Genomic DNA, 72089 nt, shown 5'->3' with positions numbered 1-72089 from the left:
TCGGCCGGCTCCCGCAAGAACTAGGGACCAAAAACTAGTGCCCCAATTTTAATCAGTGGGGGGTTGGAGGTTATGCACATCCATTGTATGCATATTGATTTTTGAATGGATTTTTATTGCTTCTTCTATTCTGATACTGCATTTTATTGTATTACCATTTGAATTCCATGGTATATATATAATAAATAAGAGAAGCAACAGAAATGCAACTGCCACCACAGGCAGAAAAAACCACCAAGTGGTCTGCCAAGGGCCTCATCAATTTTCAGGTGGCCTGTGGGAGAAAAGGTTTGACAGCCACTGGGGCAAATAATGCAGAACTGGATGGGTTAATGGTATAGTGCAGACTTGTGTGGTTCATAAGGAAGTCAGGTGATGCAGATTCATGTGTGAACAGAGTCCAAGTAGCCAGCCATTTGAAAAAAGCAAAACAATACTCTTCTTCACTAATGTCACGCGCAAGAGCTTTTCATCAAACAAAGTGAAAACACTTATTACCTATTACAATAATCGCCAGCAATTATTATGACAAACATCTGTGACCGATTTCTCTTTCCTCTGAATGGGTGATTAGTCTTTTCACTAGTTTGTGAGCTAGCGTTTATCTCCAGTAAAATCAGCTGTCACAGGAATTTATTTTCTTTTAACATTATTTATGTGAACTGTTCAGTATGTGTCAACCTGAAAAGCTCGGTCAAAGAGAACATCTTTCTACAATACTTTAAATGAAGCATCTTTTTCAAGGTTATCAAGAAGCCTGCTTTCCTTTGAGGAAGACAAGGTGCTCCACCACCTCTATCAGGGAAGTTGCCTCAATTTGTGTTGCATGTCTGGGTATCTACCTACACATAAAAATATGGATATAAGTTTAAATATGACGTGTCTTCACCAGTTTGGAGATAGGGATGCCCTCTTATCTGAAGCCATCTGTCTTAGTATTAAGATGAGATTAACATTCATATCTGCAGTTGATGTAGAAAGATGGCTGTCTGAAAAGGCAGATAAAGGACTCCTCAGGCTCAGTGGAAGAGAGAGAGTGGGGAAAGGGGCAAATTTATTACCAGGAAAATAGCGGCTGTCATATGAAAGCTAAGGAAGAGGTGAGCATAATTGGGGAAAGGAGGCGGAAGGGTATGAAATATTAAACAAATCATACTTTATTCTTCATAAGGATCTTCATAAGGATGCGTAAGATTTATTTTTAAAATGTGTGTATTTCATCACTCTGATAAAAGTGGCCTAAATGTGCATGTGAGTGTAACATGGAGGGAGAGATGGACATTTCTGTGCTGCTTTTTTGCTATTTCCATAAGTACTTAATAAAAAGGGGAAAAATATGTATTAGATGCAGAATTCAGTGGCCTGAGGGTATGGATTTATGTGTTATTAGCCTTCACTTATGCAGAATTGGGGCATGCACATAGCCCTGGTTTTAACTCATGGGATATTATCAGTCCTTAAAATCCTATCTTTTCTCCATGGAGCTCCATGTGATTCTTTCCCCCTGTTAAATAATAATTTAAAAAACCCTTTGAGGCAACCTAAGCTGAGAGAGTGTGACCAACAACCCAATGAGCATCATCCTGGCTGAGTTGAGATTTGAACCCAGGTCTCTCTAATCCTAGTCCCACACTCAACACCGCACTGTGAAAAATTTCTCCTCAACAAATGATTAGCTGTTGATCCATATGTTCAATGGCAATAACAGAATTCCTTACAAGTAAAAGGAATAGAATTAGCAGTTCATTATACTTTACAATGCAGTGCGTGTTACTGCTTGGTTTAACATGCATAATGTCTAAAAATTCACATAAAGTTAGAGATAATGGTTGCCGAAAGGTTAATAATGATAATTACAGAAATAAAGCGGGGCAGAACACCTTAGTTCCAGGAACTCCTGAGCAGCAGCTCAATTAATTGCCCCATTCCAAGAAGAAGAAGAAAAATCCTTCCTGCCATGTGCCAACTATATTGAAAATAAATAGCTAAGTCGCTGGGAAAGAGAAAGGAAAGACATGTACTTCTGATGGTTGGACAAATATCGGGAGGGGAAGGAGGGAGAGCGGCTCATTTTAAATGGCAAAAGTCCTATGGATTCACACCATTATGCAGAAGAAATATTAATCCAATGAATGGATATTTGATTTAACAGTGTATGGAGGCTGCAGACAGGTAAATGGAGAAAAGCAAACAGTCAATGACTGGGATTTTGAAAAGGGGACAGAGTCCAATGTTTAAAATTTGTAAGAGTACACATTTGTACTCAGAACCCAAATGCATATCCTACAAATGAGTGGGTGAAATTACAATGTTGTTAGTTTGACACACAGAAAAATAGGCTTGTGATGCTGAAATTAACTTAAGGAACAGGAAAAGGGAAGGCATGTTTAACCAGTACCAAGTACCAATTTTGTTTTTGCCACATATGTATCTTGAATATTTTGTGGGGCAGGGGAAACAACTTGGGGGGGCAAGGAAATCATTAAGCACCCACTTCCCTTTTGCTGCTCCTCCACTGAGAACGTTTTCAATTCAAAAATGAAACATTGGAGCACTCTTACCTGCACAGTCAAAGAAAGTGTGCTTTGCCCCTGAAAGTACCTTGGTAGATCTCACCCTAGGACAGAACTGGAGCCAGATTAAAATTGATCACAGCCCACAGAAACAGTTAGCAAAGAGAGTTATCATGTTGCTGTTTCATATACCATGGATAATGTAGACGAGGAAAGGGGTAAAGGAAAGCAGGGTGGCATCTGGGGTGCTGTCCTTGTCTTTGAATACATTTCATTTGGATGATGAATGGGCAGGCTATTTGATGCTTCTGTATGGGTAGAAAATTCATCTTCAACCATTGTTATTTACTCAGTGGGCACCTGGAGAAGAGGACAGAGCAAAGTCGTTCTTGTTCAGGGAGGAATCCTCTCTCTCCGATTTTGGCTTGTCTTAACTTGGTGTGACTATGTGTTCGAAAGCAAACTTAGTTGGCTTTTTTGTTGCTTTAAGATGCAAACATGTTACAGGGGGTGTCAGAATTATATTTGAGCACTGCAATTTTTACCCATCTGTTTAACTTGTAGTTTAATAATGTTTAACACAGGGGATAAGGAGCCTGTGGCTAGGTATGCTTTAATTTGGATTTCATTTGGTCCACGTTTTAAAGCAAACTGCCCTGATTCGCACTTCCTGTACTAATATGTGGATTGGGACTCAGCTATGCCTTGGTTTTTGCATTTCTCTGAACTTTGCAATACAATTCTTAGCTAAAGAAACATACCAAAATCAGTATAAAATGTGTATTTTACTTTAAAATGTGCATGAAAATGTATGCATCAGGATAAAATGCATGCAATTTGTGTTTGAGTAAAGTGCATAAAAATGTTTATTTTGCAAAAAGATACGTTCAAAAAGAATCCTTTTTTGTTTTTAAAGTTACAAGTTAATGTAGCAGTTGGGACAGAACAGAGCGCAGAATGTGAACACGTGGAAAATTGACACAGACCAGAAAAAGACCAGTCTGTCCATCCCTACCTGTGGTTCTCCATAAGTTGTTGAACTAGAACCCCCATCAACCCCAGCCAGCATAGTTAGTGGTCAGGGATGCTGGAAGTTGTGGTTCAGCAACATAGGGAGGACCACAATTCTTCACCCATGCTTTAACTGCTGGGGACATGTTTCCTGTTTTTCTGGGATCCTGTCCTTTGCTTGTTTTGCCTACACCATCACAGTATTTATTAACAACAGTCAGTGCTGCCATATATCACTTGCAATATATATTGCTTTCTCTGCTGTTGGCATGGCATCCAAAGTGGTTCACAACAAATACCAAGGCTACAGTTCTAATCCTACTTACCTGGGATAAAGTCCAGTTTAACTAAATTGGATTTCCTTCTGAGTAGACACTGTTAGGATTGCACAGTAAAACACACTACTCATTATACTACTATATCAGCTTCACAATAAAGAACAATAAGGCAACCCACTGAGAGCTCCATCTTTAAAAACAACACAGCCATTGAGCATAAGTTAAGAGCAGTTTTGATTCTGATATGTTACTGCAGGTGGGGATGAAAAAATGTATTATGTTTGTCCTCTTTTGGCTAATGGTGATTGGAATATTTTGTAAATTAAAATGAAAATTATCATTTAATATATTAGAAAAGAAAAAGACATTTACAACTCTTTCAAAGCAAAACTTTAGAAAGAAACCAAGGAAGTTAAGATCATTTATTTTTCTAAATAGTTGCACTAGCTCTATAAATTGGGTAGAGTAACATTAAATTCAGTAAGCAGTTAACTTAGTCACCTCATATAAAGTCAGACAACGTAAAGGAAGCCCTAACTGCTTTGCTTAAATCAATATCTTAGAGTTAGTCCAGAATGTTAAATTAGTGCATTTCCCTTAATATAAATCCACTGGTGGGATTGATTCTCTGTGTATGTAAATGCAGAAAAGCAGGATGACAGGGAAAGTATGGAAGAACCTCTATTTTGCTCTTTATGTCTGAAACATGTTTTTTAAGCCCCGTTAATTGGTACTGCTTTGGGCTTTGCAAGCTTCTGCTAAGGTTAACCACTTGGGTTAAGCCTCTTCATTACCAATTCTATACAGTTATCAAAACATGCCCATCACACACCAGTGACATATGATGCATAGCTTTGTGCTAGTTAAATTGTTTCTCGTATTCTTAATAAAACATGACTGCCATGCAAAATGCAATAGAAACTGCCTTCCCTCAATCCCTTGCTGAATTTGCCTAGATCGGGATAGCTGAAAACAAACCAAAATCCGAGCAAGTCATCACTGTTGTTTTATTTATAAAAGGGTAAAGCAGAGGCACATTTGCGGGACCCCGGATCATACCTTGCATAACAATAACTACAGTGTGCAGTGCAAACCTATGCTGGTCTGCGCAGAAGTAAGCCCCATTGAGCTCAATGGGACCTACTTCCTTGGTGTGTGTCAAGACTGCAGCCATAACTACCTGCCCCATTAGGATGGTTTGTGGGACTCTTGCCATGTGATTTTAGAAGTCCAGAAATATTTGTGAATACATTATGTCAGAAGATTTGCCACCATCTAGCTCAGCATCGGCTAAATTGACTGGCAGCTGGTCTCGAGGGTTTCAGACGCAGTCCCTCCCAGCCCTACCTGAAGGTGACAGAGACTGAACCTCGAACCTTCTACATACAAAAGACAAAGTTTTATGCAATATAGACACATTTTTTTTGCAAAGCACATTTCCCTAGCATAATACATTTATGTATGTTATTTTCACTCCCATAATGTTTCCATTTTGATTCTTTTCCAGAAACTGCTGCTATGTAGCAAAGTATTGCCTTTGAACCAGGTTGAAGTGAAAGCTTAAAAAGAAGATTCCTCACATCTAGGGATGGAGGATAAGTTTGATTCAGAATTCTGATTGCATTTTAAGCTGAAATCTGCACCTTCTGAAACAACATGTGAACCCAAAAAAACCCCAGCCATCTGTTGACATTCACACTTGTCTGAATTTTGTGATGCGGTGCTCCACCCAATGTTTACAAAACTGCATATGTTAGAGAGAAGTGTGCATAAAAATCAATATATTGGTGAAAATATGCAGGAGTGCATTATAGTAAGTAGAAATAGCTTGCAAAAATTTGAACATTAGTCAGAACTGAATACAAGGATATGTTTATTAGGGGCAACAACCACTAAAATGCTAAAGAATTTTCATGAGGATGTAAAGTTAAAAATTAAAAAAAAATCACAAATTGCTGCAGAAATGTAGAGGACTAAATTTAAGATGGATGGGGGGGCGGATGAGAAACTTAGCAAGCCGAAATTGACAGAGCGTTCCATCCCTACTCAAATCCATCAGCTTCAAACACTTAGTATACGTTTATGTGTGGAGCTGTTTTGGAAATCCACTATCAGGAAGCAAGTAGCATCAGATCTTCTGATGGAGCAGTTTTGGTGGCTTTGTCAGCCTTTATTGTGGCAGAGCCAATCCAATGGAGCTGCTGGCTAATAGAGGATTGGCAGGAATCATCCCTGCCTACATTTAGATGTCATCTGAAATTGGTGCTATTCAGAAAGGCCTTTGTTTTTACCAACCAGTATTTATTGATGTTATTGTTATGTTGTTTTTGTGTGTCAGATTTCACCTTGCGGTGTTTTTTTTGGAAGTGCACTCCTTAAATATTTAAATAAAATCAAATAAGGTTACCTGATCTTCTGTACACTACCCAAACTGGTGGGAGGATTTGAACCTAATTATCCTTCTGATTTTGTGCTTCCACAAATTTTGCAATGCAGAGCTTAGTTTAAATAAAAAAAACCTAAAGAAAACTTAAACTCACTCAAATGTGTATTTTTTGATAAAATAATTTAGAAATGTCTACTCTTGTGAGCTATGCACTCGTGTCCTGTTTGTGGTCTTCCCATAAACATCTGGTTGGCTACTGTGAGAATAGAATAATCTAATGTATCAGATTTTTTTTTTTAAAAGGAAATCAAAGAAATGCAGAAATGGGATGGAAGAGACAGATGAATGAACACATATGAAACTGACACAGACTGGAAGTGGACGGATCCATCCATACCTAGTTGACCTACAGCATGTTTCATCTTTAAGATGTTCAGTCCAACTGTTTCCGAAGGAGTCTCATAAATAGTTAAGGCAGTATATATTAGCACAGGAGTGACCTGCAGTAGTATAATGTATTTTTATGATTCCTTCAATAATGGCATGGTTATAGTTTCTGTCGTCTGCAATTCATTTAAGTTTGCCTTTCTTTGAGTCATCACATTCTGCTATATTTGCTGATAGCAAATAACCTGCCTATAAGCCAGTCAAATGAACAGGCATGTCAAAATTCTACCCAGCACTGTTTAGGCTTGAATGACATTATAAAGTCATTAATGTCTACGTGACATGGCTTGTCAAGAGATTAATAGGAATAAAAATGAGCAAACACCATGACCAGATGGCATTCACCTACAGGTTATGAAAGAATGTCTTTATGAAATTGTTCAGCAAGTGTGACCTGATTGAAAAATCTTTGCATGGCATAGTGTGCTGTGTCTGGCAAATGGTGTGTATCTACCCACAGATAATAAAAAAAACAGAATTTTAGAGTCAGAGTTGGAAATAACCCTAGAGGTCATGGAGTTTGTTCCATTGCCCAACAGCTCATACTGTCAAGATGTTTCCTAACATCTACTAGCATCAGCCTAGGGTTAGAGGGGGTCAGGTCCAAGACACTGAATGAGTCCAGGGTATTAAATGAGTCATCCAGGGCAATATTACAAGCAATGATGTTACTGGTTCCAAGGAACCTGGCTTGTCTTGGGTCTTTGGTTCTCTGCAGCCCTGTGTTATCTAATGCCTCTATCAGCGTGTGCTCCTCCACAACTGGATATTATGTAACATATCACCTAAAGATCCCGAGTCTGTGTTCTCATGACTGGGAGGGCCGGTGACAATCAAAATGCCGTTTTCAACAAGCCCCACTAGGGTCTCAGTAGTGGCCTTGAGGCCTGTTACCTCCTTACAGAGCAGGGCCACACTTCCAAAGATTCCTTCAAGCATGGGTCAAGATAGAAAACAATGATTCTGTAGAGCCTCTCACAGTTACAGGGCCCCACTCTCACCTGTTTGCTGTGGCAGGGGCCTCTTTGCCTCCAGCTGGCATAGTTTTAGCCTGTGGGTGTTGATCTTGCACAGGGTCATTGAAAACGTCACCATAAAGAGCTGGGTCCATGAACCAAATAATCATCTCATCAACAGTGGCAGCATCAAATCTGTCCCCCACAGTATGGTGATTCATACTGAAACCAGAGCTGTCAGAACTGTTGAAGGAGCTCACATGTCGATCTGGCAGGAGCTGATTAACGTCCAGGCGCCTTGTGTTTGCAGTTTCATTCCTGGTTGGTAAGTTGTTACCTGTCCCATAAAAGTCCAGTATAGATTTCTGCTGCTGACAGCGTCCTGAGGCTTTCCGAGGGGCAGGGTGGATCCTGTGTGCTTGGGAGCGGGTGAGCACCACCCTGCCATTTTGTGAGCCTTTTATGAACTGTAAGCATGGGGAGAATATTCACAATTCCTTGTGCAAAGTTCTTCTTCTGGCTGGCTTTCTTCAAAGTTAGTTGATGACTAGAAGGCCTTATCTCCCAGATGCTGAGTCAACCCAGCAACTCCCTAACACTGTCAAGATCAGATCAGATCTGTATGGTCATCTTTGGGACCAGCTATGTGTGATCAGGGTTCCTGATCATGTGGAAGCCTATGCAGCAGTATTTGTGTGCCCCAGCATGTATGAGCAGGCTTCACTTTTCCTAGATGGGTATGGTGAACCAACGGATATAGCAGCAGGCCATGGTAGTAGGTCATTCTCACTCCTTGCCATGATCGACCCCATCTTAGGACACTCTCGCAAATTCCAGCTAAATCAGAATTCGTCCCATTTCCATTTTTTTTTAAAAAAAACCAAACCAAAAAGCTTTCAGACATACTTTTAAAACTGTTAAATGTAACTTACTTCATAGATTGATTATGAGGAAAAACCCAATACTGATTTAAGGTACCATACTTTGGGAATTTAGGGACTGAGTCAACTAATGAGTCCCACTGCTAGAAGCCAGCAGAAGGTCTCCCACCTCCACAGTGTGGCTTTTCACCACCTCACCTCCCGTTGGGCACCCCTGCATTCCCCATGGCTCGGTGGGGGGGGGGGATAGGCTTGATATCCGTAGCACTTAGCAGAATTCCTCCCTTAAGTTGCTATGTAAATAATCCTGGGGGACTTCTGGTACTGAGCACTTGAAAAGGTCTGGTGGTGGAATCTGACAGATGCACCTGTGTTCTGACAGACAAGATGGCAAGAGAGGGACAGATCGATCTGCAGAATTCTTGGTGAATACTTGATTCTGACGATGTGAGCGGATTAATTGGGAAGAATCAATGATTACACATTACCATAAATCTTACCATTTTTGCCGGTTAGTTAGAAACAGTTCTTTATTTCCCCTACCCCACCCTCAGCAATTGTTTGTAGAAAAAAAAGCAACTTTCAACATAACAAATTTTCTAGAGAAAAGCTTGTATGTTGCTTGTTTACACATTCCTGGGGAAACTATACATTAAGCCTCTGGCAGATCAAGAATCTTTTATAATTTCCTGCACGTGCAGGAAGATAGCATCTTGCTGATCATATAGTACTACTGGCATTCTGCCAAAGCCAGATAGAGATATTCAGCTCCAGAGAACTTGTGTGTGTGTGTGTGTGTGTGTGTGAGAGAGAGAGAGAGAGAGAGAGAGAGAGAGAGAGAGAGGTTCAGGAGAGGAGCTTCTGGAGATGATTAGTCTGAGTGATGATCATATGTTAGTAGAGCTGTAAAGTGCTGAAATAATATGATTCAGGTTGGAACCCAACAGACAGTCTGTATCCAGTTACTGCTTCTCAGTTCTCAGTCCTGCATATATTATACAGGCAATATAATACTGACCTACTGAACGAGTTTGCTGTAAGAATTACAAGGGCATGTATTTGAAGTGCTTTGGGAATTGAAAATTATTATAACCAGTGCTTTTTTCCTGGGAAAAAAATATGTTTAGGGGTATTCTCATTTTCCTGCTCATATTGAAATACTGCTCTTCAATGAGGCCAAACTTAGATTCACAAAATGTTTAGGGGTATGCGTACCCCTGCGTCCTCCCAGAGAAAAAGCACTGATTATAACAACATATAAGAATGATAGCAATAATTAAAGCTGTGTTCTCCCTGCATTGACTTACATTGGGAAACTAAAATGGCCATAACCTTTGTTGTTTTTACATGTAAATGCATGTATTTGGAGCCATGGTAGACCAAAAAGAGGATATTAATCCTGCCAAATTGCAGACAGTTAGGTCCAGGGTTTTTATGCTGGCCATCTTTAAGATTTGCTTTTTCAAAAAATAAAATATGCATGTCCGCAAGCATGTACTTCTATCTTGAAAATGTCATGAACTGATGTGGGGTGAGTGGCACATATACCTCGTTTCTCTCACTGTCAACAATTTCAAGAAGTATCTCACGAACCTTTCTGGATCCAGCTTCGTTCAGCTCCCCTACATCTAATTGTCCACCATAGCCAGACAGGCACAATGTAAGGACATAGATTTCAAGATTCTGGAGAGATGAGAAGGCATATAATTGCAGTTAGACTTCTGTTTTAATGAAAGCAGCACATTCTGTCCTTTCTATTTTATGTGCACCAATTCACTGCACCAATCCCTTTCCTACTTTTATTCTAATTTTCAATAAATGTATGCTCTGATGAATAAAAGATTGTGATAACATAATCACACCTTCTTCCCACAGAGATCTATTATTCCCCCTTTCCACTTCACTGTCTCATCATCATTTTAACCCCCCAAAGACTCCAAGAACTACTTAAATGAAGATGAAATATGTTTTCTGTCTTTTAACCAATGTACTGAGGTCTGAGGACAATTGATATCAGCATGTCAGCAATGGTCAAAGCTGTAGATAAAGGAAGCAGATGGAAATTCATTTTATGTTTAGCCTTTAGAGATGGTGCAATTGATTTGGAGGGTGAGGGAAGAGACAAAATAAACCTCTGGCTATGCCGGTATTATATTAATAGGTAATAGGAGGAGACGCTTCATTTAGCTCAGCAATAACAACTTTCCCTCTTTGGATTAGCATACATTGTCTGGATCCTCGCATCTTCAAGGAGGCTAGATTATTGATGAAGGGAAAACAGAGTGTTCCTCAGGTAGCTCTAAATCACACTGTGATACTCAAACACTGTACAAAGGGGAACTGTGCGTTATAAGGCTTTAAGTGCCTGGTCCTGATTGGGGCGGCTGATTTAAGCACAGCCATTTTACACCGTTACAAGGATACAGCCAAAGGAAAGGCAAATCTTTCACAGCCAGTCATCACTTCACCAGTATTCTTTCTCATATAATGTTTACACTTGTTTAAATACTGCTATTGATATTAGGGATAGGAGTCTAATTTATAAAGCTAAACTTCAAGACTCTCTGAAGGCATCGTCACATATCGATATAAAGTATCAGGGACTGGTTGGATGCAGAGGAATGGTGGGAGGAACCAGCTGGGGAGCCCCCAGGGGAAGAAGGCTCAGAGCCCAGGGAATGGTGGTGACAATGAGTGGTCACAGGGAGAAGAGGGGAAAGACTGGGAAGAGGAGATGTTGGAAGGGGTAACAGGGCGTAGTGAGTTGGGAGAGTCTGCGGCCGAGAGAAGTCTGGAATCTGAGGCAGATACTGAAGCAGGAGGGTGGGAAGAGGGAGGCCAAGAGTCAGGCCGTTGAAGAGTCACAGGTGTCTACTCCTCCTTCAGCAATAAAGTTCCCCTCCCCCTTAGTCTCCCAGAACCAGAAGAGGCATGTAAAGGGCAGAGGGGAGATTGGTTGGGAGCAGATGCAGTCTCTGATCGCTTGGGGAAAACCCTGAAGTGGAGGGGATTTAGGCAGCTGTGGGGTAGTGGAGACCTTCAGTCTCTGCAACTGCCTCATAGGGACACACCTACCAAAGAAGACTTGCTGTACTCCTTAGGCTTGGCATCCCTGTGCAGATCCTGTTTTTCTAATAAAAACGTAACTTCCTAAGCGTGTGATGTTTTCTTTTTCTTTTTCTGTGTTTTCTTATTTTATTATGAATATGTTGGGTTTACAATCATGTGGTTTAGGCTGCAATCCTTTGCATGCTTTTCTGGAGAAAGCTTTCTTGAATGGCATTTACTTCTGAGCAAGCACACATGAGATTGTACTATTTATTCTTGTTGGTTTTATTGCCTTGAGCTGCCTGAAGGTAAGGAACAGCAGGATTTTTAAAAAAATACTTCCAGTATATTAAATAAAGAAATAACCTCAGAGCATGGTGTGATTTTTAATATGCTTCTGAAAAATCAGCTGCCAACATCTGTCTGCTGCCTGTTGTCTCTAACAGAGTTGAAAAATTATATTATTATTTTTGGTACCATGCTGCATCCACATCATGTGAAGCAGATGAAGTGTGTTTTTGTTTTGTACTGCCCTTGCGATGAAGGGTGGGATGTAAATATCATGGACACATTTTAAAGGCCCACAAAAATGTAAGAGAAATAATATGTTTGCCAGCAGCAGCAGCATAGGAGTTGTCGAGTGGTTAGGTCAATATGTTATTTCCATTTCTACAATGCCCCAGAGCAAAGCTATGCTGAGGGCATTATGGGAAAAATATACATGGTAGCTAGACTTAAAGGGGGCGAGGGCAGGCACCCATAGTGGACTCACCCACTACCGTCCAAGGATACTGGGTGCTGATGCAGGCTCTGGGCAGTGACTTGGAGGACAATGGGTGGGAGCCATAGGGAAATAACTCGCCTCTTGCTGCTGGTAAGGAATGGATCATGCCAGAGTCAGTAGTTGGTTAAATAAAGAAACCACATTGCTTGTCCTACTGCTGGCAATTAGAATTTTTACAGAAACAAACATATTAGCTACCTATTCTATATAACTATCAATTTAATGAAGCTTTTAAAAAGGTGCCTTCTTAAATTGCCATGAAAAGGGCAGCTATAGCATCAAACAGAATTGCATATCATATCAATTATGTCTCTGCCCAGATTCCTAATATTAGACCAAAAGTCTTTGAAATATAGGTATCCCCACCAAATATGGGGATGATGTATTCTGATTCCTGCAACCCTAACATTAATCATTTTCAGATATTTTTTTAAGAGCAACAATATGCATACACATTAAGAAAACAAAATCTACTTGTGATCAGGTTCCAGCATTTGCTAGTTTTATTGTGCTCGTTCTTCAGATTGATACATGGAGATGCTGAAAAAATGTACTGTAAAAACGTAGTTCTCCCAATTCCTCTGAACTGTCTCTAACAGGCAACATTTCATTGCACTTGGGAGTCATCAATACCCTTCCAACAGGGTTAGTCAATGTGATGTCTTCAACATGTTACTAGATTCCAGCTCCCATCATCCCTGGCCCTTGGCCATGCTGGCTGGAGATGAAGTCCAGCCAGGGGCAGATTTAGGGCTTTGTGAGTGGTGCTCATGTACTAGGCGCTGAGCCCAGTGAGGGAGGTGCTTGACTTTCAGAAGGAAGTATGAGGCTCTGACTGGGTCCTAGAGTCCTCCCTCCTCCTTTCCAAAGCCTAGTTAGTGCTGTATCAGCTTTAGGAAGGAGGTGAAAGGGCTCTAGGACCCTGCCAGAGCCCTTGCAACTCCTTCCCAAAGTTGGCACCTCCTCACCCACCTTTTGGAAGGCAGTGTGAGGATAGAGGGGCAAATTTTGGCCTCACACAGGGCGCCATAGTACACAAGTCCACCACTGGTCCAACTTCCTCTGCAGGGCACCAACTTGGCTACCCCACCTTATAATACGCATGGCAACCTGTGACCATCCAGGTGTTGTTGCACTAAATAATAATAATTCAACTTTCAATCTTGGAGTTTGCTGTTTTTATAAATATGCACCTACATTGTTAATTAGCCATCTGGCAAGCCTTTTATTTAAAAGTAATAAAAAAGGAACTTGCAAGTCAAAGAACAGTTTGCCACACAGGTCTTTCCTTCCTGCCACAGCTGCCTTGAAGTGAAATCAGTGGGTTTCTACTACTAGGATGTGAAGCTCAACTCTCTTGTTTAGCCAGATGAGTATTTGCATCCTGCTGAAACTCCAGAGAAGGAACTGGCACATTCACAGCCACCTGCAAAAGAACAGCAACTACATTAGAAAAGGAAGAGAACTTGCTTCTATGGGAGACTTATTCAGAGGGGACTTCACTTTTCCTGCCTAGGACCTGGTAAGCAAGTGGAAAATTCTTCTTTGAGTAGAAAATGCTATATGTGGGGTGAAGTGAGGTACAAAGAAAGCTTCATGACCCAAATGTATTATTTTCTCCTTTTTTATTTTTAATTCCCCAAACCTTTACAATTTAACTAAGCAATTGGAGTGCAGAGGAAAAGAGAAGGGGTATTCAGGGAGTTTGAGGTCACGCTTTTTGGAAACTAGGTCCAGGCCTACTGATTGATGCAGGTGCCTCTTAAACTACTATCCATGATACGTTAAGAACACACACTCAGTGGTAATATTAGGTAAGGCTTTGACAAAGACATTTGTGCCTCTGGGCTTCCTCCCAATGGCAAAAGAACTGGAGGTTTGAACACTGCTAATACAACAGAAGAATATGAATTTATCTTGGCTGCCTCCCTCCATGGCTATTTTAAGCATTCTATGTCTAAACCCAAAAATAAAGTTTCCACAGTTTGAATATTGGAAGTGGTGATGGTATTTGACTGTTTCTATTAATTAAATAGCACAAGATTTCCCAAAGGGGGAATATACTTCACTGACCATTTGTTAGGGAATCTGCCAGACAGTTGGGGTTGGTATGGAGGGGTGAGATGACGGAGGGGCATATTTGGAGAGTTGCAAGTGCACTGGCAGGAGCACTGGTTTACTTCAAGAAGCTCTAGGTCCAGGGGAGGCTGCCTGGGAACCCCGCATACTTTACTTTGAGTTTCAACATAAAAGAAAAGTGACTTACCATATTTGAATGTAATGAACAACATTAAAAGTTGATATGTTGTATCTTGTTACAATGGGCAGGCAATATAACAGATTCTATTCTATTCAATTTTATATCTGCTCCACTTCCCAGTGGGGAGGAGCTGTGGTGGACTGCGTGGCCACCCACTCCCCTCCGGGGGCGGGGGATGAAGTCCCGCATCACCCAGAGGTTCCAGGCCATGTCATTGTCCAGCCAGCCAATCCGCTGGCTGGGGGTGTGTGGCTGGGCCCCATTTAATCTGAGGCATGAGCAGGAGAGCTTACTCTTGGCTCACTTCCTCAATCTCCCACCTGCTGACATCTTCATTCCACCTTAAGGAGCAGATGTGTGGAATTGTTGTGTGTCACATGTCTGTTTACATTCCAGCACAGCTTGCTCAGAACTTGTGTATACCGTTGTGTATAGCTTTTGCTTTTCCTGTTCTCTCTGAGACAACGAGAGAGAGAGAGAGAGAGAAAAAGAGAGAGAGAGAGAGAGAGAGAGAGAGAGAGAGAGAGAGAGAGAACATGTTTCTTTGTCCTGGTTTATGATTAATAAATCTGTAGATGTAGTATGCTTCCACAAGCCTCATGGCTATTCTGTGTGCGCAGTTCGATCTGCTGATAGTGTGTCCTGGCTCTGAAGCCTGGTCACTGATTTACATTGGGCAGAGGTGATGGTCTTTGCAGCGGGAAGATGGGAAGGGAACAGCTCAGCTGGGGCTAGCCAGCTGGCCTCCTGGCCCTCTGCATGCTGACACCACCCTCCCTCCCTTTTTTCAAGTTTTGACATTGGCCTTGCTATGGACCTTGGTTGGTTGCCGTTGAGGTGCCTGGTAGGAATTCTTCCACTTGGCAAATGGGCCATTTGGTTTTCACCTACCTCGTAGCAATCGTCACAACTTTGTAAGGTTTGGCGGTTAGGCATTGGTTGAACTTATGGTGGGGGAGGGGAGGTGTAGCCATCACCTGCTCCTCCAAGCTTAAGGGTATTCTGTTAATGGAATCTGGGGGTGTGGATCTTGTCTGAAACCTGGGGCAGGGCTAGCGCCCTGCCACGACCCCATCAGGAACCCGGGGGAGCTCGAGTTGGTTTGCATCGACGGGGCTCCCCCTACCGGTGGTTGACTCTTACAGGACTCCCTGCATGATGGGCAGGAGTCAGTTATAGTCGGGTCAATTCCAATGCCTAAGCCAATACCGCTCACATTCTATAACCAAGAAAGCTGTGGCCTAAATTTGCCCAGTAACCATTAACCTAATATTCGTGTCCTTGTGTCTTATTTATCAATGAGGGAGTGGCTTTGGGGTCTCGACACGCAATTATTTCATAACAGGCTTGTCTAAAGAAAAATGGATTTAGCAGGTACCAAAAAGAGTGCCGTGAAAGGCACATGCCATATATCAATAGGCAGGGAGTTCCAAAGTGTAGATGCTGCCACATTAAAAGGCTGAGCTCTTACAAATGCTGAATGGGCTGAATGAACTTTGTACAACTGCCTCATAAGGATATTACCATAATTATGTTGCTGCAAACTGCTTTATAGACTAGAACATCTGAGAATATCTATAAATTCAATAAGCTAGAATCTCTGGTCACTGCACAATTTGGGAATACTTTTCAGCTGGATAGGTGGCACCGGAACATCAAGAAATCCACTCCAACAAACACAACAATAAGATATTAATTACTTCACCCCAAGAATCTAAATTATGCTTGAGAATTGTGTTGCATTCAACATTTTTGAATAAACAAACTTCAATCAAACCGACGCTTTCAGATTCATTAAAGTAGATGGCAACAAAAAAGCAAGAGAAATTTGAGTTTCTTCAAAAGGCACATTGACCTTGAAATCCTTCCAACTTTTATAGAATCAACATAACTAATTAGTATTTTGAAGAAGTGAAAGATTTGAATGGGTGTGTAGGAAGAGTCTCTTCAAGTGCAAAGTATTTATTGCAAAGTATTTCATATTCACAAATCTCCTGCTCCTAAAATTTGATCGCCTCATCAACAGTATTCATGATTTCGGGCACAGTAAGAGCAGAGTTCGAGGGATTGCAGCTGACTGATCAGCAATCTATTTCAAAGAGAACATTTTGACTTGTCTTTAATTGCAGCTTCCATGATCCCCAAGTATAGCTGCTGTGATCAGACTGGGAGGCAGGGACACAGACTGCCAACTGCCCAGGGGTACCATTGTAGGTTTCATTGGGAGAAAAGGCCAGGAAAATATTTACAGCAAGGAAAGGTATCTTCTTGGTGATCTTTGAGTTTAAAATGTTTTGTGTTGGGGGTTTTTAAATTAAATTATTAACCAGAAAATAATAATCACATGTACACAGGCTGGGGGAAACGCCCCTTTTCCGATAAATGATGCCCTTGCATTCCCATGCTGTTCCCTAAAACAGACCCGAAAGTGATGATCCTTTACCATCACACCTGCTCTGCTTTACAGGAGTCGTGTGCCCCTTGAATCAATCTGACATAGGAAACCACTATTTCAGTAGTTCATATAAACCTCCTTCACTGGAGGTTTTTAAACAGACGTTTGATACCCACCTGTCAGGGATTTTCTAGCTGTGATTCCTGCATTGCAAGGGGTTGAGCTAGATGACCATCGGAGTTCCTTCCAGCTCCAAAATTATATGATTCTATGATTTCATGACTCAAAACATCCAATGTTGTCAACATAACCAAGAATGCATTTTGAGATTATCACCACTGGACTGTAAGTGTACAAGATCTGTTGATGTTGGCCATCCATGTGGATTTTCCAGGAATGTCCACAAGCAGGACATCATAGGGTTCAAATGATAAGCTCCAGGTTTTCCTTGGGAAATGTGTATAGATGATCAGATATGAATTTCAGCACAATCTTATACAAGCAAACCCCCCCCCATTTATTCAGGAGTTCTGTTCCAAGGCCCTTCAATGAAATTGCATATATTTGAAACACTATTGGAAAAAGCCTGCAAACGCCCCGTTCCACCACAACCCGCCCATTCTGCCATGCCACACCCCACTCTGCCCCTTTTTGTCACTTCTGGGTTTGGCATGATGCGCCTTTGTACTGTCAGGCACATATTGAACATGCATAAATAGGAGATTGGCTACACATGTCTACGTGTCCATTGGGGAATACTGCCTGGAGAGTATTGGATTGAATCCTTAGGCTCCAATAGGAAATCCTGTGCAACCTTCATGCACACAATGGGATTTTGTATTTCCTTTTTGTCCCTAAACTACCCTCATGAACAAGCACAACACTCCTGAAACATTGCATAAACTCCAGCTGATTCTCCAGATGCTGCCTGAAAGGGGGGTAGGGAGGTTAAATCCTAGTGCACACATACGTATGTTCTTCTGTACATCTGGTGAAATTCTTTGGATCACTGCCGTAAGATTTTTCCATACATGATCTCCCCCCCCACCATTCCCACTGTAAAGACAATAATGGCCCCTGCGATTTTTAGCCAGTAATTCATTGTGGGGCTGTTTCTCACAATGAAGTTGATTAGGTGTATATTCAAAATAGACAAAAGGAAGTATCTGTTCACATAAGGCATAATAAAAGATACGGTGATTGCCACTTTATAAAGTTTCTTAAATGATTTGATAGAGTCATGCAAGATTGGTCTATCAGTGGATAGCTGTAACAAGCCAGATGGAGCTTCTGTGATTATAGGGAGTGTACCTCTGATTGCTGGATGCGGAAACAGGGCATAGCTCTGCCCATGAGCTTCCCAGCTGAACACTGGAGTGTTTTATTGAAGTGAGAATTGAGTGGATGGAGTGATGGATTTCAGGAGAGTGTGATTGTTGAGTGATAGTGACTGTGGGGGTTGTGTAGTGTGATTGATTTTGATGACTGGATTATATGTGTTTCCTTTTGTAACGAGCTTTTCATCATATATACTACCATTATTTTTCATTTTGATGTTGTATCTTGAAGTGTTTACTTTGCATCTGACTTTCTTTTGTGATTCTTACTTGTGCAACTATTAACAATATTGTTTAATTACATTACTTAAAATGTGGTTTCCCCCTTTTTATGAATATTAGTATTAGCAGCACCAATAGCACATTAGTATTATTTGGTTTTGAACGTGGAATTCAGGTTGTATTTCTCCCATTGATTCCTTTTTGTTTGGAGGTGTAACGTGCTTTGAGATTTCTATTGAAATAAGAAGTAGTTAATTAACTATAGCAAATGGCAACCCACTATTGGAAACAGAACACTGGCCTAGATTAGGGATGCTGGAGGAATCTGATGGTTGCAAATTCCAGTAAGATGCAGATTGGCATTCAGGAACATTGCCTGCTTCCCTTTCTGCCCCGGTTGGTGTGCTGGTGTGAATGCGGTGATGGAAAGCGATGGACTCTCCTTCCTTGGAGAGGTTTTGAAGCAGAGGTTGGATGGCCATCTGTCAGGGATGCTTTAGCTGTGATTCATAGAGGATTGGACACAGGTGGCGCTGTGGTCTAAACCACTGAGCCTAGGAATTGCCGATCAGAAGGTTGGCGGTTCGAATCCCCGCGACAAGGTAAGCTCCCGTTGCTCAGTCCCTGCTCCTGCCCACCTAGCAGTTCGAAAGCACGTCAAAGTGCAAGTAGATAAATAGGTACCACTCCGGTGGGAAGGTAAACAGCATTTCTGTGTGCTGCTCTGGTTCACCAGATGCAGCTTAGTCATGCTGCCACATGACCTAGAAAAACTGTCTGCGGACAAACGCCGGCTCCCTTGACCTATAGAGCTAGATGAGCGTGCAACCCCAGAGTCATCCACGACTGGACCTGGCGGTCAGGGGTACCTTTACGTTTTAGAGGGTTGGACTAGATTACCCCGGGAACCTTTCCAAGTCTACAATTCTATGGTGCTATGGCTTTGAAGCTCTGCCATGCAGTGTTACTGCATTGACAGAGTTTGGATTCTCCCATTAGTTATCCACCAGCTACGGCACTTTCCAGAAGTTCCCCTGCAGGTTTTGGCTCAATGTTAGAAATGCATATTTTAAAATAAAATGCATTTAAACTATGTATTTAAATGCAAAAAAGTCCAGGCTTCTTTTAAATTGCAGATTGATGTGCAAAAGTGACATTCAAATAGGCTGACTTGCCCATCCTTAGGGCCTTTTGTCTGATCCAGCAAGGCAATTTTTATATTCTTAAGATGTTATGTGGCCACTGTAAGCCGCAGAAATGCTATCATTTTTTTCACTTCTTCAGCCACAAAGATTCTGCATGAAAAAGGCATGCAAATAAAAGCCCCTTTTCATGCCAAATGATGAGAACTTGTGGAAACAGTCTGAGGTAATTTCTTGTTCCTACGATGTTGTCAGTACATTGAAGTTTCCAAGGTGTGATGCTCTTGCTCTTGTGTTTTCTTAATTGCCCCCTCATTAAATTGATTTGCACTATTCACATCAGTAGCAGAATATTTACCCAGAGAATCTTCCTTCTTCTCTCCCCGCCCCTACCAAAAAGGTATTCTGCATTATCTCTGATGCAGACTCCACAATATCTAATTCATGAATATTTCAAATGACAGGTTACCCTTGAACATCAAATAAATGTCTAGTGAGAGCCTGGAATTAGAAATAGTGGAATGATTAAAGACATCTCCGGATAGTTAACAGATATATATTTATTTGGTGTTTTGCCTCTGAAAGATTCTAAAATAATTTTTTGGGTGTGTTTAAACGTAGTTTTTTGTGTGGGAAGAAGCTAAAATAGAAAGGCTGCTCACTGGAACCTAGCACTTTTTAAAATGATACTTCCTGTAACACATTAAAATAGTAGAAGATATTGTTCAGCCTGGAAGATATGTATTCTGAATCTTCATTCTACATCCATTTTAAGGATGTAGGATCTACATCCATGAGACTCTTAATTGTGGGTTTGAAGCACAGCTTGGGCAAAAAAATTCCTGCACTGCAGGAGGTTAGACGAAATGACCCACATGGTCCCTTCCATCTCTACAATTCTATGATTCTATGATCCAATGATCTTTGTATCTGATACAGTGATAGGCATTCAAAGCCGCAGACTGCCCTTGCAGTGCTATTCAGGAGTATCCAGCCCGGCCAATCCATCTGTCAGCACCCACCAAAGGGTCATGGCTGCCAGCTTTTGCTGAGTCAAGCATCTGTTCAGGAAGGGATGGTTTCTACCACCCTCCAGACCCCAAGCAGGTGATTACATACGGCAATACCTATAATCTGTTGCAGGCTAAGAGGTCTTGTGACAATCACTGAGGTCCCTCTTCTTCACCTGGGATCCCAATGGGTCGGTTGGTAAGCCAAATAATATGGGCGCCTCATTGCCCCAGCTTTTCCACTGAATGAGATCTGCAAAGTCAGTAGTTGACTCAGCTTACTGAATTAAAGAGGAGTCGGACTAAAAGAACAGGGAAAGTTATAAATAAAAATCAATTTTCTCTTACCTTTTGGCAGAAGATGTAGCATGGAACCAGGAAGGGCACTTGCTTGCAACTCTAAAAATAAATGCTTAACAAATTATTTGATTTCATATCTGTGGCAACTTTCCTGTGAGATTGATGTTGACCTGCTGTAGGATACTGGGCATTGGTGAGGGTCGGGTGAAGCAAAGCCTAAGCAATGATATCAATAGAATACATTTTTTCCCCCTCCTTAGGAAAGTAGGAAGGTTGGGTGTCTGGATAACAAATAGTCAAATACAGATGCACAAATTATTCACAGTTTAACACTTTTTAATTCCTAACTCTGCGACAAGGTCCCTATTTCTATTTTGTTTCCTAGTTCATGGAAGATGAGCTGCAGGCTCATTCCACTGCTCACAAGGTATATAGTATAGGTTTGTATTTTGCTAATATAGACTTCTAAAATATTGCTGGAACCAACTCCCATCATACCCAGGGCTTTTTCAGCCAGAACTCATCAGAACGCAGTTCCAGCACCTGTCAGGTGGGTGCCATTGCCATTATAAGAGAACAAGGGAGAAAATCCAGCACCTCCTTTACTAGAAAAAAAACCACACACTGGTCTTACCACAATAATCTTCATCCCAATAAATTGACTACTGTACCACACTTTACATGAGACTATCCCCAAAGATGGTCCAAAAACTGCAGCTAGTGCAGATTGCAACTGAAAAAGTTCCAAGGTAATTGGCAACCCATGAACATATAACATCCATATGGAAGCATCTGTACTAGATGCCTATATGTCACTGAGCCCAATTCAAGGTTTTGACTTTGGCATATAAAGCCCTGAACAACTTGTGACTGTGCTACAATCCATATATTTGTCTTGCCCAACAGATTGACTCTGTTGAAAGTGCAACTACTTATAGAGGTTTGATTGGGTGGAATCCAAAAAAGGGTCTTCTTGGTAGTGGCCCCTCAGCTCTGGAACACTCCCCCTTGAGATTAGGCAGGTTTCGATGCTGGGTGGATTCCAATGTCAGGTAAAAATATTCCTTTTTCTTCAAACCTTTGAGGAACAAGTATTATTGTGTTGACAGATAGTGACTGATACACTGCAATTTTTAATTGGGGTATTGATTTAATACAGTAATCTGCATTCTTGTTTTGTAGTTTGGTTTTATTGCAACTCACCCTGTGGTGAAGGGCCAATAAATATAGCCAATAAATAAAATAGAATAAATCCAAGGATAAAAAATAAACTCACAACCCACACAGTATAGGAAGATAAGCTGCAGAATTGCTGAAGGGTCTTTAAAAACAGCAGAAAACCTAGATGTTAATTTCTCCAGGAGATTTCAGCTCCTGTGCTATTTTCTCAGATAAACAAACCAGGCAGTTGACTTAATTAGGAAACACTCTGAAGAGAATAACTTGATGACTATTACTTTTTGAACAACAAGTTGTGTCACGGAGACCTACATCTCTTTCTTAATGCAATTATGAACCTGGTAGAGCAGGAACCGTTAATGTCACTTTAACTCGCTTAATACTTCACATTGTGGAAGAGATTCGCAAAGTGCTTAAGTGTCTGAGTATCAAAGAAAGAATCTAATGGGGGAAATATATTACATTATGGGTTTAGAATCTGAGCTGCTATATGCAACCATAAAGCACTAACAACCTAAATCCACGCATCCCCTAATTTCTGCACGTTTTATTTGGCTATCTAGCAACTTGTTTTACCATCAGAGCAGCCATTAAAATTCCACATTAGCACATTTCTTCTCAAAACACATAGCCCCACCACCCAGGTAGTTTCTATGTTCCTGTTAAAGTTTCTATTCCCATTTATACTGCTGCCTGCAGTCCTGCTAAGTTAATACTTTCTACAGGAAATCAGCAAAGTCCATTAAATTATTATTATTTCTCTAGCAGAGTAGAGAACAACACAAAGACTTGAAGTTAGTTGTGGGTCTGGGGTGCTAACAATCACCAATGTGTCTCCCAAATAATTTATCTCTTGCATCAACGCTGTCTCTCATTTCTTGGTTGGCGGCAGCAGCAAAAAAGAAAACAAGAGAGAAGAAACTTCAAACTGCCCCTTTAATTTTGCTAACTTCCTCCCATTTTGGGATTTGGCTGGCCCTTCCTTATCTACGTCATGAGGAGAGGCACAGCATTTTAAAAGTTCCTCATTTATAATTCATCTCATGAAGTTATTCATAAGGTGGTTCTGCACCTCATGATCTAATCAATAAAATACAGCTTCAGTTCTATACACCTTTACTAGACAATAATTCCTATAGCACTCAATAGGGCTTGCTTTTCACTAAACACATACAGCCCCTGTTTTAGAAATTCTGAGTGCCTTTTAATACACACACACGATTGCTGCCTAAATTCTAAAGATAGGTATTGTAATCTGCTGTTGTATCAAGCTCCCACATGCTAGGATTTTGTCCAAAATTATCCTTTACTAGTAATACTATTAATACTAGTGATACTAGTAATACTATACTAGTAATATATGGGATGCGGGTGGCACTGTGGGTAAAACCTCAGTGCCTAGGACTTGCCGATCGCATGATCGGCAGTTCGAATCCCCACGGCGGGGTGAGCTCCCGTTGCTCGGTCCCAGCGCCTGCCAACCTAGCAGTTCGAAAGCACCCCCGGGTGCAAGTAGATAAATAGGACCGCTTACTAGCAGGAAGGTAAACGGCGTTTCCGTGTGCGGCTCTGGCTCGCCAGATGCAGCTTTGTCATGCTGGCCACGTGACCCGGAAGTGTCTCTGGACAGCGCTGGCGCCCGGCCTCTTGAGTGAGATGAGCGCACAACCCTAGAGTCTGGCAAGACTGGCCCGTACGGGCAGGGGTACCTTTACCTTTAGTAATACTATAAAGTTAATATGCTGCAATTATAATAGGAGCAATGAGAATAACAGAGGGGGTAGGTGAGACAGAACTTTTGCCATAGAGCTTTAAAGAAGCGATGGTTACTCTCAAGAGCTGGAACTCTGTTTAACCAGATGCTAATGAGATTAATTTTGAGCCCATCCACCTGCACTATTGCCCAATTGTCTTTGAATAAACTGTTGAGCTCCTGCACACCGATCAGACCAGGAAAGCCTTGTAAAGAGTAGCAATTGCACGTCGAGGTCCCCAAGACACCCCCCCAAAGAAAAACACAACTGACACTTAATTTTTGTTTAAATTTTTTGGCGTAATTTTGGCCACAACTTTATTCAAATTACAGCAATGTGAGTGGTTGCTTAGGCATTGGTAGCACTAACTGCCCCCGCATGGGGACAGCTCTGACATTCGCACCCCCCGCGAAGTCAGCAAGGGTAAGTCACCTGGGGAGAGAGACGGGACTGGGAACCATGCCTCACCTCTCCCCAGCATGCTCCCAGGGGCTTGCGTGGCCCTAGCCCCTTGCCAGGGGGTTTCGGACAAAAGCATGGGGAGCCCCTGGGTTCCTTTAACGGTAAAACCCTTCAGCAGCAGCAGCATTTTGGGGGGCAGGCACAGCCGAATCCATACCCCTCCACCAACCAATTCCAAGACCAATACCTAACCGCAAACCTTACAAGTTGTGACGATTTGCTACGCAGTAGGCAAAAACCAAGTGGCACACACTAATCAGCCAAATGGACAAAATTCCTACCAGGCCCCTGCCCCAAAGCAGATGACCCCATGACAGGCATAGCAAGGTCAAGTAAACAGCCTAAAATTAAGGAAGGGAGGGCGGGTGATCCGAAGTAAGCAGTGAAAGAGGACGTCCGTTGCTGCGTGCCTTGTATTTAACAAATAGGGCTGTCAATCAACAAATGGCAACATCTAGATTTCCCCAGTAACAGCCTGCCCCTGCTTACAGGATGGCCAAACCATTTGTCTAGTAACAGTGAGGTGTCTTGTCAGCACCGCCCGCAACCTGTGCTCTCCATGAGGGAGAACACACTTTCTGTGGGGACAGTTTCCTCGTCCAGCGCTCTAACCACTACACCACACTGATTCTTGATCCCCTGAGGTTCCATAGGTAAACTGCCCCATCCACAGGAAGGTGGGCTCAGAGCAGGCTTCAGAGAACTCATCCAGAGCCCTTTGGCAGTGGCAGACATTGGGCTTTAAACTTTCAGTGGTGCCCTGTGTGACACCAAAGTTCAGCAGCTCCCTGCCTCTCGCCTTTTGTTATTCATCATTGCTGCAGTGCCTCTTGGTGGCGTCCTCTTGACTGGATGCTCAGTGCAGGCGAACAGGTCGCGCTCTCTTAAATCTCCCTCTGCCTTTGGCTAAGTTCGGACATTATATAAGAGCTCCCAGGAATCTGGCCATATATAGTAGTCTCATGGAAGGTGCAGGAAATTCCTTGTAGCTTAGCCGGCTCAAAGACTCCACAGTTCCTCAGGGCCTGAAACTAGAAATATGGAAAATGTCTATTGGCCCCTCAGGGGGAGTGATAAAGCTGATATCAACCAATTGCTGCTGGCTTGGGAAGTTGTTTTAAGGTCTTTGTGTTAGATAGTTTTAGAAATTGTTTTCAAGCGGTTTTTATTGTGTAAGTGAATTTATGTTGTGTAAAGCCCATTTGAGAGCCCAATGGGCTACTTTAAGCAGGGTATTCATTTTTAAAATATATATCTTCGCCTTTTGAAAACCTTCCTTTTGTTGTTGCTGTGTTGTTTATCTGTTCACACCACTTTCTCTATCCAATGGAGAGAGAAAAATGTTGAATTTGATTTTCACAGTCACTGTGCATTGAGACTAACAAGTGTTAAATTGGCACTCTGGTGCCGGAGTGGGGGGGTGGGTGGAGAGAAATCCACATGCACTCCCTCACAGTGTGGACACTGAAATGTAGAAAGAAATCTGACTTGACGTGTGGAATAACTACAGCTGGCACTTGATTGATTGATTATACCCTTTCACGGAAAGGGCCCTGAGAGCACCAAAATTAATTTAGATAAATACAAGGTAATAATACACTTAGGGAAATATGATACTGAGCTGGAGTACAAAATTGGCTAATGCTGGTTCGAGAGCAGGAACACGCAAGATGGTTAACAGGAAAGCAGGCATCACAGCATGATGCTGTTATAAAAATGTGGTTGCTATATTGGTAGCTTTATAAATAGGGATAGTTTGTTCGAGGACAAAAAAATGATTCATATGGATTTTTTTAGGGGGCTTGAAAGGAAAGGTGTGATGATCTATTTTGATTGACTGAATATAGGCCAAGTGTAGAATACTACGTGCAATCAGTGTTTTCCGTTTTACAACCTCAAAAATAATAGTTGAAGGGTCGGTGGGGGATCATGGAGGAAAATGAACAGGGAATTTATCCATTTTGCTAGGTGGTCAGTTTGAGAAGCAGCTGGAGTGTGAGGCTAAGGTTTTGCCCTTTGCTCACAAAGCAGCTTGATAAAATATCCAATACTTCTTTAAAACTTAGGTATTTATTGAAAATGTTTCTTCCATCTCTTCACTAATAGCTCAGAAGGTGGTTTAGAAAAGTCAAATATTTTAAACATAAACTATGCCAACAATATGTTGGCAGAGCATCACCATTGCAGCGCCATATCTTTCCTAAAAATGAACCTTTTCCATACAGCCTCGAAACGGAAGCATGTGTCACTGAGCCGAAGGTGCTTTCTAGACTTAACCATCCAGGGGTCCTTTAAATTTACCTTACGTTTTACCTCTGCCATGATGATCTCATGTTTGCTTGACATAACTACTCCCATTTTATATGAAAGCTTGGGAAAATAACTCTACTACTCTATATACATCATTTGCTTAACCTTATCTGTCATATGCTGAGGTTAGGTTTTGTATTGCAAAGCTTGAAAAAACAGTAGTGTTATTCAGTAATATGTTTGAAATCCTGACCTTCCTGGATTGATTCATTCATGGCTCGACACAATTAAAGGTGGGGCTGGCTCCGTTACAGGTGCTACATATTATTCGACCAAAGAAAGGAAGAGACACATTAGAAACAAAACTGGAATTTTATTTAAACACACTTCATGAGGGTTAAAGCTGAATGGTTACTCTGATAAGGCACAACACTTTGTTTCAGTCAGAATGCCTTCAGAGAAACAATTAAGAAGTTTACTTAAAACTTCTACTTTAAACCTATTTTTAATTAAACTGATTAGATAGTGTTACCGGAAAAATCCGAGGGCTCCCTTGGACAAAAAGTAAAGACACCAACCAGGATAACTTGGAGCAAAACAGCAGCCTGTAGGCTTGGCCTTTATTGAACTGTTGCAACAGGGTGTTCCCCTCACTTGCAAGAGAGAGGAAAGACCCAGAAAAATAGTGTGCAAGGTCTTATAAAAACTTTTTGAAATTCCCCTCCTCTAGGTCAAGCCCACCCCCAGAAACATCATGCATACATTACAGAAAGGAGGGGTTGAGGGAGGAGTTGGTGGTAACCTGGGTGTCTTGTCACCTGGCTGGTTCCTCCTTTCCCCCCTCCCCATGAGTCACTTCCAGGAGACAAAGGGGAGTTTGCAGTTTCCTGCCCCCAGAGGGAAGATCTGATCATTGTCCTTTGTTTCAGTCCATGCTGAATCCACTCCCATATGCAAGTTCTTTGTGATCTTGATTGCCTCTGTCTGGGATCATCAGGGTTGGCATAGCAACTGGGCAGGGCTCCTGTGGATGTGCTGAGACGGTGAAGGGATTATGGCTGACCAGGACCAAGCCACCCCCCTTTGATAGTTCTTGTCATATGGAGTAAAATAAAATGGAACAGTGCAAATCCGATGTATGGTTGATTTTCTATGAATTTATAACAGAAATGTGGCGTATGTAGTGTGTGTGTGTGTGTGTGTGTGTGTGTGAAGTTTGTACAAACAGAATGATTGGGGTGGGGGGGTTCCTGCTACAATAGCTCATTTGGTACAGCTTGAGACTCTTAATCTTAGGGCTGTGGGACTCTGAGCCCCACGTTGCACAAAAGAATCTGGCATTGCACTAGGTGAGCCTTGTGGTCCCTTCAAACTCTACAAGTCTGTGGTTCTCCGATTCCTCCTAGAAAGGCTATTTGTGCTACTAAGGCAGTAAAACACTCCTACCCACTTCTGGGATATTTTCCTTCACTTCAGGGAAATAAACCAGCTTGCCCTGCCTTGCAAATCCTTAACCACCCAGCCCTAGCTGACAGTTCAACTGTCAGGTTCTGTCTTTTAAGTCTCCACACCGTCCCACTTCACCCAGCCCAGGTTGGCTTCTAGGTATCCAAAGGTCACAGAGAGCATGATGGGAAAACTACTTGGCCTATGGCATCCATGTTGTGAGGTCCCACAGGGTTCCATTGTGTTCCCACCCTATCCAGCATCTCTATGAACTGCAGGGAAGGGTCATCCAAAGTTTTCTGACAGTGTAATCCATATACAGATGCCACCCAGTTTTGTCTCTCCATTCTACCTGAAACAGGAGAGGTTGTGGAGGTGCTGGACCGCTGCTAGGACAAAGCAGCAATGGGCTAGACGAGGGCCATTGATCTGAATCCCAGCAAAACGGTGGTTCTGGCGACTGGTGTCATAGGTCCAGAAATTAGGAAGGAGATGTGCTCTAGATGGGACAGCCCTCACCCTGAAGGGGCAAGTGAACAGCTTGTGGGTTTTCCTAATTGTAACTAGAAATCCATGTGGACTCTGACCAGAGGGTGGGATATGACACTAATAAATAAAGAAATAATAAGAGGAAAGCAACTTGCACCAGCAGTCTTCCTGCTCCCCTCCTCCAACGTCTGCCACTCCTGCATTCCGCCAAAAAGTCACACCAGGGATTTGGGGGCAGGGTCACAAACAATGTGTTTTGCTGTTGTGTGGGACTGCTGTGAAATTAGGAATCACTTGAAATTGGGCAAAGGAAACGAGGGAAGTTCCCCTCTTGCAAGGTTCCTCTGCCTGATTTCAGGGCAATGAGGATGGGAAGAGAAAGATCAGTTGTGCAAGCTGCCTTTTGCTCACACAGCAATTGGATACAGCCTTTATTCATCAACTCAGTTTTGCATTAAGTAAGGATCTATGTCAGCTGCCAGCAGAACCAGCGACTTATAATAAGGACAGAGGTCACTCAGATTTAACAGAATGATTATCAAATGGTCCCGGAAGCTGATATATGCATTTCCTGTCTACCAAATTCATCCTATCTATGCTTCTATGAAAATTACCTTAAGCCAGATCCACCAAGACTTTTGAGGAGCAGAACTCAGAAGCTTCACCCATCTGAACTCTGTTGCTTTTCTTTTAAAAATTCTTCTCAAATCCCAGCATCTCTAAACATGAGATAAATATAATTGGAAAATACATTGCAAGCTACAGTTCTGAACTAGATCAACATCAAAGAAAATCTCATGCCACTGAACACATATTGTTGTATTCCAAGTCTATAGCTTATTTTTAGCATTAGTAATTGTGTTTAAAGACCTGCAAATTTTGTGCACTTTTCAACTCTCCCTTCGGCTTTACCAGTACTTTTTTCATTTTCTTTGTTTAGAAGCTGACTCTGGTTTGACCCTCAGCAACTAGTCAGAAGGAAAAATCCCTGTTTTCTCTCCTGGAGGAGTTAAGGGGTCACCAGATAAAATGGGTTCTCTGACTTACCTAGTGTGATTTCAATGTCTATATTGCAGTAGTTATTATTTCTACTGCAAGCTGTGTGATTGGTTACATTTCTAAGTTCCTCCTCAGAAATTTGGTTTATGCCCCCTGCTATTCAGCCATTTCTCTTGCTTAGATTCTTGAGTGTAAAATATTCAAAGCCTTGTATAAACTCTTCTGTTGAGAAATGACTGAAGACATGGATTTCACACCAGTCTGCTAGAGAAAAACAGGCAGCAGGAGGAATTGCTAGAGATCTCCGAACTACAGGAATGTGCTACACAAGAGCAATAATTTATCCCCAGACTATTTGATGTGCTTGCTGAGGAGCAATGAAAGACACAAATGCCTGACCGATATCATGGCACAGTTACTTTTCAGGGGCATTTCCCCCCCAAAACAGCTGTGAAAAGGAAGAAGTGATTCTGGCTCATTAGTCATGGTACAGAGCGGAAAGTGGGAAGTAACATTATGATTAGATTGCTAGACCTTGGGGTAGGGGGAAGTTTCAGATAGATAAGAATCAGTGCTTCATCTGCTCACAATGGGCACTTATCATTTCAAACCCATTGAGAAATATTTTGCCTCTAGCCTGTACAATGTTATAAGACATTGTTCAAACCTGGGAGATCTTGCTGGCCTTTTGCAATCATCCCTCACATATTTTACACTGAACTGTAACCTCCAAATTCATCCCACATTTTCTGTTTTGGTAGAACACTACTATCTGCTTCATACTTCAGGAGTGTAGCATGTTCCTGTTCTGAGGCCTCTATTGTCATAAGTGGGATGGTGACATCATTGTCCTCTTGTCACCACAGAGGAGGTCTCCTAGCCAGGGCTGAGCAGGGCTTGGGGACATCCTCAGGTTCCTGAGGGTCTTCAGGACAAGCAGTGGCTGCATGAGGACCATGCTAATATACAGGAACGGCTAGTCCTTCCCTTGTATGTCCACAAGCCTGCAACATGGTGATGGCTCTAGGACTCTACCTGTGCCATACACCATAGGCTATGGCAACCTCTCATCCTATTTCTGAAACAGGGCTGGAAATCTGCCCAAAAGTGACAGGTCCTGCCTTGTCCTTGCAGTGTTTCTGACCTAAGCAGAACACTGCTCTTTCCCTTTCAGAAAGTAAATACTGCGGCAAGCACACTAGCAAAACACTGTCAGATAAGAAATTCCGTGTCAGCTGTCAGATACCGACAAAAACAAAATCTCACAACGTGTCAGTTATCAGCTGCTGTCAAATATCAGGTGTCATTGGATATCAAATACATATATAAAATATTCAAGCACTGAGATTATCTGCAGAATATTTCATGTCTATATTTGCAGAGGACAATTTCCGGGAAAGCAAAAACATTTTAGCTCTGAACTGGATGGTGAAACAGAATAATTTCATCCTATCGCCCAAAATGGCCTTGCAGGTTTCAGTCACTGGTGTGGGTCCTTGAAGAAGGTGACCAGCAAGCAGTGACCTGGTCCACACCTCCCAAACTAAAATGCAGATAGGAACTTAGTTACCCACAGCTGTGACTCTTTAAAAGTGGTATCATAGCACTTTAACTGTACAGTTTGAATGTGGCTGCAGTCTCTCAGCCTAATGCAGAAGCTTACACACACACACACACACACACACACACACACACACACACACACCAGACCCTCCAAGTGTCCTTGTTTTCCAGGGACCTCCCTGATTTATAGAAATCGACCTGGTTTCTGATTTGATCCCAGAATGTCCCGCTTTTCTTTAGAATGTCCCTGTTTGCATCAGATAAATGTTGGAGGATATGCATGCTTGGAAATGTGTGTTTTGAAAGAAAATTCATTTTAAAAATACAAAGTTAAGTATTTAAATGTGATTGATTATTTTTTGGTCCCTTTTAAAAAATCAGCAAAAATGCAATTGAAAGCAGAAGGAGCACAATATGGACTTACAGGTGAATGCACACTAGAGCAATTACAGATTGGAAACAGACTCATTTGCCCATTCCTATTCAAAGCATGGTAGGATATTGTTAAAAAAAATTGCTTCATAGCAGTCATGCACTGGAGCCATTTGACTGGCCTCTTGTGGGAAACAGGATTCTAGGCTCGATGGGCCTTTGGTCTAATCCGGCAGGGTTTATGCTCATGGAGGAGAGAGTTTATACAGAAGCATTTTTGTCCCCTCTTATCACAGAATGCTGTTAGCCGTTCCTTGAAGGTTTGACTGTGCATTATACTGCTGACAAGGAATCTCACATATAAATGTGGTAATATATTCCTTGAGGATTTTTTTAAAAACAACAACAACATACACACACGGAGAAAATTGAATGACCCTCATTTTTAATGCTAATTGTGAGGCATTGCATTTCTCTGTTTCTCTAATATTAATGTGATTTACAATGTACTCTTTGTCACCAACTGTGTTTCCAGATGCCAGCAGTTTGCACATATTTGGCCTTCTGGTTCCCGCCTACCCACCCCCTTCAGTCATGAGGAGCAGGATAATAACATTGTATGTGAGATAATGAAGTTGTTAAGTGAGAGGAAAATGCACAGTGACAGATTGGTTCACAGTTACACAGGTGTGAATCTAGAGTGGCACAGTTGAACATAATGTGAGGATATACTGCCATTGTACACTTGACGAATGCTGTTTTATTAAATCCTTTACCTGTCTCTGAAAGTGAGCTCCGAGAATTAGGTTGTTTCAGAGGCTGCATTTTGCTATGTCTTTTAGAGATTCCAGTTGTTCTAGCAAATGCATGAACACCTGCAAATATCAATGATAGCTTTCTGAACAAATTTAAGACAAAACAATAATTTCTGACCAGAAAGAAGATCTTGCAGGACATGCCCACATCATGTGTCTCATATGTTGATGCTTTATTTCAGCTATTGGAGTAGCTTTGTGTGTGTGTGTGTGTGTGTGTGTGTGTGTGTGTGTGTTTCGGTGCTGATCTGGGAAGACAATGTGCGTATGTGCATGACATGAACTTGAGAAAGAGACTTACTGGCATAGAGAAAATGAGTGCATTGAGAGTTAGTAAGAGGATTTTATTTAGGCCATGCATCTGGGGGGAAATACATATGACTGTATTTCACCTGGTCCATCCACTGTAATTATTAAGTTTGCAGATGATACTACCATAATGGGTCTAGTTAGAGGTGGAGATGAATCAGTTTACAGGGGGGAGGTTCAAAAAGTATCTACATGGTGTTTAGAGAATAACTCGCACCTAAATATTAGCAAGACAAAGGAGATGGTGTTGGGCTTTCAGAGGAAGAGAGGGGAACTAGCCCCGTTGTATATTGGGGTGTGTGTGTGTGTGTGTGTGTGTGTGTGGAGTCTCTTCCTTTAAATTCCTGGGAGTTTACCTTAGTGAAGACCTCACTTGGAAAAACAATATAACTCAGGTGTTTAGGAAGGCCCAACAGAGACTCAATTTTCTCAGAGTCTTGTGAAAGAACAATGTTAAACAACAATTGATGACCTCCTTCTATCGGTCCACAATAGAAAGTGTCCTCTCATATTGTATCACAGTGTGGTACGTTGGCTTGACAGCCACCGACAGAAAGTCTTTACAGAGGGTGGTGAACACAGCACATGATATCATGGGCTGTCCCCTGAGACCACTAGATGACATCGCAAGGGATCGTTGCCTTAGGAGAGTGAGAAAAATTCTCAGAGACCATTCACACCCCAGCCAGCACCTCTTTAATCTACCCTCTAGCAGGAGATATAAAAGTATAATCAGTCGCGGCAACAGGCTAAAAAGCAGTTTCTATCTGTGTGCTGTTAGGCTGCTGAACGGAAATAATATAGTGCAACTGACTTTTGGGGTTTGTGTGTTGTGCGACAAACACACAGAGTGCAATAAGATTGAGTGTTTGGGGGGGAGGCTTGGTTAATTTCATTGTACACAGGTTGTACATTGACAATAAAGGTATTATTATTATTATTAGTTGGGAGTGATGTACCTACCGGTACACTGTTGTTGTTGTTGTTTAGTCGTTTAGTCGTGTCCGACTCTTCGTGACCCCATGGACCAGAGCACGCCAGGCACCTCTGTCTTTCACTGCCTCCCGCAGTTTGGACAGACTCATGTTTGTAGCTTCGAGAACACTGTCCAACCATCTCGTCCTCTGTCGCCCCCTTCTCCTTGTGCCCTCCATCTTTCCCAGCATCAGTGTCTTCTCCAGGGAGTCTTCTCTTCTCATGAGGTGGCCAAAGTACTGGAGTCTCAGCTTCACGATCTGTCCTTCCAGTGAGCACTCAGGGCTGATTTCCTTAAGAATGGATGCGTTTGATCTTCTTGCAGTCCATGGGACTCTCAAGAGTCTTCTCCAGCACCATAATTCAAAAGCATCAATTCTTCGGCGATCAGCCTTCTTTATGGTCCAGCTCTCACTTCCATACATCACTACTGGGAAAACCATGGCTTTAACTATACGGACCTTTGTTGGCAAGGTGACGTCTCTACTTCTCAAGATGCTGTCTAGGCCTGTCATTGCCCTTCTCCCAAGAAGCAGGCGTCTTTTAATTTCGTGGCTGCTGTCACCATCTGCAGTGATCATGGAGCCCAAGAAAGTAAAATCTCTCACTGCCTCCATTTCTTCCCCTTCTATTTGCCAGGAGGTGATGGGACCAGTGGCCATGATCTTCGTTTTTTTGATGTTGAGCCTCAGACCATATTTTGCGCTCTCCTCTTTCACCCTCATTAAAAGGTTCTTTAATTCCTCCTCACTTTCTGCCATCAAGGTTGTGTCATCTGCATATCTGAGGTTGTTGATATTTCTTCCGGCAATCTTAATTCCAGCTTGGGATTCATCCAGCCCAGCCTTTCGCATGATGTATTCTGCATATAAATTAAATAAGCAGGGAGATAAAATACAGCCTTGTCGTACTCCTTTCCCAATTTTGAACCAATCAGTTGTTCCATATCCAGTTCTAACTGTAGCTTCTTGTCCCACATAGAGATTTCTCAGGAGACAGATGAGGTGATCAGGCACTCCCATTTCTTTAAGAACTTGCCATAGTTTGCTGTGGTCGACACAGTCAAAGGCTTTTGCATAGTCAATGAAGCAGAAGTAGATGTCTTTCTGGAACTCTCTAGCTTTCTCCATAATCCAGCGCATGTTTGCAATTTGGTCTCTGGTTCCTCTGCCTCTTCTAAATCCAGCTTGCACTTCTGGGAGTTCTCGATCCACATACTGTTTGAGCCTTCCTTGTAGAATTTTAAGCATAACCTTGCTAGCGTGTGAAATGAGTGCAATTGTGCGGTAGTTGGAGCATTCTTTGGCACTGCCCTTCTTTGGGATTGGGATGTAGACTGATCTTCTCCAATCTTCTGGCCACTGCTGAGTTTTCCAAATTTGCTGGCATATTGAGTGTAGCACCTTAACAGCATCATCTTTTAAAATTTTAAATAGTTCAGCTGGAATACCATCACTTCCACTGGCCTTGTTATTTGCAATGCTTTCTAAGGCCCATTTGACTTCACTTTCCAGGATGTCTGGCTCAAGGTCAGCAACCACACTACCTGGGGTGTACGAGACATCCATATCTTTCTGGTATAATTCCTCTGTGTATTCTTGCCACCTCTTCTTGATGTCTTCTGCTTCTGTTAGGTCATTACCACTTTTGTCCTTTATTATGGTAATCTTTGTACGAAATGTTCCTTTCATATCTCCAATTTTCTTGAACAGATCTCTGGTTCTTCCCATTCTGTTGTTTTCCTCTATTTGTTTGCATTGCTCGTTTAAGAAGGCCTTCTTGTCTCTCCTTGCTATTTTTTGGAAATCTGCATTCAATTTCCTGTATCTTTCACTATCTCCCTCGCATTTTGCTTGCCTTCTCTCCCCCGCTATTTGTAAGGCATCGTTGGACAGCCACTTTGCTTTCTTGCATTTCCTTTTTGTTGGGATGGTTTTAGTTGCTGCCTCCTGTATAATGTTACGAGCCTCCATCCATAGTTCTTCAGGCACTCTGTCCACCAAATCTAAATCCTTAAACCTGTTCGTCACTTCCACTGTGTATTCATAAGGGATTTGACTTAGATTGTATCTTACCGGCCCAGTGGTTTTTCCTACTTTCTTCAGTTTAAGCTTGAATTTTGCTATAAGAAGCTGATGATCTGAGCCACAGTCAGCTCCAGGTCTTGTTTTTGCTGACTGTATAGAGCTTCTCCATCTTTGGCTGCAGAGAATATAATCAATCTGATTTCGATACTGCCCATCTGGTGATGTCCATGTGTAGAGTCGTCTCTTGTGTTGTTGGAAAAGCGTGTTTGTGATGACCAGCTTGTTCTCTTGACAGAACTCTATTAGCCTTTGCCCTGCTTCGTTTTGATCTCCAAGGCCAAACTTGCCAGTTGTTCCTTTTATCTCTTGCCTCCCTACTTTAGCATTCCAATCCCCTATAATGAGAAGAACATCCTTCTTTGGTGTCACTTCTATAAGGTGTTGTAAGTCTTCATAGAATTGGTCAATTTCAGTTTCTTCAGCATCAGTAGTTGGTGCATAAACTTGGATTACTGTGATGTTAAAAGGTCTGCCTTGGATTCGTATCGAGATCATTCTATCATTTTTGAGATTGCATCCCAGTACAGCTTTCGCCACTCTTTTGTTGACTATGAGGGCCACTCCATTTCTTTTACGAGTTTCTTGCCCACAGTAGTAGATGTGATGGTCATCCGAACTGAATTCGCCCATTCCCGTCCATTTTAGTTCACTGATGCCCAGGATGTCAATATTTATTCTTGCCATCTCATTTTTGACCACCTCCAACTTACCTAGGTTCATGGTTCTTACATTCCAGGTTCCTATGCAATATTTTTCTTTACAGCATTGGACTTTCCTTTCGCTTCCAGGCATATCCGCAACTGAGCGTCCTTTCGGCTTTGGCCCAGCCGCTTCATCAGCTCTGGATCTACTTGTACTTGCCCTCCGCTCTTCCCCAGTAGCATGTTGGACGCCTTCCGACCTGAGGGGCTCATCTTCCAGCGTCATAACTTTTATATGCCTGTTGTCTTTGTCCATGGAGTTTTCTTGGCAAGGATACTGGAGTGGCTTGCCGGTTCCTCCTCCAGGTGGATCACGTTTGGTCAAAACTCTCCACTATGACCTGTTCATCTTGTGTGCCCTGCTCGGCGTAGTTCATAGCTTCTCTGAGTTCTTCAAGCCCCTTCGCCACGGCAAGGCAGTGATCCATGAAGGGGACCGGTACACTACATTATCATATAATATACATATATATGCAATGTCAGTTCTTCTGTAGTGGCATGTAATATGCATGTGAAATAAAAGACTTGCAGAGGTGTGCATGCTACTTTCCCACATTATACTGTGCACCCTCTTTACTGCTGAATCAGAACAAACATCAATCTACAGAAAACCTGATTGACCTTTGCTCTGATTCAGAAGTGAAAAGTGGGTTTTCCCAGGGAAAGCAATGATGGAACTGCTTGTGTGACAAGCTTACCTTAAAAAAGGACAGCTGCATCTCCAGGAGAAAGGGCTTTAATTAACATTTGCACCTCTCCCACAGATTCTAGTGCAAAATTAAGTTAGGACTTGATATAATATTAAAATCATTCTTCCCTTTTCCAGCAGTTGTCCAAAATAGTGCAAGAACAGGGAATACATTCAAAAGTAGAAGAGAAGGCATGTTCAGGAAGCATCACAGCTAAGATGTATTTTTTGTGTGTGCTGTGGTATAACACCTCTGTTTTTCTTAATTATTCTTGACATTTCACCTATTATTCAGTAAGCTCCCTCAGAGCAGCGGGGAGGGGGAATGACAGTGCCTTTCAGAACAAAATGTGAAATAGGATTTTGCAGCATTGGCCCTTACAGTGAGATTCTGCCCTTTGATATGTAACCCCACAGTGCCATCTAACTTGCCAAATTAGCAACTACCCTTGGAGATGCCTATGCAGAAATGGATTTTATAGTGTGAGCCAGGCCGAAAGATCAGCCCCTTCATTTTATACTGTGGTCACCACCTGGGCCAAGTCTTGACTTGCTCGATACAGATTTAAAAAGAGACTTCTTGCTTGTTTGAAAGTCATAAGTGAATATTGCGTGCGTGCCCCATTTCCCGTTTAAATAATATCTCTAATTAAATTACCAGAAAAAAGAGGGTTGTGGGTTTTTTTGTTTTTCGTTGGTTTTATTTTTTTGAAAAGCCTTCTGCTTTTCTATTTAACTTCTTGAATTCAGCAGAAAGAGCTTACATTAATTTTTGCAGACACTCTGGGGGGCTGCTGTAAAACAAAGTGTGAACAAGGATTAAGAGACTGTTCAACTGAGGCGCTGAAAGGAGAAAATAGATGGTCATGATAAGGCTCCTAAAGGAAGAAGAAAAGCCCAGCAGTGGCATAGAAAAGTTATCTTCTTAATAAGGATGTGTTCACTCCACTGCCTTTTTATATTTCTATACTTCAGTGACCCATGAATTATGTTCGGGAAGCAAACTGCTAGCTAAAAAAGTAACACAGGAATTGACAATTACTTGTTTTGCTTAATAGAATACATTTTCCTGTATACAGAGGATTAAGCAAATTCTCTCTCTCTCTCTCTCTCTCTCTCTCTCACACACACACACACACAAACAGACAATTAATTCCATTTGGGCTTCTTTCGCAGCCAAGTGTTGTTTAGTTGCAAATGTTAGACTTGAACTGGGGAGACAGCATTTCAACTCTCTGCCATGAAGGCTCCTGGGTGACCTTGTGACCATCACTTCATGTCCTTCACTCCAACATGCTACCATAATTTGCATTTGTGAGTGAATCAAATTGGCCTAGCTCAAAAGGCAGATGTTTCAAATCATAGAATTAGTTTAATTATCTTAAAACCCAAAACTTTTCAGTAGCGCTAGTTCACACACTGAGAGGTTCAAGTCACCAAAGTGGTGGTTGACCCAATACAATTGCCTCTTGTGATTTTACCTCATGCACTCTTTGGAGGAAAGCCAGAGAACAGATGAGATTCATCTGACACCTCCCTGCACACAATATTGGAGGGGTGTGGGACTGGGCCTCAGAGATGTTCCTCTCATGGTTCTCCAGGAATGTATGAAATTAGGCCAGAGCCATTATAATGGCACATGCCTAGTCTTTTTAAAGTTGTAAGGACAAATTATGAATTGGGAAGAGCAAAAGATTAAACACATGCCATTCCAGTTTTGCCCTGTATAATTAGGATGTTAAGGAACATTGTGTACATTTAGCATGTCACTGTTTGCTTGCAGCATCTCAACTGCTTACAAATCTTTGGGTAGTATTCAGTGAAATACTGTAGTTCCCTTAGCACAAGGACTTTACCTCCCTCTCCTTTCCAAATCCGTCCAACCCTCAAGAGCAGATCTGGGGAACATAAGGGGAGAGGAGCATGTGGGGAGGTTCTATAGTGCAAATGGAAATCCTTGTGCTAATGGAACTACTTTGTTGTCTACTGCCCAGTATCTCCAACCCAAGCTGACTTCTGTTCGTGGGTTCCCCAGAAGTGAGACTCTGCCAGTGTGGCAATCAGACGCGGCAGAATGTTGATTCAACATGGATAAAGGAAGGCACCTACCCCCATAAAAAACATGAGCAAGGTATCAGTGTCAGGCAGACCAAGGACTCCATAGGGCTACTAATTCATCCCTAATAGAGGAAAATAACTTGCAACTGGATTTCTTTGTCTGATTTCAAATACTTTCCTACTCTGCCCTTTTTCTTCTTGGAACTGACCCACTTCATGCTGGGATCTTTGTAAAATGTAGGATTTTAAGAGAGCTTAATACAGAGAAGTTTGACATTGCTTTGGAGCCATGGATGCTGCTTTGCCACTTGCCTTATCAAAAAAAAAATTCCCCTGCTGTGCTTGTACATACATGGCTAGGCCTGTGCAGCTGAGGTCAGGCTCAGACACTAAATTGGCAATTGCCTGCAAAGTTAAACAAGCTGTGATAACCCAGGAAGGAGGAGGCTCATGCGATAGAATTTGTTCAAGCTCTGTGGAAGAGAAAAGTGGCTTCCTTTAGCAGCATGTTCCTCATGTCCTTCAATAGGAATAGAAAGGTATTTTTTAAAAAAATGCAGAGCTGCAATATACAGTCTCTATTCAGTACATGATTGGTTTCCATTCTGATTAATTTTTAAATTAGCAGGTTTCTTTTCTTCCCTTTGTCGGTAACAAAGTCTTCTAACTTCAGGGCTTCTTTGCCCTAGGCAAAGAGCTCTGAGTTTGATTTATCTTCTATGCTTGTCTTGCTTTTAACAATATATACTTTTTTATAGAGAAGTGCAAATCTGTGTTTGACCCTACAGGGAAAAGTTTTCCTTTTGAAGAAATGTGTACAAAGTACTTAATAAGTTGTGTCACTCAGAGTTTTTACTATAGATTATATTCTCGGCAACTCCGGTTAACTTTCCCCTGTCCCCGAGATGCCAACATTTTAATAAAAACAAGACATTTTCAACAAAATGTCAGTAGCAGGGTGATCAAAGTGCTAGGGGAGCCGTTTGGCAACAGCCTGAGCTTTGAATTTCCTCTTCGCTTTCCAAAACATTCACTTAAAAAAGCATTTATTGAAGCTGAACTGCCTTTATCAGCCTGATCAGAGCTCCATAAAGAACATGCATGATTCAACTGCTTTCCCAAGCTTGGAAAAATATAACTTTGATATATGCTTCAGAAGTGCCGCACAATAGTTTTCATGCTCACGTTTGTTAAGATTTAGTGCAGCCATTAAAGAACAGAAGGGCTCTTTGGTGGCAATCCTCAGACATACCAAATATCCCAAAGCACAACCTTCTACAAATCAGAGATTAAGGCGCTGACAAAAATTTCCACTTGATTGCAGTTTCCCCCCTTCAACCTTATATCAGGAGTGACTATCTTTTCGATCAAATCTCTCGGGCAAGCAACTAGCAAGGGTTTTGTTCCCTCCTGGAGAAAAATATCAACAGAAAGATAAAAAGTGACATTTTATGTGCCTTGTCTAGGAGCCAGTCAATTTTACCCCCACAAATAATCCCCCCTCCCAGAAGAACCCACAACCCCTGGACTGTGTCTGACCAATACATGAGATTTGTGACATATCTCTTGTCAAGTATCGATTACACCAAGACGTTGCTGTTTGCCTGCTGCAATGTACCTAATAATCTTCTTTTATTTGGGTTTGTGCCTGTGAATTCTTATCATGGCCTGGACTGATTTCTCTGGGAGCTATTAGATCTCACTTCTGCTGTCTGAATGGGCTATGGAAATGCAACCTGCTGGAGCACTCAGTCTGGGCAAACAGTCTTTGTTTTCTATCAGTTTAGGTGTCAAGTGTTTTGCATGCAGATAGAAGGGAGTTTGTGCTATCAGTCTTCCTGACTTTCTGATACATGCCTTTCACCTCTACCTGGTTCAGCGAGAGACTCAAAGATATGGCTGAGCAATCAAGCTCTTCCTCGTGACCAGCATCCAGCCTGCTCATCCAGCACTTTGGGGCACTATTAGTACACACCGAGGATGGGCTTTCAACAATTCAGTGCTCATCTACTTCAGTCTGTTTTGCAATGCACCATAGCATCTATTCTCTAAACATTAATGCAATAACATACTGCATTGTCTGTCTCATCCTTAATAAGATATTTTTTTCTTTTTTACTAAGGCTAACTTCTGCTAAAGTTCCTGGGACTTACTTCCAACGTCTTTAGACCGTGCTTGCAATCATAAGTGTGTGATAAGGAAGCCGTTGCTTGAACCAGGAAGATCATAGCTCGGAACAAGCCAACTGAACTACGCAGGTCATGCACGCTCTCTTGCGCCGTGTGCATGTGCTACAGGCTCCTTTTAGGCACACAAAGGAATCTTCATTTACAATATCAGTCATTCTGATTGACAGACAGTATGAGGCCCCCAGATTGGCCTGCCATAATTCTAGGAGCCTGGCCTTCTGCCCTTGCTCAACTGACAAAATAGAACTTACTGCCTGCTGTTCTATAACCTTCTGCTCCAGTTCAGCAATATAACAGAATAAATGATGGAAAGAGGGAGCTGCAGCCCAAGATAGGAAGAGGTGGAAGGGAACACCTAGCTACTTCAAAGGAATTCAGATCTCCAGGGCCTGATGAGCTGCATCCAAGAGTACTAAAGGAGCTTGCAGATGTAATCAGAGCCTCTGTCTATAATCTTTGAGAATTCATGGAGAACAGGTGAGGTCCCTGAGACTGGAGGTGGGCATCAGTTAGTATTTTAAATTTTATTCTGGGCTTCTTGCCCTGCCAGACAAATCTAGAAATATCTCTCTGCCACTTCTTGAAACAGTCCATCTTGTCTACAATTTGCAATACTTGAAACAAAAATAACATTCTTGGCAATACATTCATCTTTATCGCAGCTATACGGCCTAGCAGTGAAAGCTTCAAGTTTGACCAAATTTCTAAGTCTTTTTTCACTTCCGCCCAACATTTTTCATAATTATCTTTAAATAAATTCACGTTTTTGGCTGTCATGTTAATCCCCAAATATTTCACTTTTTTAACCACTGTTAAACCTGTCTCATTCTGAAACCTCTCTCTTTCATTCTCTGTTAATTTTTTCCCCAAAACCTTTGTTTTTAGTTTGTTCAACTTGACGCAAAGGAAAGAGGTGGATTTGCCCTGCCAGACCTTAAACTGTATTATGAATCAGCAGCTTTCTGCTGGTTGAAAGAATGGCTACTCCTTGAGAATACAGACATTTTGGATTTGGAAGGTTTTAAACAATGTATTTGGTTGGCATGCATATCTGTGGTATGATAAGGTCAAAGCACATAAAGCATTTAAAAATCATATTGTCAGGAAAGCACTATTTAATGTCTGGATAAGATATAAAGATTTATTTGAAAACAAAACCCCAAGGTGGTCATCACCAATGGAAGCAAAGGCCTTGAAAAAACTCAATATGGAGGCCAAATGGCCGAAATATTGGGAAATTTTGGAACAAGCAGGAGACAAATTGAAATTGCTGAGTTATGAAAAACTAAAGAATAAAGTGCGAGATTGGCTTCATTATTATCAAATAATGGAGGCATATAATCAGGACAAAAAAATTGGATTCCAGGTGGAAAAATCAAAATTGGAAACAGAACTGTTAGAGCCCAAAACTAAGATTTTGTCAAGGATGTATAACTTGCTGTTGAAATGGAATACTCAGGATGAAACGGTGAAATCTATGATTAAGTGGGCACAAGATGTTGGACATAATATTATGTTCGCTGACTGGGAACAGTTATGGACCACAGGTATGAAGTTTACGGCATGCAATGCCTTAAGAGAGAATATTATGAAAATGATATACAGGTGGTACATGACCCCAGTCAAGCTGGCAAAAATTTATCACTTGCCCGATAATAAATGTTGGAAATGTAAAGAAACAGAAGGTACATTCTTTCACCTTTGGTGGACGTGCCCAAGGATTAAGGTTTTCTGGGAGATGATATATAATGAATTGAAAAAGGTATTTAAATATACCTTCTTGAAGAAACCAGAGGCCTTTCTTCTGGGCATAGTTGGCCAACAGGTGCTAAAGAAGGACAGAACTTTTTTTATGTATGCCACAACAGCAGCAAGAATACTTATCGGAAAGTATTGGAAGACACAAGACCTACCCACCCTGGAAGAATGGCAGATGAAGGTGATGGACTATATGGAATTGGCAGAAATGACGGGCAGAATCCGAGACCAGGGAGAAGAGTCGGTGGAAGAAGATTGGAAGAAATTTAAAGACTATTTACAGAAATATTGCAAAATTAATGAATGTTAGAATGATGTTGGATTGAAAGTTATGTGGTTTTTAGCTATAATGCTATAAGGAGTATGAAAAAATGGACTATTAATAAGCAAAAATCTAATGTTACATTATTTTAAGATTAAAGATTAGGGTAAGCAAAGAGGGGAAGGATTTGCTGAACTGACAAATTAAACTGGAATACAAAAAGGGAGGTTAGAGGAGGTCCGGAAATTAAGTAAATGAAAGAATGTAATGGAAAGATGGAACTGTTTTTTTATTTGTATTTTTCTTTTTCTTTTTTCATTTTGTAAACTTTAATAAATATTTTATAATAAAAAAAGAGAGAGACTGGAGGTGGGCAAATGTTGTCCCCATCTTCAAAAAAAGGGGGGTGAGGCGAACACCTAGGAATACAATACCATCAATACCAGGAATGGACATAGAACAGATAATTAAATGGTCAGTCTGTGAGCACTTAGTGCTGTGATTACGAAGACTGCAAATAGCAGCAGCAGCAGCAACAGCAGCAGCAGTAGTAATTTTATTATTTGAACCCTGCCCATCTGACTGGGTTGCCCCAGCCACTCTGGGCACCTTCCAACAAATATAAAAGCATAATAAAACATCAAACATTAAAAACTTCTCTATATAGGGCTGCCTTTGGATGTCTTCTAAAAGTTGTATAGTTATTTATCTCCTTGACATGTGATCGGTGGGCATTCCACAGGGAGGTGCCACTGCTGACAAGGCCCTCTGCCTGGTTCCCTGTAAATTCACTTCACATGGGTTTCTGAAGAACAAGTCTTGCCAGACAAATATCATATAGAGAGAGGGGGTGGGGGAGGGGAGAGAATGAGAGAATTACAAGCTAGGTGCATCAGGGGAATATTGTGAGCATAGTGTAGCTTCATTTCAGCAAGGCTTTTGACAGTCCCCAATGTGGTAAAATGTGGGCTGGACAAGGTAACTGTTAGGTGGATTTGTAGCTGGTTGACTGACCAAACCCAAAGAATGCTCATTAATGCTTCCTCATCATTCTGGGGGAAAAGTGACAAGTGGGGTGACACAGAGTTCTGTCCTCGGCTCGTTGCTGTTCAATGTCTTTATTGACAACTTGGATGAAGGAATTGAGGGAATGCTCAACAAATTTGCAGATGACAGCAAGCTAAGAGGAGTAGTTAATGCCACAGAAGACAGAATCAGGATTCAAGACAACCTTAACAGATTGGAGAACTGGGACCCTGCTAACAAAATTAATTTAAGTAGGGATAAATGTAAGGTTCTACACTTAAGCAGGAATAACCAGCTGGGGGAAACCTGCTTGCCATTAGTACAAGCTGGAACGTGTGCAGAGGAGGGTGACAGATGATAAAGGGTCTAGAAACCAAGCCTTATGAGGAATGGTTGAGGGAGTTAAGTATGTTTAGCCTGGAAAAGAGGAGGCTGAGAGGAGATGTGATAGCCATCTTCATATGGGCTGTCAAATGGAGAATGGAGAATGGAGCATGCTTGTTTTCTCCTATGCTGGAGGGTACGACCCAAACCAATGACTTCAATTCACAATAAATTAGATTTTGAATAACATCAAGAATAACTTTTTGATCTGTTCAGCAGCGGAATGTACTTCCTTGGAAGGTGGTGGACTCTCCTTCACTGGAGGTTTTTAAGCAAAGGTTGGACGGCCATCTGTCATGGATGCTTTAGTTGAGATTCCTGCATTGCAGGGGGTTGTAGTAGATGACCCTTGGTATCCCTTCCAATTCTATTATTCAGTTCTAGATTAGTAAATGACTACAATCTCAAGTAAAGAAGTCATTCTCTACCCTGAAAAGAGAGATTCTTTCAACTTTTCAAATGCCTGAAGTTGAACCCAGGATCACACACTCTTCCCAAATTATGCAGGGTCCAATCTGTATGAATTGGCTGGACCCACTCACAGTGCATGTGACCACGTCTGTCTATCCATCACTGGTGATCTGTTTATCTGCTTCTGTGTTTGGGATTTATATACTTACCTGTTTAGGTGACCACTTCATCATGCTTCATCAAAGCTTATGCCACTTAAAAATCTCTTAGTCTTTAAGGTGACATTAGACTCTTGTTTTATGAGGATTTTGTCAAATGAACAGTTTTTCCCCACATGGAACTGTCTTCAGTTTTGAGAGCTTTATTTCCTGGCTGGCTCTTGATGTCTGACATCTGACTATTGCTTTCTTGATGCTTGATACTGAACTCCTAACTCTTGCTACCTTTCCATTGGCCTCTGATATGGGAAGCGAAGTGTTTCACTCCGCTGTTGAGATCTAAGCTTTAATCTTCCAACACAATAACCCAGAGATGAATATTTTTTCCTCTGCCAAGGGCTGATGGGGAAGAAAGACAGAGACTTTTTACCTCTTATGAACATGGAAATGATTAAGCTGCAGCTAGTGCCTAAATCAAGGAGAATGGGTATCTCTTAAGGCTATGCAAATTCATCTTCTGAAGTATCTGCACTTCTTTGCAGCTTTGTAAAATTTATGACAAAAAGAAAGGCAGTTCCCCTTTAAGAAGCAGAGGCCTGGGAAAGTACAATATGCTTGTATGTTCCAAGAAGGCAACAAAGATGGCTGAGTTGGATATAGTAAGCCAAACCAATTCCTTCAAGTATGTTTACATTTATAGATTAAAAAAATAAATCTTACATTAATTTAATCTCAATTGGGGGTCCCTGCAGCCACATTTACTACTACTACTGCTACTACACAGGACTACCAGTAACAGATCCTCTGCTGTCCCATATAGATGTGGACCATGCGTGAGGGGCGGCTGCACTGGGATGCAAAAGTAAAATTCACAAGAGAAAGATGGAGGGGAGAACAGGCACAATGTGTGCTTTTGGTCCAGTAAACCATGGGTTATCAATGGTTTTAGATTTAAGGATTTAGATTTGGTGGACAGAGTGCCTGAAGAACTATGGATGGAGGCTCGTAACATTGTACAGGAGGCAGCAACTAAAACCATCCCAACGAAAAGGAAATGCAAGAAAGCAAAGTGGCTGTCCAAAGAGGCCTTACAAATAGCGGGGGAGAGAAGGCAAGCAAAATGCGAGGGAGATAGTGAAAGATACAGGAAATTGAATGCAGATTTCCAAAAAATAGCAAGGAGAGACAAGAAGGCCTTCTTAAACGAGCAATGCAAAGAAATAGAGGAAAACAATAGAATGGGAAAAACCAGAGATCTGTTCAAGAAAATTGGAGATATGAAAGGAACATTTCGTACAAAGATTACCATAATAAAAAACAAAAGTGGAAAGGACCTAACAGAAGCAGAAGACATTAAGAAGAGGTGGCAAGAATACACAGAGGAACTATACCAGAAAGAAATGGATGTCTCGTATACCCCAGGTAGTGTGGTTGCTGACCTTGAGCCAGACATCCTGGAGAGTGAAGTCAAATGGGCCTTAGAAAGCACTGCTAATAACAAGGCCAGTGGAAGTGATGGTGTTCCAGCTGAATTATTTAAAATATTAAAAGATGATGCTGTTAAGGTGCTACACTCAATATGCCAGCAAATTTGGAAAACTCAGCAGTGGCCAGAGGATTGGAGAAGATCAGTCTACATCCCAATCCCCAAGAAGGGCAGTGTCAAAGAATGCTCTAACTACTGCACAATTGCACTCATTTCACATGCTAGCAAGGTTATGCTTAAAATTCTACAAGGCAGGCTTAAGCAGTATGTGGACTGAGAACTCCCAGAAGTGCAAGCTGGATTTCGAAGGGGCAGAGGAACCAGAGACCAAATTGCAAACATGCGCTGGATTATGGAGAAAGCTAGAGAGTTCCAGAAAGACATCTACTTCTGCTTCATTGACTATGCAAAAGCCTTTGACTGTGTCAACCACAGCAAACTATGGCAAGTTCTTAAAGAAATGGGAGTGCCTGATCACCTCATCTGTCTCCTGAGAAATCTCTATGTGGGACAAGAAGCTACAGTTAGAACTGGATATGGAACAACTGATTGGTTCAAAATTGGGAAAGGAGTACGGCAAGGCTGTATATTGTCTCCCTGCTTATTTAACTTATATGCAGAATTCATCATGCGAAAGGCTGGGCTGGATGAATCCCAAGCCGGAATTAAGATTGCCGGAAGAAATATCAACAACCTCAGATATGCAGATGACACAACCTTGATGGCAGAAGGTGAAGAGGAATTAAAGAACCTTCTAATGAGGGTGAAAGAGGAGAGCGCAAAATATGGTCTGAAGCTCAACATCAAAAAAACGAATATCATGGCCACTGGGCCCATCACTTCCTGGCAAATAGAAGGGGAAGAAATGGAGGCAGTGAGAGATTTTACTTTCTTGGGCTCCATGATCACTGCAGATGGTGACAGCAGTCACGAAATTAAAAGACGCCTGCTCCTTGGAAGAAAGGCAATGGCAAACCTAGACAGCATCTTAAAATGCAGAGACATCACCTTGCCAACAAAGGTCCGTATAGTTAAAGCCATGGTTTTCCCAGTAGTGATGTATGGAAGTGAGAGCTGGACCATAAAGAAGGCTGATCGCTGAAGAATTGGTGCTTTTGAATTATGGTGCTGGAGGAGACTCCTGAGAGTCCCATGGACTGCAAGAAGATCAAACGCATCCATTCTTAAGGAAATCAGCCCTGAGTGGTCACTGGAAGGACAGATCGTGAAGCTGAGGCTCCAATACTTTGGCCACCTCATGAGAAGAGAAGACTCCCTGGAAAAGACCCTGATGTTGGGAAACAATGAGGGCACAAGGAGAAGGGGACGACAGAGGACAAGATGGTTGGACAGTGTTCTCGAAGCTACAAACATGAGTTTGACCAAGCTGCGGGAGGCAGTGGAAGACAGGAGTGCCTGGCATGCTCTGGTCCATGGGGTCACGAAGAGTCGGACATGACTAAATGACTAAACAACAACAACAACAACAATCAATGGGCGATGTATGCATCCAGATTGGACCAATGACTATGAAGACAGTGGTGGAGAAGAAATGTGCATAATGGGTGCATGAACTTGGTGTGAATATAGGGTTGCTAAGTTACACAAATATCTATTTTCACATGGGAAATATTGGATGGTACCGGCATATTTAACTGCATTAATTTTGAAGGAGCCAAAACGAGATGCAACCAAACTGAAGCAGCCATATAAATCAACTCGTGGGTAGTTCTTAGGGCAAAACTCTTGCCTGTAAAATGAAGTTCACAGTTGTGCAACCCACACCAGAAAGGAGTTTAGGGCAACACCTTTTTTTAAAAAAAGTATGAGAATAGTTATAATTAAACTAACTAAAATTACACTTGACAAGGGTTAAATGAAGATGCATGAACTCAGTGGTAAATGGGTAGCTACTTAAGGGCTGGTTGTCTGTATAATCCTGCAAAATGATGAGGAGAATTTCACTATCCTAGTGTATGTGATCTGAGAGATAATAGAATCATAGAATTGTAGAGTGGCAAGGGACTTCAAGGGTCATCTAGTCCAACCCCCTGCAGTGCAGGAATCCCAACTAAGGCATCCAAGACAGATGGCCATCCAACCTCTACTTCAGAATCTCCAGTGAAGGAGAGTCCACCACCTCCTCAGGCTGCTTGTTCCACTGTGAAACTGCTCTTACCATCAGAAAGTTATTTCTGATGTTTAGCCAGAGGCTGGATCTAGATGCATCGAAGAAGCGATTCAGTTAAATGCATTGTAAACTTCCTACAGGGAAGTTCCGTTGGCAGAAAACGGGACTCCACATTGCTGTCTTTCATCATAGTGTTATAACGCATATAAAGCACTTTATCTTTACAAATGTAGCTGAGTCCGTGATCTCCTTTCTGGAACCACTATAACTTTAAGTGGGTTGTGCTTAAGAGAATTAAATGAGACAGGCAGTGGAATGGTTCAGAAATAGAGAAGCTATGGCTTCCTTTAACAGAAACTCCTCATTCTGTAAATAGTAAATACAGTGAATCTTGCCTTTATGGGCATCCTGGATTCTGCAAGTTATTAACACAAGAACAACACAATGTGTGCAGCAAGGTTCCCATTGGCCCAGCATTTCATTTAAAAGCTTTTATCAGTGTGGCAGCTGCTTTGCATAGACTAACACTGTGGGGGGGTTTTCTCCCCCTCAACTGTAGCTTGCAAGCATACTAATAGTTCATGCAGTGGAGCAGATGCACAGGTAAAAAGCATTTAAAGAAAGATGCTAGGCCCTGTGGATGCTTCTTTCATACTTTGGTTTCCAGAGGGGCTTAGCACAGCACCAACCACAAACAATTTATGTTACTGTAGGCAAGTGTGAATTGACCCTGACAACTTGAATGCTAGGGGATTACATGCACACTGTGATAAATTATCACTTAATGAATGATTATCTGTATTCACTCCGGGTCCTGTAAATATCAACATCCAAGAAATCTTTTTCAAAATACCAGGGCAATAGTGTACTCTGAGTCTGCAAAAAGTTTGTACATTTTCTTTATGTGATACTGATAGTGTCACTTTGATTACTTCATTCCTCTGCACTGCTTCTTCCTCAGGCTTCCAACATATCAAATTTATTTAGAGATTCTCCTACTTATCTTTATCTCTATTCCCCTGTTGTCTTCCACTTCTCTTTATGTCTGCTTTCTCTGACTCCCGAATCTCTTTATGTTACCAATTCCGTCACTAAACACTGCATTTCAACCTTCGTTGTTGTTGACATCCGCCTGTCTTGGGAGACAATGGAAGAGTGCGTCTTCAGGGGTGAAGTTAAACTGTTGGAGAGTCTGATTGCCTGCTGTGTCTGTAGAGAATGATACAGGAGAGAGATGTTTTATTTCAGGTGGGGCAGATGAAGGTGTCTGGTTTTGCTGCTACAGGTGCACCATGGCATTTCTGCTCTCTGATTTCTCCCTGTATCTTCCTTAGGAAGAGAAAAGATTGCTACATGCCACCCCACTCTCCAAGTGATGCTGGATTCTATGGAGTCCAGGCAATTACTCAGGGTTTGCGTTTCCTTTGGAAATGAGACACAGCAGAGACTGTGGTGTCTTTATAATATATGGTTTATTTACACATCTATACAACTGGAGCCTACGATGGAGGGGCACACAGGATTAATGCCCCAAGAGGTTCTTGCTTCTCTCATAGCCACAGCAGCCTAGGATTCAAAAAGACACCAGCCATTGCTCAGCCTCTCTCCAGCTTGCCGCATTTTACAACCTGCCACTATTTTCCTCCAACCCACATCATCCCCAACTGCAAAACTCTCCACTCTGCTTTGTCTCTGTTGACCATCTCAGAGCTCATGGAAGGGGCTCTGCCCATTTGCCAGCTGGCACAGAGTCTTTGCTTTGCTGATCACCTATCTCCCTGTCCTTGTTCTCTGTTAATGTCCCATCTCTTAGGTGATCTCCTGAACACGAGAAGCTGAGTCCATCTATTAAGAGTCTGACTTCCTATTTAACTCCCCAACCATTAATTGAAGTCCAACACTTACTAAATCCAGGAACTATGTGTGTCTGGCACCCACAAACTCCTAACAATATAATTCTCTCCCCCTTGACATCAAACTCACTCCACCCAGCCTTCATTTTCAAGTTACCAATGTTTTTATCAACCTTCATGCCTGTGTCATTAACAGCAACTTGATCTGAAGGCAGCAGCAGCTGAAAAATCTACCTATAAACCAAGCTGCTGTTAAAGCCACAGGAGCAGATCAGTCTGGTATTTTCATGTCACTTGGCAACAGTAGCTTCAAGAAAGTACATTCATTTGCTCACTTCTTCCCCATATGCCAGATCGAGGGAACTTGCTTCCCTCCAGATGTTGCTAGACTCTGACTTGTATCATCCTTATGCTGTCTGGTGCTAAGGGCAGTTGGAGTCCAGCAACATCTGGAGGGCCACCTCTTCTCCAGTTGTGCCATATGATCGGCTTCCTCCACCCTGCTATTTTTCAGGCCCTTTCTATGCATGGGGAAGGATTATCATTTTGAGTCTGCTGAGGCACCTAGCCTCCATTCAAATGCTTAATGATCATAGCAGGAGTAAGGGAAGCAGCATGTGGCAATAATTTGCTCACACAAGTATTTGCAGGACCTTTCACTGCTTATAAAGAGTCTAGCCAGAGGGATGAGGGAGCCTTCTCTTGTTCCAGTACAATGGAATGATGTGCCAAAAGAGAATAAGAATAATAGATATATGACCTAGGATAAGAGAGATTTTTGTTTACCGAATGGTGATTAGGCTCAGTAGGTGCTGAGCTGAAATCAAATTTCTGTTAAATAGCCCCCCAAGAAATCAATTGTAACCAGCACTTAATGACGAGCTTGAAAACAGCTTGAGGCAAAGCCAAGGGCAGTTGAAATTCTGACAAATTAGTTGTTAGCTGCGCTAATGACTGATTTTGGGGGGATTATTGCTATTATAAACAGTAATCAATCCAGGTTTGCCACTGTGTCTTGGAAGATGTTTGCAGCCAAAAATATGCAGCTTTGCACTTCAAATTCTAGTTAATATGATAATCTGAATATTACACACTGCTCAATTCCCCTCTTAACTTCCCCAAACACAGGTTATATGGAAATTAGGCATACAGAGCTATCATTATTAATTCACAATATAGTGAAGTGCAACAAGTCCCAAAGCCCAGAGACTTGGCAATATGATCCTGTAATATATAGGATATTGTCTGCAGTTCATTTACTTCATAACAGACCTATTAAAGTCAAATGGGACTGTCTGGAATAAGTGGGTTGAAGATTATGGACACAGGAAAATAGCATTGGCTACGAGGGACGGCTCTGGGACAGGATTCATTGTTGTTTTCTCTCTGCATTTATATGGAATCGTTGTTTCCTTGCCATTATCAAGGCTATGTGACATGTCAGCTAGAACCTACTTGCAAGCAGCTCCTTCTCACAAATAGCATTTCCAAAGCTGTTGCCTGTTCCATCTGCAGAAGTAGATGGAAGGGCAAGCTTTGGGATTTCAGGGCACGGCTGAGACAATGGATCCTTTGCTAGGCCTTTGGGGGAAACCAAGTGAACTCACTAGTTGCCTTAAAAGTGGGACTTGGCTTTTGTGTGTGTTCCACACAAATAGGTGGAGGTTCAGGTTTCTGTGCAAAGGGGCTCTACACATGTAACAATGATCATATGAAGAACTCCAAGTGGAGAGAGAGAGTTCCTGGTCCAATCAGGGGTCCTCTTTCATTTGGTTGAGCACATTGGTCCACACATGGGTCTCCTTCACATGCTGTCCTAATGCACAGCTGGCGGGAAGAATGTGTAGCACATCAGCAGTCAGGTATGACTCCTCTCTGGAATACTTTTCAACATGTGGTGCTGGGCATATGAATTCCCAACAGACAAAGGAGCTTGAATACTATATGCAGCCCTTGCTCCAAAAAATGGAGACATTGTAAGATGGCCCAAAGACATCTGAGCCAATCCTCAAAATGCCCTGCAATGGCTTGCCTCCCTGCCTTCTTCCCCAAACCTCACAATTGTGAGGAAGAGGATAGCAGCAGAAGGAAGCATTTCTCATTATCGGGCAAGGCCTTTGTTCCTCCTCCGCAGCTGCCACAGGGAAAATTATTCATCTCTTTGAGCATGAGAGCAGCATAGAAATTACAAACAAGAGCTATTATATATATATATTACAAATAATACTACTAACAGCAGTAATCACATGTAAAAAAAATAAATGACATACATATATATAAGAGAGAGAGAGAGAGAGAGATTGAGAACAAGTCCATCAACAGCTTGGGGATGGTGTTATGGTGGCTCCATTTCTTCCGGTAGGTGATGGTGCTAGGAAACCCATGCTTGACACCTAGGCTTTTCGCCTGTAGGATCCTGCGGTGACCTATTTTGTCACCCTGGCTGCTTAGTATCAACATGAAATTGCTGGGCAACATATCAGAACATTTTGAGTTCAGTCCCATCAACATATAGACAATGCCCAACCCTATCTCTGCTTTCCATTTCGTTCCAAAAGGGCTGTGGAGCTCCTAAACCAATGCAATGAACTGGGTGTGGGTAAAGGTAATTTGGAGGTTGTTCTGGAACGGCCTTGATCTTCGATTCCAATTGCACCTCTTCCTGGAGAAAGCAGACGCATGCCTTTACTAGATCACATCAATAAGTTCTACATAAGGCTGCCTTGAAAGTACTCAGAAACCAGTTAGTCTAGTATGCTGCAGCCAGATTGGTAACAAGGGCAGCACATCGGAAGGATGTAACTTCATTGTCCAAACAGTTGCACTGCTAATGACCTTTAAATCCCTAAATAGTTTAGGACCAAGAAGTCTGAAGTAGCATCTGCTCCTATATGAGCCTGTGTGTTGGGACCAGGGAGAATACCTTTTCCTGTGGCTCAGTCTCTCTTTAATGGCCTTCGGGAAGCTAGTAATATATCAACATAACTGTATGTCATACATCAACATATTTTGACTGTGCCCTAAGAATCCCTCCATGTGCCAAATGTTCTGTGAAATACAGAGAGCAGGTCTGCAGAATATGACAAACCAGCATTAGCAAATAAAAGCTGAGAATTCATGTAACAAAAAATGGTGACTAGGTGGCAGCAACAAAAGAATTATGTGTGTGCATAGCCTGGCTGGACTGGAAAAGATTTTACTATGGTTCTCACACTTTTAAGAGTCTTATCTCAGAGAGTACTAATGATATGTTTCAAAGCCACTGCAGCTGGGTATCAGTTAAAATGTTGTTTACTCCTCTGCCCTACTGTTCTTCTTGTATCTTATCATTTGTGTAGGATAGATATTTGTTGTTCCCGATACCGCCATCCCACCCAATTTCTCCCCTTACTGCAGTGTTTTACTAAAAAAACATTTTAAAAAAACAGCTCCATTGTTCTCAGGATAATTGTTCATGTGTATTTTTTAAAAAGAATGTTTCCTTCCTCCTTAAAAAAAATTATGTTAAATGCTGTGGAATAATGTTTTGTAATAATAGAGAGCAATGCTCCTCAAATTTCTGGTAGCTGAGGCCCTCCCCTTCCCCAATTAACATTGGCTGAATCTTTCATTCCTGTACAGTTAAAAGCTTGCTTTCAGAGAAGTGTGTCAATCGTATGTGTAACACTCTAGGCTTGTTCTACAGCCCATCTGATGGCTTCATCTCAGGCAGTGTGGTGTAGTGGTTAAGAGCGGTAGATTCGTAATTTGAGGAACCGGGTTCGCGTCTCCGCTCCTCCACCTGCAGCTGCTGGGTGACCTTGGGCCAGTCACACTTCTCTGAAGTCTCTCAGCCCTACTCACGTCACAGAGTGTTTGTTGTGGGGGAGGAAGGGAAAGGAGAATGTTAGCCACTTTGAGACTCCTTAGGGTAGTGATAAAGTGGGATATCAAATCCAAACTCCTCCTCCTCCTCCTCCTCCTCCTCCTTTCAGATCTTGGGACTCTATGCCAGCCATGTCCCCCCGCCCCAAGCCACATCCTTCGCCACTCCGTCTCTGGGCTATCCAAGTGTTTATACTTGGAAAGTGACCCTCCAACTCTCCCAATGTCAATTGATTGTCCGGGTGAAGTATGGAGGGGTGTGTGTGTGTGTGTGTGTGTGTGTGTGTGTGAATCTCTTGCTTTTGCAAGGCTGGAATGTACAAAGCTAAGAGTCACATTCCTTGCTCCATCCACTTTTGCTTCTGGCTACACCCACCAATGACATACTCCCCTTGGAAGACTGCTCACCTGTGTGTGGGTAAAAACATTGCTTGCCAAGGTAGCTTTTTCTTCTTAAGGTCCTGTTCAGCTAGAACTTGATTTGATGCTTTCAGGTAGCCCCATTGCTCCCAGACTTGATAAGATCATGTTGGGGGAAAGGCCAGCTCTATTCAACATAATGATCTCATCTTTTTCTTTAACTTTTTAGACCCCCTACGGAAGTCTCTCTGACCAGGCAGCTACAACACATTTTAGTTACAATAGTCATATGCCATGGAAGGAGACTTTATCTCTTCATTCATTTCTTGTGGAACGCACATATGTTCCATTGCAGCGCACTAGCATCCCCAGCAGACAGTTTGGGAATTTCTGATTTAGGAGCAATTAAGGATTTAAAAGCAAGGCATGTGTGTTGCTATTCAAATCTGCTTTAGTCCCCATTTTCCTTAACAAGATGAAGAGAAGCTTACACTTCTCGAGTGCACTGAAAAGGTCTCTATATAAAATGTAATGGATCAAGTGTTTTTAAAAGTTGTCACAGGGAGTCTCTTCAAGTTAAGGGGGTGAAAAACACGGAGCTTTTAAAAGACAAAGCAAAGACAAGGCTGCTGGGCTGAAGCCACTAGCCATTATTCATAGGACCTGAAGTAGAAAAAGAAAATAACGATGGCTATGGCTATGGGGGGCATTCTTCCAGGACAGTGATGAGGAAAGTTTTCTTCATGGCTTTGCTATTAACAGCAAGTGAACAAAGCGAGAGAAAACCAAATCCCTTCAGAAATTTGTATGTGCCAGTTCTTTCTAGAGTAAAGAACCAATTCCAATCCCTCAGTTTACATTTTTGGGAACATACATACTTGGGTCACCACATAGACATCTCACATCTCCATTCTTTTTTGCTGTACCTGAAGAGGAATATATATATATATATATAAAACGTGAAGCAAAGATTACATATTACTTCATTTACAACAGCCAAAGGGACGCGGGTGGCGCTGGGGGTAAAACCTCAGTGCCTAGGACTTGCTGATCGTAAGGTCGGCAGTTCGAATCCCTGTGGCGGGGTGAGCTCCCATCATTCGGTCCCAGCTCCTGCCCACCTAGCAGTTCGAAAGCACCCCTAAGTGCAAGTAGATAAATAGGTACCGCTCCAGCGGGAAGGTAAATGGCGTTTCCGTGTGCGGCACTGGTGCTGGCTCGCCAGTTGCAGCTTCGTCACGCTGGCCACGTAACCTGGAAGTGTCTTCGGACGGCGCCGGCTGACGGCCTCTAGAGCGAGATGAGCGCGCAACCCTAGAGTCGGTCACGACTGGCCCGTACGGGCAGGGGTACCTTTACCTTTACAACAGCCAAAAATACGGATAGCATCTGAATTAGTTTATAATAATTACTTTGACTTAAATAAACAAAAGAAACGAAAACAAAAGCTTAATTTCTAACATTTTTGCAAGTCACATTCCTTAAGAGGCTTATGGAAGCATGACTCCAGATTTCATGCACCTATATGAAACAGCAACTTATGGGTTGTTGTTTTTTAATTTCCCAGTGCTCATCCATAGGATTTCTGAAGATTTCCCCCTGCCCTGCCACTCACCATGGACTGTGAGCCCAATCCAGTGATAAGCTCAGGTTGAGCCAAGTCTGGATCCTCCTGGGTCACAGCCATTCCAACATGCCAATTTGGGGGACATTGGGGGGTATGCACACCCCTATGTTACATCTCAGTTCATGTGCTATGAAATTGATGTACAATGAAGGGGAGAACTAAATGTAACACTTAAATTTGATTTAATATTAAAGAAAAGAAAAATCAAAACACATCAATACACTTTTTATCCTTCAAACTGGTGGAGGTTCTAGTTAGAAAAGATCACACTCCTTCTGGCAGTACTTAAAGACAAGGACATCATCTTGGTAATAAGGGTACAGGCAATGAAAAGCTGCAGAAAATCCCAGATGCATCACTATTGACCAAAAAGCATGCCCCACCTCTGACTGGGTCAACAGGAGGGAGGGACGTTGCATGTTGGTGAGAAATGTTAAATGAGCTATTTGTCAGTTGCAAACAATATTCTCTGCCCATTCTCTGAAAGTTGATCAATATTTACATGCACCTTTTTCAGTGTGAGGCTGAACTCTGAGACAGGGGGAAATGAACTACCTGTTTCCTAGGTATTAATAGTTTGGGAAACACTAGCCAATTAAAATGTGGGGGGACTGTTATTATTATTGTTATTATTTTATTATGCTGTGGTTTTTAGTATTATGCTGCATTAGCTATGTTCTTAATGTTGTACACTGGCCTGGGAGCTTTGGAGAAAGGAAACTATATTATTATTATTATTATTAATATTATTATTATTATTATTGGTAACCACTGTTTCTTTCTAAATTCTGAATTTTAAAATGTCCCCATAACCAAACAATTTCTCTACATCATCTGCAGGTATTAGGGGGGGGGGAGAATACCATCTTCAATTGTACTAGTATGGAACACCCAGGGGTTGAGGGTGGGGAAGATTTTGTAGAACTTCTCTCTGAGGACCCTCTGTTATAGATAAATCAAATGATAAGCACAGAAGAGATTTAAGTTCCCAAATTATTTATTTATTGCATCTCTATTCTAAGAATATCAAGGCTACAATAATAATAATAAAAACCTGGAAATAAGCTCCAATGAACATCTGACTAGGGCTATCTAGGGTTGCGCTATGAGTCTTTAAGAACAGTGTATGGCCTTGAAAGCAAATTTGTGCTAATGTTTTTTGGAGAAGCTGTTCAAATGCCATTAAGGGTCTTAATATAGACTTTTCCTGCAGAGAAAGAATAAGATGTCAGAAATGATAGTATATTGGGCATTCAACCTCCATCTTGTCTACAATGCCATCATAAAATGAAACTATATTTCTTTGAAATCCTGCTAAATCCATGTTTTCCCATATGGCAAAATTTTCCATATCTCTAGCCTTCTTAAAATTCTGATATGGAGGGGAAATGACTGAGCTGTCTAGATCACAGCTGCCAGCACTTTCCTATAGTTATCATACACTATGGAGATTGGTCCTATTGTTACGTTATTTCAGATGTGATGTCTGTGGCGCTTGACAAATCACAGTGCACTACCCTTTGATATGACTGTTTTGGACTGTTTAATCCCAACCAGCCAGTACAGACCTGAGTGTACTTTATCCAGTTGAAATCAATTGATTGAAATCTATATTGGATGGTAGAATGAATCTTTCAAGTTTAAAACGTATTTCGAAATAACCCCATGGATAGAGTGGGTGAGTTCTTGTTGCTGTTATTTCTCAAATAGCTGTATCTTCTGCCAATTCGGAATCCAACCTCTCCAAAAAAACTAACAAACCACCACCACCACTTAATATTAACAGCCATGCATGAGCAACTGCATGAGAATGGGCATACATATCTCAGGGATGGGGAACCCCTAGCTCACCATATGTTCTTAGACTCCTAGCTCCTGGCTCCAGCCAGCTTGGACAATGGTCAGGTATGATGGGAGTCTTAGTCCAGCAACATCTGTAGGCTACAGGTTCTCCATCCCTAGGATATCTGGTTCACAGCAATGCAGTTTGGTTTGCACATCTGTTTGGATGCACATCTGAATGAGTTGTGCAGTTTAGGTTTGCCATTCCCAATCCAGCAAATGCTACATGTACAAATAGGGCCTTTGTAGATTATTCAGTATGTTAAGGTCATTCACACACACAGACACCCCCAAAACTTGGCAGGGCAGAGTTCCAATTACTAAGAATAAGAATAAATACCACTCATCTGATACCAGCCACTCTGGGCAGCTTCCAACAAACTGAACACACTAAGCACAGTAAAACATCAGATATTAAAAACTTCCCTATACATGGCTGCCTTCAGATGTCTTCTAAAAGTCAGATGGTTGTTTATTTCCTTGACATCTGACGGGAGGGCGTTTCACAGGGAGGGCACGACTACCGAGAAGGCCCTATGCTTCTTGATACCCAATTCACTCTAATTGGGTACCAATACCCATGTCCTTTTAATGAAATCCCCCCTCTCTATATATAACAATAACAGCAGAAGAGGAGGAGGAGGCATTGAACGTTACAGAACAATGAAACCTTTTATTATAAGAGAATGCATAACATGGCACAGGCTTGCGGGTGTGTGAGGGGGGTATAACATATTTTTTAACAATCTGAAGTGTAGGAGGGTAACTTTTATTTATTATCTTACAAGGCTATTCACATGGAAAGGATATAAATTAAAAATCTAATTTCCCTCTCTCTTCCATCTACTTTGGATTTCTAAGTCCCCAGCGTACTCCCTGTCACCATGTTGTTTGCTGATGAAGTATACACCATACATAGCTTGTCGGGGGGAATGAGAAGAGAGAAAGAAATAAAATGAGGGAAGTTGTTCAGGTAGTTCACAATGTAAATATAAGATTGCTGCACTTTTATAATTAAAAGAGCCATCCAAATATTTAATACCCTAAAGGTAACCCCCAGAAGAAGAAATCCAGAGTGAATCTCTGCATTTGGAATGAAAGTGCTGCAGGTAATTATGTAGCCAGTCTCTGAAGCGGAGATTACTTAACGCACTGGATGCTTGAATTAGTACCAGATAAAAGACTTTGGATGCCATCCAAAGACAGGAGCACAAAGGAATTGTATGGAAAATTTAGCTCTGATGACCTAAATAAGCTAACAAACAAGCTCGCATTGCAAAATAAAAGGGAGAAATTCAACCGCGGTTGAATATTTTCAAGCAACAAAGAACTCCTTGAAAGAGATAGGTCAGCATGCACCTTTGAGTTATGAAAAGGATGGTGCTTGAAGAAGGAGGTAGTCAAAAGCATGTGCTCAAAGTGTCCCTGGTAAATAAGTATTTGCTTTTCCTTGGGTGGGAGAAGGTAGCTTGTTAAAATTTCTTTGTATATTGTTACAGCTGTCATTTCCCTGCTCCTTCCCGAGGTTTCCTAGATGTTCAAATACGGTGGTACCTCGGGTTAAGTACTTAATTCGTTCCGGAGGTCCGTTCTTAACCTGAAACTGTTCTTAACCTGAGGTACACTTTAGCTAATGGGGCCTGCTGCTGCTGCCATGCCACCGGAGCACAATTTCTGTTCTATTTCTGTTCTATTTCTGAAGTGTATGTAACCCAAGGTACCACTGTAGCTGCAGGGTCACTATTTGTGTGTGTCACTCACACGTGGAATAAGGCCTTGTTGGGATGCATGGCTAGCCCCACACCCCGATGTGCGTGCTTGACCCACGACTGCTCCTTGCATAAAGGAAGCGCTCTACAGGCATACGTCAGCACGTGCAAAGTGCCTCTTCATGCGGTTGCCCAACACTTGGCTGGTGCAGGAGAGATGATCAGCAGCTGGACCAGTGAGAAGGGATAGGGCTGGACAATGTGGCCCCCATAAATCCCTCCTGTGTGTATATATGAATGAACGTATCTGACACCCATTCCCTGCCAAACTGTAGCATGTCAGGAAGTCTCACCTTGTGAGGGACTGCAACAATTGCCTGCAGCAATTTCTGAGCTAGTGTTGTGTCCTCTGAGGACTGTGCAGAACACACAACTGAACCTCCCTTGCAGTATAACACAGAACTTTTAATTAGTGCCGAACAGCCAAATGGCAACCAAGCTTGTTGGGATCAGGCACTCCCTGCAGAAAGCAGGACTTGACGTGAGCGCTGATCAGCTGATTGGTAGGGACATCAAGCCCCATGTGGATTGGCTTGGATCTTTTGCAGTGAACTCAGGCAGCGCTACAAAATTTTAAAAAGGGGTTTGTCTGATGTCATGTTGGTCAGGTTTGTGGCCCCTCCCACCCCTCAAAGTGGTCCACTAGGGGGCGGAGGAACCCAGGATCCAATTATCCAGCTGGAAAAGGTTCCCCACCCCTGGGGACTTCTAAACTTTCCCCTCCCCCCCTACAGTAACTCCTGCATCTTGCTGCTGGGAACCAGGTGCCAGGGTGAGGGAACCTGTCTCAGCGAGGGAGTTTTATCATCCCAGTTGTTTTAATGCAAGCAGCTCTGAGAGCTTGGGATGGTGGGGTACAAAATATATCAGATAAATATATCAAAACAATATATTAACAAAGCAGTAGAGAGGGTTTAGCAATATGTAACTGTGATGTGGGATGGACTTGCACAATGGGCCAACAAGGCTGACTACTTGGGAACAGGAATGTTCCAAGCATGCCCCTATTTTCATTTTTGAAAAGTCTCCTGACTGATGTGTTTATTTGGGACATATTTATAACCCCCTTCATTAAAAAGTCCAAGGCAGTTTACAACAAACAAGATCAACTGAAAGACAATAAATGCAGTAAACAATAAAATAGCCATACAGTTCCCATTGATGTGGTATCAGTGACCAACAAAGGCCTGAGTACGGTATGGATGGTTTGATCTTCTTGTTTTCTTTAAACTATAAATTATGGTCTATTTTATCCCTTTATCTGATTAGTTAAATGCTTTTGACGTGCATAGAGTTGGTTAAATAAATATAACCCCCTGAGTGTTATCTGCATGTGATCCGCTTTCACTACTCCATCGTGCAACTGGATTCCAATAATCAAAAATTCAGACCTTGTCTGGCCCTGTTAGAACTTCTTAAAAAAAGAGAAAAGAATGCAAAAATAATCCTGACATGGAGCCTAATCTGAAATGAAAAATTGGTTCTGAAAGGCAAGCTCTAAATTCATTGAACTGAGAAAATGTGCATCTATAAATTTATTATGTATATGCTTAAAGCTGATAGTAGTTTGATCAAATGAATGATGTAGTTAAGCCAAGTAGCTGGATTATCTGTCTTCGGAAAGGTAAATTGAAGAGCTACTCAAGGCAACATTAGTTCCCTCACACCCTTCTTGTCTTGTCCTAATTCAAAGTGTTCTGACTGAGGATATTTTAATCCTTAAACTGTAAGAGACTACACACATATGCTTAAATATGTTGTAAATGTGGGCTGGCTGAATGAGATCCCTGAATCATATTTGAAGTTGGTATGTCTACTCACCTTCAATGGGGGGCGGTGTTGCGGCCAGGCCACGGCCGCACCAAGGGACCTGGCAATGGACAGAGTTGATTGTACTGTGTACCTGTGTTTGTGACATGTCCTGTTTATCCATAATAATGTATGGAAATAGTTTTTAAAATGCTCTTTTTAATTTTTTTCTAAAACAAATGATCAGCTTGGCATTATTGTATTTACAAGTGTATGTAAAGCTCCTTGTGTGTGTGTGTATCTTTTGTTTTACACACACACACACAATACTTTTCTATGTGTGCCATATATATTTTATGTAACCCATAGCCCTTTACCTCCTTTGCTGACCTGTTGTCATCTATGTTCTCTTTTTCTGTGCTGAAAAATTCTAATAAATGTATGTTGTTGTTGTTGTTTAAAAAAACCAAACTTCTTTCTACTTGGAGGGATGGAAGTAATTTCCTCTTTATTGCGGCTGTCCACACCACACAGAACTTCTTGGGGGGGGGGGGGAATGCAGTGGTCTTATGAAAATTATCTGGGCTTCCCTCAGAATTCCTTGGGCATTTAGCCCGAGGAAGAGACTCTAAATTCACTATGAAATTCACTTTAAGCAACATCCAATGTCAACCTAAATCAGTAAATACATCAATCTAGGGATATTCAGTGCTCCCCAAAGAAATCTCACTAGTTTTGCCTGTTTGACACATTTTAAGACATTTTTGTTTTTATGCGTAGCAAATTCCTTGATGAAGTTCCCTTCACTAGACTTCTGGGTTCTCTCAGAATTGAGGAAGACCCTTCAGATTTGCCTTGCCCTTTGAAGTATGTTGCAGGCAAAATCCAATGACAGCCAAGGGTGTGCAGAAATCCCCTGAGAAATGTTGCTAATTATGCCAAACTCTTTTCTCTCTTCTTCTTACAATTCATCATAAGCACACAAGAAGAGCCTTCTAGATCAGAACAGAAGCCTATCTAGTCTAGCATACTGTGTCCCAAAGTGGCCAACTACATGCTTATGTGAATCCTGAAAACAGACTAAGAGGGCACAATTGTTGGGATTTCTGTAGAGACGCTAGTTAGCATTCTCAGAATTGCCAACAAATCCTTCGGGGGAAACTTAATTGACTAACAACACCCCCCTATTAAAGAAGTATCACTAACCATCAAAGCCAAAAGACAATCCGTAACATATGGGCACAGAGTATGAGCCCACACCCAGCTTTGGCTCATAATGTCTCGAGAAGAAGAATGGCGACTTACTTCATAGGGCCATTGTTTTGAGGATGAACGTTTGTGAAGTTGGGCATTTGTTAGCAATGAACAGTGTTTCTGTACATCATTGCATACATCATTGTGCCTCCTGAAATGTCTCTCCACCTTTGTTAAAACCTGAACATATTTCTTAATATAGCGGTTCCTTTGAGAAATCTTTTTAATGTGAATTTAATTAAATCAGTAATCTCTTTTCTGCCTTCCTACTTAGAAGAAAAAGAGAGAGGGAGAGAGAGCTGGTTTATTCAGGATTCAACATTTTTGAGAGTCCTACTTTTTTTTTTTACTGAAGTCATTTCAGGAGACTGAAAGCAAAAAATGAGTGATATATAGGATGCCTTACATCTAGGTCTGAACATCCTGTGGCTATTGTTCTAGTGGATTAAATTATTATTTATTTCCAATAGCTGCTCTTTTGGCAAATGTTGTTTGCTTTGTTTGTACAGTATTCCTTCTTTCCCTGTTTTGGTGCTTTGTCTGTTATACAGTCTCATATATAGGATCTGTCATTGGAGGGAATAAAGAATGGAAGGTCAGTTGCAAGCAGTGCCTGATGGTCTTGGGCTCTGAACACATTCCACTTTACTTTGCACCCATGCACACCCACCACCGATTTGGGAAGTGCTGTACACAACAGCACACATCTATCCCGTTTCTATCCTGTCATTTCTAGGGAAGTACTGCATTTTGGTGCATTTTCCCTCAAACCGGCTTTGATCCAAATTGAGAAAAAGAATGACCTAGCTATGTCTTAAGCTGGTAATGTGTGCACAGCTTCAGTCTACATTTTCTCTTTGGACATGCCTGCTCATATATAAATGTAACTTATGTTACATAGATTGAGCTGGGGGGGGGGATGTTGTTAGCAGTGTTCCTCTGCCTTCCCTGCACCGACCTCCACTATGCTTATAATCTGGTGGCTTTTCAAAATGGAAAGTGATGAATTACTATCAACTCAGGACAGCTTTTTTGATGTGTCCTCTTGTATACAAGAAGCTGGGCTAAGACCACCTGAACTCATTTCTCTCAGGATTCTGTAGAACTATAAAGAATGGTTTTGTTTTGGACTTGGTAGGCCCCAGAAATGAAAATGCCAGTATATCGAGGACAACACATCAATCTAATTTGCTACCTGGGCTCCCAATCGTATCCTTGCCCTAGCAAAAACTACTGAACAATATGAGCCATGAGAACAGCCACTCTTCAGTAGGAAAGTGATGTTTTCCTTAAAAAGCGACTGTTTAATCTTTCCGAAACAACTTGGAAACCAATAACTGTGCTGCAAAATATTAAGAAAGAGCCCAAATTAGGCATGGAATGTCACATTTAGGGAGAACGCTCAATTTGTAAAGTGGCAGTCAAGCCATAGTCTTAAATGTATGAACCTGTGACCTTTTACATTTGAGAGAGCTGTTCAAACTTATCCCTTTGTGATTTGAAGTAATACTTGAGAAAAAAGAAGGGATGAGCCCTACATATTTTAGGAATCCACTGCATTCATAATCACCTCACTTATTTCTCAGGAAAATTCTGCACAGGGGTTTTTAGTTTACAGCAAGTAGAGAGGGGAAGAAGGAGGGTGAGGTTATGGTGGACTTCCAGGGACTTCTAGTACAGAAGGAAAGGGGAAGATAGGGAAGAGGAAGAGGTTTGTCAAATGTTCAGAAGGCGAAATGAAGAAAATCTGTAAGAGAAGAAGTGCGGGAGGGGAGAGGACAAGTACCTGAGATATAAGGGTAGGAGTGTGGGCTAAATAAAGCAGTTCAAAGCAGAGGTAGACGTGTTGTTGGGAGCTGATGACCAGAACCGTAGCTAGGTGATCTTGCGCCCCTGACAGACCCATCCAGATTGCACCCCCTAGCCATGGACAAATGAGCTCTTCTTTCCACCTCTCCTCCAACCCCCCCCCATTCAATTCACTCTCTGTTAAAAACCTTTTCTTATGAGGCAATAATCGACATTTTTATTTATAGACATATTTATGGACATATTTTTAGCTGATTTTGCAGTGAGAGGGGTCTCACTTGCACCCATGGTGGGGGCCCACCTCACCCCCACCCCCAGCTATGGCCCTGCTGATGACATCTGGGGAGACCATGCTGGCCATCCCTGCTATATGCCATAAGCACTTTTGGAGGAGGGTGAAAAACCTTCTATCCTTAATGGGAAACAAAAGGTGACGACATCAACATAACAGGAATAATCATATCAGCTGAAATGCCTCCAAATTCTAGGACAAAGCATGCCATAGATTAGTATTAGGAATATTATAATAGTTATTGGATTTGAACTACAGACACCACAGCAGTAGGTAAAAAGTAATTTGTAAACAATTCTGGGAGGCCCTGTGCAGTCTGTTGCCCTACTGCCAGCATAATCCCTAACATTAGGGGACTAAACAAATACTTATTTGTTTCAGACATAGCAATAAACCTTAAAACGACTGGCTTGGATGAGAAATGTAAACTGGAAGGAGGAATTAATTGCACATTAGGCTGAAAACATGCTCCATTCCACCGAGAACATCATGAGCCGTAAAGGGTCGTAACAATTAGTCTCTGTTAACAAATACTGAAACAGATATGGTTTCAATAGCAATTTATTACAGAATCTGCTGGAGAAGAATGAACTTGGCGACTAACATAATGAACATTTAATGGAAAAGACAGAAAACTACAGTCAGGCCCTGAAAGTGCCTATTCTGTCAGCGTGCGTAATGTTAAGAAACAGAAGCATAATATCATCTCTGAAATGTTTGAATACATTCAGAATGAAGTAATTAATATCCTGTTCACCAAACAGCTTTTCCAATAAGCACAATACAAGTCATTATTTTGAGTCTTGCATTTAATTTAAAACACATGTACGTGCACAATGAGCTTACCAGCAAGAAAGCCTTCCTTGTGTTTTGAACAATTATTTTTGGAAATCTATCTCGGCGGGGGGCGGGGGGAAGTAATTGTCTGCCACAAGCATTTAACCTGGGCCGTGTAACTATCACACCGCCAGACATATATGGATGCCTCCCAAGATTCTCAAATTGTTTTCGTTTCTCAGTTATTCGGATATATTACAATGATACATTTTCTTCCTTCTTCCTTCAGCATCTAGTGCTCTGCTATACGATTTCTTTTTTAGGATGTTGTAGATCATATCATTCCATTGATTACTTCAGGATCCCTGGTGCCACATTGTCCAGTGACGTATGGCTAATTTATCCTAGGCTTTGAGCTAATTTATGCTGAGGCTGAAACTGATCTGGGTGTTGCACACACAGTTTCCCTCTCTATTCCAACAGCAAGGTCTGCACACACGACACCCTGTCCAAGAAGCTATCGTCTCATTCAGAAGAAGGAGCACATAACTAGATCCACCCCACCCTTGCCAAACAGTGGGTCAGCTTCTTTAAAGGGACTGGGGGCACTTAGCACTGGCTAAGCATTTAGCACTGGTTGGGGGACCCCCTGTATCAGATGTAGAGAGAGGGAGGAGGAAGAAGGGGAAGTCTCATTGTGCAACGTTGACCCTGTGACTTCAGCAAGATGGATTGTCAGAGGCCTGCCTCTGCCTACCTCGCCTGGTGACACTGAGCCCATACAGATCATACAAATTTTACCACATTTTACCACACTTTTGGATTCAATATGCCATAGCATTCTCTCTTCCACTTGGTAGGATGATTCAGATGCCTTATCCTGGAGTACTTTGGTCATCTTCATGGGCTCTTTGTCATTCATGATAGCCCAAGAAGCCCAAAGAAAGATGTTGGATTGACCTGAACTGGAACCGAGGCATCAGGGATTGTGCCAGGATTCACTGTCTTTGTCCTGTCATGGGACAGAGCATTGCTTTGCATGGAAAAGATCCAAAGTTCCATCTCCAGCTGGAGATACTCTACCAGGATTTCAGACAGTTGTAGATCAGGCATGTCCAACTGGTTGATCGTGTGATCCTGATTGATCGCCCCCCCCCAAAAAAAAGCTCAACAACTTTGCTGACACATCCCCTGAAAAAGCTCGACAACTTGGTCAATCCAATGGGTAGATCACTGCCAGTTTTTTTTATAGTGGGAGTAGATCACAGTCTCTTGGGAGTTGGACATGCCTGTTGTAGATGATACAGAGCCAGATGGACCAAGGATCTGATTCAGTATATGGAAGCTTCCCATGTCTTTCTCCCATTCTCATTCTCTTTTCACTGTGATGGTTTAGAAATCACAGTTTTCAAATGTTTGTGTAATGTTGATGTTAAACCAACCAGAAAATGCTATTCTGCAGCTATAAGCAGCTGCCAGTATTCTTCTTGGAGACGGCTGTTGGCAGTAACAGCCATGGACACAGAGAGTTGGAAATACTATAGTTCAAGCGCACATCTGCTGTTTCTCTCCTAGGTCCCCATGGTCACTATTAGCCCACAGTCTTTAAAAGCAAAGCAATGTTGAGATGAAAACAAAAAGGCAACATCCTTCAATAATATGGGCAAAGATGAGCCCGAGTCTGCCTGCTGCCTTCATTTCTATGTGGTATGAGTTTACAAATGAACACAGAACAGTGCATGTCATAGGTTCAGCAGTGAGAAATTGTTTTCAGTTTGCCCCTACAATGAATAGGAGATGGGATTATAAAACACTAGACATAGAATCTATCAGATTTCATGTGGTCCCCCCCCCTTTAGAACAGCATCTATGTTGTTGTTGTTGTTTTTTAAAAAACTGTTGTTTATTTCATTTTTTCATACCAATGAAACTGGCTTTACCCAGGGTGATGGTTTAATTTTATTCCTTTATTAAGAATACCTATACCCCATTTTATATCCCTGTGAGGCCCCTAAAACAGTCTTCCCTTGATGCCAGTCCCCCACCCCACAGACTTTCTACTGAACTACTTGAATCATTTTGCTTAGGTAGGAGTTTTCCTCTGTGTCTGGTGTGCCTTTTAAAATTGCTTTTACCCCCCCCCCAATTTCTATCTGTCTGAAATACATCAGATGTGTTACCTTAGAGAAGGGTGAAAGGTTAGAAGGATTCCTAAAAAGTTTGTGCCAATTGGATAGAAGCCACTGAAGTTTCAGGCAGCAGGAAAGCAGCCTGGGAATGACAAAAATGTGTGAAATTGTGATGAAACAATGCCATCCTAACAAATTTAGAACAAAATAAGTTTTTGATGGTGAAATTGATATATCTTTAATTGCTGCTCATGTCTAATTTCTATATTGGTTCAATAACAAAACATTAAAACTGAATGTTGAAGAACCTAAGCGGAAGCTTTTGTCGCTTCCCAGTTGGAGCATAAACCAGTTTTTGCCACCCTGGAGCCCCCTGAAGTTTGGGACTACAACTCCTGCCAGCCCAAACAAACAGGCAAACACAGAACCTAATTAGTCACTAAGTCAGCTAAAAGCCAGTTAGAAGAAAGAACATTCTGCACGTTTGGGGCAATGCCTACGAAGGCAAGAACTTCTTCTCATCAGACAATGCACTCCATAGCTCAGTTGCTATAGTACTATAAATCCTGCTTCTCACTGACGTTGCTCTGTTCTGAAGCAGAGAGTAAGCGGAGCTCTGCTTATTTGACCATAACTGACAAGCAGGCTGATATAATATGGCATTGTTGTTGTTGTTGTTGTTGTTGTTGTTGTTGTTGTTATATCTCATCTTTCCTCCAAGGAGCTCAAGGTGGAGTATATAGTTTCCCCCCTCACCACTTTATCTTCACATAAACTCTTTGAGGTAACATAGGCTGGGTGACAGAGACAGGCCCAAGGTCACCCAGTGAGCTTCATGGTTGAGTGGGGATTTGAATCCTGGTTTCCCACATTGCAGCCTGAGACTTTAGCCACTACACCACCACACTGGCCTTACCTTGGCTAACACACTTTGTCATCTTTGAAGTTGTTTTGAAATTTCTTTATTTTTCACTTATTTATTTAGGTATACCGCTTTTCGCTGAGAAAAGACTGCAAAGTGGTTTGACAGATCCATTAACAAATCTAACATTCTAATATAAGAAACACAATTAAGCAGTCACAACTAAAAATAAAATATGATCATAAACCTGAGCAAAACATCCTAAAATGTTAAAGCACACAATTACTCAGAAGTCCAACATAGGTCTGTGATAATAAAGATGTATTGATTTGGCAATTAGGGAAAGAGGATAGGAGAATTCAGGCAGAAATGGAAATGGAAGCAGAAGTTGCCAATATGTCTGGAATGGAAATCAAAACAATGAATACAATCCGTATTAGCTGTGATTATTGTTTTCAGCCCACAACTGAGACGTGTTTGTATACTTCCCACCATTTGTGTTGCATTTCTTCTTCATTGAAATGAACAGCTTTTTCATTGAAATGAATGGTGTAGAGTAATCTGAACACATAACTATGTAAAATTCTGCTACAGCAGATCGCAAGACAAAAAACATAGTTCCTTTCAGAAGCGGAACTGCAGCAGAATAGAAATGGTGTTGCATGCAATGAGCATGGGTTGAAATGGCAATTGATGCCTACTTACGTCCCTACTGGCAATAGAAGATCATCCGTGATGTGTCTGCCTGTGCCACTAGGGGAACAGAGTCCAGTGGCCATGGCACCACTATCAAGAAAGCCCAATCTCATGTTCCCATACAATGAGCAACACTTGTTGGGGAGACAACAAGAAGGCTTCCTCCATCTTGGGGGATGGTGATGTTGGCATTGCTGTTTCAGATACATCCATCCCACGTTATTCAGTGCTCTATACATACATAAGGGCTCTTATATAGGGCCCAATAAAATATAGGCAGTCAGTGCAGAGCCCACAAAACAGGTCTTATGTGACAGTGCATCAAATTGCCCGTCAGCAGCATTGTGCAATAGCTGCAGTTTCTGAACTGTCTTCAAGAACAACTCTATGTAGAGGATATTACAATGGTCAAATCAGGATGTTACCATAGTGCAGAAAACTCTAGCCAAACTATCCCAGTCCAGGAAAGGCTAGCACTCGTGAACCATCTGGAGAGTAAATGGAGAAGAAGCTAGTATGTATAATGTATTATTGTTTTCTGTTCTGCTTTGCTGTTTCTATCTGCATTCATCTTGTTCTCTGGTTTGTGCCTGAGGTGCTCACCACACATTACACGCAAATGAAGGTGCTAAAAGCCTCAGTATGTTGTCAACATCATCATCAACAACAACAACAACTGCTTCCAAAGGTGGTGATTGAAGTGAGAATGGTTGGGGATGTAGGGGAGACATTTAAGCTACACCTGCAAAGAGTAGTTATCCTGTTATTCAGTCCTGACTCCTGGCTTTTTCCTCCTAAGTAACATCAGCTTCTACCTTACACAGGCTTCTCCCAAAGAGGCAGTGAAGATGCACCAAAGTCCTAAATTGCACTGCTGATATTGACAGCACATTTTTATGGATCAGGGCTGAGTTTCGTTCCAGGAGGAAACAGCTTGCTGATAAAAACAGACAGATATGCAGGCAAACACAGAAATCAAGACACAAAATAAACAAGATGAGTACAAACATGTGAATCACCTTAACCAACCAATACAGAATAATCAAATTAAATTTCAGGCACTGAACCTGTATCAAGAAAATCAAGTACACAAAAGCACCGTGGAAAGGAGAACACAACTGAGGACTTGCATGCTTTTTATGGTCCAACCCTGCTGTGATTATTTATTTATTTTTTTTAATGGAGAGAAAATGGGCAGCTGGGTAAGAATTTCATAGAAGAATGGCTTGTTGAGTTGTGATACTACCATCTTTCAGATCCTTATAAACTAAGCCTATAACAGCACTCCTTGATAACCTGCAGGGTTTTCAGAAGAAAAGTGATTTTTGCAATCAAATAGGAAGCAACCTTTTTTTTTTTAGTTAGACAAGTTCATATTCCTATATAGACTTATAAAGGTCCTACTTTGCTTAGAAGTTTCAGAAGGACAGCCAAATTGGTGTTGTATAGCCAAGAGCAGCTATAACAACTTGAAGGTGAGCTTTCCTATTCTATGACTTGGTTTACCTTTGTCATTTGCTCATTCCATTAATATCATGGTTCAAATAAGGACTGTGATATGCTATGCTTTTTTAAAAAAAATAATGGTCTATTTTATGGCAGTGGCAATTGAAAGAATCAGAGTCACAGTAATAAGACTGCAAAAAACCAAATGTCTCAGAGAAACAGACACTCATCAATTGACCAGATGCAGAATGTGTCACAAATAAAGCAGACAGATTTCAGAATGGCACCTGCAAAGCAAACAGCTAACCAATAACCAAGCCACACATTATGAAATTTTAGGAACTCTTCACTCCCACCCACCAAATATAACTTGGGTAGAAATACTATGAACAGTGAAGAATAAGTTTGGCTGTACATATTTATGTACATCTAAATAATCTTTCATATGGGCAGCCCATAAAACAGTTAAACCTGTGAGTCTTACTTATCATAACCTCTCAATTCAACCTTTTATTTTTTAAAAAAATCATAAGCTCTTTTCATGCTTTTAAATTGCTGCTGGTGGTTTTATCTCTATTTTTCCCTGCTTTAAAATTAGTCTTAAAATAATTTTAATTGTGAAGAGGATGGTGAATGTGTGTGTGTTTTGTTCACCTCTCACAGTGTATTCGTTTTTGGTGAAGGATACAAAATGTTGTTAATAAATAAATTTTCCCACTCACTATGCATTATGAAGGTGGGGGCAGACTTCATATCTTGTGCTAATTGTTAGGGAATGAGAAGAATCACTGTGACAGCCATCCTCTCTTCAAATGTTTCAGGGTCCCGTCCCCCGTCC

Source organism: Podarcis raffonei, chromosome 4, assembly GCF_027172205.1.
Source record: "Podarcis raffonei isolate rPodRaf1 chromosome 4, rPodRaf1.pri, whole genome shotgun sequence".
Lineage (NCBI taxonomy): Eukaryota > Metazoa > Chordata > Lepidosauria > Squamata > Lacertidae > Podarcis > Podarcis raffonei.
Note: the sequence above shows the minus strand (reverse complement) of the source record.